Source organism: Papaver somniferum, chromosome 4 (genome assembly GCF_003573695.1).
Source record: "Papaver somniferum cultivar HN1 chromosome 4, ASM357369v1, whole genome shotgun sequence".
Lineage (NCBI taxonomy): Eukaryota > Viridiplantae > Streptophyta > Magnoliopsida > Ranunculales > Papaveraceae > Papaver > Papaver somniferum.
Window position 1 is genome coordinate 155,484,187 of NC_039361.1, and position 72,089 is coordinate 155,556,275.

Genomic DNA, 72,089 nt, shown 5'->3' on the forward strand with positions numbered 1-72,089 from the left:
TAGTTCTCCTCAGATCAGGTCCATCAGTCTCAGAGTCACTCGTCCCATCAGTGTTAGCAGGCCCACCATTATTTTTAAGAAATTCCTCCACCTTGTGTGCGTTAGCATCACATAACGCTGGGAACTCCTCTTCCGACATTCTAAATATCCATAGGTTATAAGCCACTCTTCACAGTTTGCATCATCATGCTCTAATACATAGCATTTCGAGCATATATTCCTCGGTTGCTTCTCAAAGTTGTACTTGACCCACACCTTTTGCATTGCAGCAGAATAGAGCCAGTTACCCCTTTTCATTTGCTTCCTAATATCCACTTCAATTTTTGCTTTTACTACTCTTCCTCGGACTGAGTAGTTCTCATTTGATTCACTTGGAATTACTCGTCCAATATCCAGACACAATTTTTCGATTATTCCATTGTATATATGTTCAAGCTTAAGTCCCCTGAAAAATACTGAAAATACTTGGTGAGAAAAATTGTACTCAGTGATATCTATTCTTGAGTCATAATCCCGCAAGATAACCAAAGCTTTGTTCATAATCCATGGTACATTTTTGAGGACTTCTTCATGATCTTCCGCCTTCTTGAATTGGAACACAAACAGATTTCTACGCATAGTGTGAATATCAACCTTTTTGTAGCGTCTCCATATTATGCTTACTTATTTTTGAACAGATTCATAAGCAACTTCATCCTTTTCAATAATCTTCCCAATTAGGCAGTTTTTCCAATTGTTTGCTGCTGCTTTGACTTCCTCGGCTGAAATCAAACTTTCTCTTGAACTTGAAGCTTCTCCTTGTAACTTTGTTTCTCTCATTCTTTTGGTAATAGCAACGAGGTGGAGTTGGTTGATTAGAGACATCTTGATTAAGTTTAGAAAAGGAATAAAGCCGTCGTGATGTTGAGTTCTTAATGAAGATCCTAAATAAGTAGGATGTAATCTAGGTTTAGGGTTTCTCTTTCGGTGGAAGACATTTCCAAGATTAGAGATATATGCATTACTCACTTTTATACTTTGAGGAGTATTTTTAGGAGATTTGTAAGGTTCTAAAGTTAGCAGTTTGAATTTGAATTTTTTGAAAATCCATAATTGCGCCTTAAATTCCGAAGACTTTCCAAAATTACTCTTCATGTTAAAGGGTTCGGAGTTGGGTTTATGTGATGAAGAAATATTCTTTTGGTGATGAAGATGTATTTGAGCTGAGGCAGGATTGTTTATGATATTATACACCACTGTATCGTGCAGAATATGAGAAAGAAACATCATCATAAGTACCACCACTATGAGGTTAGCATGTCTACCAGCAATTTTAGGATTTTCCATAACTTGGAATGAAGGACTGGACACCACTGCTAAAATTGGAGAATGGGAACTTCTTGCACAACTTCTCCCAAAACCACCACTGGATCTCTACTGTTAACACAGAGCACCACAAATCAAAAGATTAGTGATTCATAAAAAACATATTGCAACCATCCATAAAGTTAAAAAAAATGATTATAAAAACAGAATCATTCAAAAAAACATTAGAGCAAACAAAATCAAGCGATTTCAATTAAGATAAAAGTAAAAAATTGTCTGCGGTAGTTTACAATTTGGTATTCTGTCAACTTTCTCAACAAATAAAAAACCCTATAAGATATATAAAGAGCAGTGGTGGAAGACTTATTAGTGATCCCATTACTTTTCGAGGTTTTGGCAATTCTGAAAAGACTCAAATACCAAGTTAGTTTCAAACCGCCTTAATCACTGACCAATTGGATTTTTAATGGTGAAGAATGAGATGGTCAGGAAAATGAGTAGTTTATGAATGCAATTTAATTTAAATATTTCTAATGTAATCTTTTTGTTTTTATTAATGAAAATATCTTTAAATTAATCGTCAAATCGAACTAGTTTTACATTTCATTAAGTTCCAACATTTAGTTTTTAAAACGTTATTGCATTACATAACACTTAATCAAAATTAAACTCCTGCACATGAATCATGTAGAGTTGATAGCATTCATCATGCTTAAACTGTCTTCTGTTGTCTTCAACAAATTTCGTATCAGCTTTAATGTTTAGTTCGTCGATGGACAACCCAGGATGATCCCCCTTAATCATTCACAAAATTTGCGGATACTATCTCATATCGTCATTGATAAAGCAAAATCTTTGTTGAAGGCTTACATTTGTTCTTCTTGGATTTACATGACATAACGGCATAAACCTTTGAAACACAATCTTCCATGAATTAAAAGTAGTTAAATGGTAATATATATTGCTTGCAACTAATATCCAACATCGAATTAGATAAACATCTTCTTCTCGAGTAAAGCGATCACTATGCATGTTGAAATGAATTTGAAGTTGAGATGGTGTGAGTTGAAATGATTTTGAAGTTGAGATGGTGTGAGTTAAAATAATTTTGAAATTATAGTTTTCCTAGGCTTAATTTGGACAAGTAAGGTCTGATATACTGCGCAAGGCGCAAAACCCTAACTTCTGCAAACTAGTCAGGGTAATTGATTGAATTCTATATGTTGACATACTTCTAAGTTCATTTCCAGAGAGCAACATACTTTCTGATTGAATACCTTATGCAAAGACCTTATCCTTGATACTTGGAAATTCGTGCTACTCTGCTATGAGTGAACACAAATTGTCATGCCGTATCAACATTAAGGGTTCAGCCGGGGAACATAGCATAGAAAGCATTCAAAGAAACTTATATTAATTGAATATAGGCAAAGTGCCGAAATTTACAAAATATCTGGGATTGTTGCTATATGCACCATTCTGGGTAAATTTCATGAGAGATGTTGAGTTGCTCAATTAGTGTGCCAGTGACGAGGTTAAACACTCATCACTTTTACATGGCTCTCTCTCTTTATAGAGTGACGGCCTATTAAATGCAGGGTTTTACAATTAACTATGTATTACTTGATAGTGATCCTATTGAGTTTGGTTAAGTCTGAATATATTATCAAGTAATCACACTATGATTGTTGTATTGTCTCGATCTCGTATCCATAGACGATCACACAAAATGTGAATACCGATTCGTTGTATTGTCTCGACCCAGTCCATAGACAATCACTTTCGGTAAGAGGACTTATAGGTGGAAAAGTTTAAGATTGTGGTATATTTGGGTACCCTCGTCTTTTCACTCTCTAATAAGTTGAGACGTGTCACCTGAATTACCAATAATCAACCAAAACAGCAACCTATGGAGACCCACTCCCATGTTGTCCAAAAACTCGATTATCCAGCCGATTTCAGCCTAATTTAACAACATTGCATTTCCATAACAGGCCTAGCCCATGAAAATCAACGATTTAATCTCTTTAAAACTCGTCCAAAACTTCAACCCTAATTTTGCTAGTTTAAACCCAGTTTTCCCCACCAATTTTGAAATAAAACCTGAGATGAAGATGGCTACCCTGAATCCAAAACGTGGACGCCTTCATCAACTGAGGTGCCATGGGGGTGCCTTTAACACTTTCGTGTTGTGCCTTTAACAACTTTTTGAGTCGATTTTCCAAAACTCTTTAATTCCCAAAAATATCTACACACGCATAAGACACCATATTAAGTACAAAAATGAGTACTAACAATATAGAGAATTAAGATCAAAATAGATATATAAATGCGTCTATCAAATACCCCAAACTTATAAAATTTCAATCCAGACATTGAATACCACAAATGGCTAGTCTTCTTTGAAAACATATATCAATATTCAAGACATTGTATTCATATTTAATAAATATCATACTCAAGTCCAACTCGGAACCAGATACGTGGATGTTAACTTGCATGTATGCATCACCATATACACATCTTAGACGGGCCCAATGGGAATAATACATCACGCAAATGAGCTGTCACATTACCCAACCATGAGTCACTGTTGGAGATCTGAATGCTACATTACATTCGACGGAGAAGCATACATTTTCAACTCACACGGCGCCTTCGCATTGTTCTATCTTAAGAGCCATAGATCAGATTGGCTTGATGGATATTCCATTTTCTGGGAGTCCATTCTAGACATCTGTGTCTATCAGAGACACCACCTCCTCTTAGAACACTGATTAGGAGAACATTGATTTGGAGAAGATGACAATTGATTCTAGACATCTTATTTTTGACTTTATCCAGTTTTGGGGCTGGATTGTTCTCGATCAATTTGAATGGTCGGCCACCCAATGACGCCGTGTAGTCTATAAGTATGTTTTAGGTTTTTTTGGCCAAATCTTCTTTCAACGTGGTTGCTCAAGGTATTACGAGACGACAGAAACAACGAGAGAGAAAGAAGGAAAAACCATGGAGGAAGAGACATGGGCTCTTTTTGAAGCTAAGGGAAAGGGATGGGGAGATGGTTTTTTTGATCCTTCACTTGATAGCCCCGAATCTTTACGTTCAAGGGTTGTGCCTGCTAGGTAATTTTGTTTAATTTTTCAACAATTATCGAATCGATCCTGGCTAGGGTTTTAAGATGCCTAATTGAGCTATAAGTTGCGAGTTTTTTCTTGGATTTTGAAGCCCCTTTTTGCTATAGGGTTTTGAATTTCAAATCCCTAATTGAGTTGCTATTTTTTGGGGGGATTTCGAAGCCCCCTGTCTGCTATTTATTTGTTGATTCATCCCTCGTTTAGTAGATATTCCCACTTCTGTAACTGTTATAAACATTTTTCTATTATTATGGAATCTAATCTATGCTGGGTTGCTGGGTTTTATTTGCAGTTCATATCCTAATGCTTGATTTTTAACTTATACTGTTACCAATTGCTTGATTTTACATTGTCGTGGTATCCATCTTAAACAATTCTTTGAGTATCGCTATTTTGCTTGGGAGCCTAATTGACACATAACATGGAAAAATAGTAAACTTCTCCACAGCCGCCAGGATTGCTATTTATTTTTTCTAGGTGCTCGTGTCACGTAGGTGAGTAAAGTAGGTTATAGTTCCGTGTATTTACTTCTTCGTTATGTTTTCCATGGCATGTGTAGTTGAACTCATATGTACATAGTATTTTATAGGAGTGTTGTTTGATTTGGAATTTTGTGTTCGAATATGAATTGAATGTCTTGGTGAAAGCTTGTTTATGAACATAGAACAAGTAGGGGTTGTGATTTCCGAAGAGAATCTGGAACTTGGACACGGTTAATCTCCTTGTCACAAACTCAACTGAACTCAAACTTGAGTGATTTTGGTTTTAATCTTGGCTGTTTCAGGTCTAAAGCTAAGTTCACAAATAAATACCGCCGTGATTATGTGAGGCCATATGCAATGGATGCCCTAAGTGTCTATAACGAACGAGCAGTCAGTTTTCTTCTGAATCTTTATTGCTTTTCTTTAATTCAATCTCCATTTTTGTGGGATTCCCTTAATCTTTCTTTTTTGTTGTGTTGCCCTGGCCTAAATTTCGTAGGGTACAAAATATGAGCTGGTGGAGCCTGGTAACATTACAACTGTGCTTCTTTCGAGACGCCGTCTTCACCATATCGACTTTCACGTCTAAAAAGACTGATGTTGCTAATGCTCCAGTGGAGATGCTTTTTTGCTGAACTGATAACTCTCAACAAGGTCCGCTCCGTCGAGTGCTGCAGATGCATGGGACCAAAAAAATCAATTTCAGGTTTGTATTTTACATGTAGATGTGGACTCGTTCATCTCTTACTGCTACTGTTAGGTGCATTGTTTTGCTTGCTAATTGATTTGTTTGTCAATCGTAGATCACTATTATGATTTATGACTGCTTGTGTTGGCAACTCTATGAATTCGTCTTCCAGGAGATAAAAACAATGGCTGTTGTTATTGCATGGATTACAATGTTCAGCATCCCAGGGGTGGAGGATTCATGGCTGGCCGTAGAGGATTATTCACTGGTGAACTTTTCATGAACACAACTGGGTCAGTTGTGTGTGTTTGAAACTTAATTTAGAGTAGGACTATGTTTGAGCATGCGTAGTTTGCCTTTCAGTAGTTGTCTAATGAAAATCTGGCCTGTACTGGTGGTGATATCGTGACATATTTAAAAGTTTGTGAGCATCTTAAGATGACATAATACTATGGTTTGACTTTTTTTACACCCCTATGTTGGCTAATGTCTGTCTTGCATCATGCATCTTTTGGTTGCTTTATTCCCTGCCCCAATGAAAGTAGTAGTTATTTTTGTTTTGCTTTTGATTCCTAAAGAAATGAATAAGGAAGTAGACTATTGGTACATTTTCCTGGTTTCTCCTTATCTGTCCTGCTGTCTCATGGACTCGGACCTGCTCCCTGGCCGCTTTGGTTAGAGTGTGCAGCTCTGCATCCCCTTGTCGTCGTTCCTGGTCTTTTATATATCCCATAAGGTGCTACAGAGCCATATTACCCTTTCCCTGTTAAAACTTACATAGTGTTAATCAGTCAATCTGATCATACTTCATATGTATTCCTGTATTCCCGAAAGTCACATCCTGCAAACAGGGTCCAAAACCAGATATGCACGTTTAGTCCCAAATATGTTGGTCTTTATGCTTGGTTGGTCCCTCTTAGTCCCAGTACGAGTTGGTCCGTCTGTCCGTCTATAAATGGTTCGATCTAAACTTTTTTTTTAGGGCAAAAATACTTTTGAGCGTCCTCAAAATCACATCAATTTTTAAAGAACCTTTGGCTACGCATGCTCTATCAGTCAAAGCAAATAATCATTACTTAATAAAAATCCTTAAGTCAATTTTTAGTCAAAATTTAGGAACGACACTAAACAATCTACTTAGTCGACATATTCTCATTGACTACAAGAGAAAGTACCCTACTGTGAATCCAATTGTTATGGACGAGTTTGAACTCAATCATACTAGAATTCATATATAAGTGGCAAAGTTGTACTCGTATTCGCACTATGAATATCAATATCCGGCATCAAACAAGTCATATGGATAGAGTAAGAAGATGAATTTAGAGATAGATGGTTGTCATGTTGATTAAGGTTAATAGTGTTTCCCATACCTGTATGAAGGTCACTGTCAGAATGAATCTTATTCTAATGGATTGAGATACTGGCCTAAATTGTAATATCAACACAACTGATATATTCAAGGGGTCCAGCGGTCGATAATCCTAATTCTACATCAACTTAGTTGTTTGGTTTATTTATTGAATAATAATAATTTCTTTTTCTTATTTTTTTTTTTGATTGGTCAGATTTTTTTTTTTTATATCTCAATCACTCTACTCATCTTAACGCTGATAACAATTCGATGTTGGTGCCTCACCAATTCACTTGGAGAAACAAAAAATTTGTAAAAATAAAAAAAAAAAGTAATAAGATGACTCTGAGATACGGTGAAACTACCATGTTAATTGTAACACCTGTCCTTTTATGAATAGACTTTATGTTTGGGTTACTCAACTCTTAAAACTAAGATGTTTCCATTCACTTAGATTGGTTATGTTATCATGAATTGGCACAAGTTTATAGGCTATGAAGTTTCAAAATTCAAAAAAAAAGTTTCTACCTTACCCCCAAACTTAAATCTGACATTGTTCTCAATATTCTAAGGATGAAATTAAAAGCATGAACAAGGAGAAACTGTTACCACTTGAAGAAAAGGAGTTAATAAAGGATATCACCGTGTCATATGAGCATGGATTACCTCCCAAGAAGTGCTAAGTTTAAAGTGTCCAGCCAGACATTGAATACCACAAAATGGCTAGTCGCATTTCAAATCATATATCAATAGTCGAAACAATTACGGGTCATCAAACCAAATAAAGCTGACACAATTATGAGACAACTGCATTGTATTAGCAAAATGGACAAATAGAGCACAACCCGATCTAAAATTTCTTACAAGACAACATATATTTTTGTTATTTCTTTGATTGATTGTGATGGTGTTCTTTGTCATGTACGCTGGGTATTCTAGCGGGTCAATAAAAAAGAAATTTCTTAATAGAAATCAATGTTAAGTACTGTAAAGCATTAAATATAATTGTCATTCTAAATATTATTAACTTGCCTATAATTGTTGTGATGCCTTTTGTTTTCTTGTTGGAACCTATTCCTGATTATGAATTCTTTTTGGTGTTTCAATTTCATTAGGACGATCACTACGAATCTCACATGGTGTCTTCCATTCATATTTTTTTGTTTTGTTTTTTGTCTTACGACGTGCTCTTTGTGCCAAATATCGCGGCTGAATTGGATTAAAAGATATACATATTAGCATGAATGGTAGAGGTATGAGTCATGGTGGTAGAGCTCGAGTCCTGCCTGTTCAATTCAGTGAAGCCGTGGAAGTGAAAGAAATCAAAGAAGTTTGAGAAATCGTTCTACCCAGAATGTAGTGATAGAAAGTTTTATTCCAAATCTAGTATTAGGTACTCAAGTACGTGTAGGTGATGAAGTCATTGACATGGATATAACTCCTAGAGGTTTGTATACCAATTTCCAATTGACATTATGACTCCTAGTGGCGTCTTGAATATTGAAGTAATTAGGCAATCTATTTTTTTTTACCTCAAACGCCTCAACCACATCATCATTCCACGTGTTTCAACCTCAAATTTTCAAGATTGACATCATGTTCCCCTCTAAAAGAGTGATCCCATTACTTTTTGAGGTTATGGAAATTCTGAAAAGACTCAAATACCAAGTCAGTTTCAAACCGCCTTAATCACTAACCAATTGGATTTTTAATGGTGAAGAAGAAGATGGTCAGGAAAATGAGTAGTTTATGAATGTAATTTAATTTAAATATTTCTAATGTAATCTTTTTGTTTTTATTAATGAAAAATATCTTTAAATTAATCGTCAAATCGAACTAGTTTTACATTTCATTAAGTTCCAACATTTAGTTTTAAAAACGCTATTGCATTACATAACACCTAATCAAAATTAAACTCCTACACATGAATCATGTAGAGTTGATAGCATTCATCATGCTTAAACTTTCTATTGTCTTCAACAAATTTCGTATCAGCTTTAATGTTTAGTTCGTCGATGGACAACCCAGGTTGATCCCCCTTAATCATTCACAAAATTTTCGGATACTGTCTCATATCGTTATTGATAAAGCAAAATCTTTGTTGAAGGCTTCCATTTGTTCTTCTTGGATTTACATGACCTAACGGCATAAACCTTTGAAACACGATCTCCCATGAATTAAAAGTAGTTAAATGGTAATATATATTGCTTGCAACTGATATCCAACATCGAATTAGCTAAAAATATTCTTCTCGAGTAAAGCGATCAATATGCATGTTGAAATGAATTTGAAGTTGAGATGGTGTGAGTTGAAATGATTTTGAAGTTGAGATGGTGTGAGTTAAAATAATTTTGAAATTATAGTTTTCCTAGGCTTAATTTGGACAAGTAAGGTCTGATATACTGCGCAAGGCGCAAAACCCTAACTTCCGCAAACTAGTCAGGGTAATTGATTGAATTCTATATGTTGACACAGAGTTCTTTTAAGTTCATTTCCAGAAAGCAACATGCTTTCTGATCGAATACCTTATGCAAAGACCTTATCCTTGATACTTGGAAATTTGTGCTACTCTGCTGCGAGCGAACACAAATTGTCATGTCGTATCAATGTTAAGGGTTCAGCCGGGGAACATAGCAAAAAAATCATTCAAAGAAACTTATATTAATTGAAAATATGCAAGGTGTCGAAATTTACAGAATATCTGGGATTGTTGCTACATGCACCATTCTGGGTAAATTTCATGAGAGGATGTTGAGTTGCTCAATTTGTGTGCCAGTGAAGAGGTTAAACACTCGTCACTTTTACATGGATCTGTCTCATTATAGAGTGGTGGCCTATTAAATGCAGGGTTTTACAATTTTAGCCCTGAATTAAAAACCATCATCAACAGTAGTATTATTAGTTTTAGATTTGTGATTGACTAACGGTTGTTGAACTTTGATTGCACCTAGTTTGTTTATTCTTCAGAATCTTCTCTTCTGACATAAGATTCACTCAAACTAGATAGAAGTGTCGACGGGATCTTTAGAATTGTTTGTAGATCTAAAGACGTCTTGTGATAATCCATTGTTAACAGACTCCGTTCTGCGCGTGATTGATCACAAGAGATTCAAATTGTGGTGTGCAGGTGTTTATTGAAGATTTTAAGATTTCTTATTTGGGTTCATAATCTTTGGTGTGCACAAAACTTGATCGGTTGAGATCCAACTATAAGTGGTTTATCTTTGATAGATTTAATTGATTAGTTGCGTAGATCGGCATCATTATATAGTATCTTGATAGATCCTATTTTTTATTGCAAAATCTAAACTCGGCTACTATAGCAGTTTTTGGATAGATAGATCTAAATCCAACAAAGGAGATTATTGGATTAAACAGAATATCCTTTGTCAAACTCATATCACTGAGATTGAATAGAGTCGTTAGCGAACATATTTGTTGTTCCTTTACTGTTTGGAATACAAACCAAAGGAATTTTTCCAGTGCGTGCACTTATTGAATGTCGGAAGTGCTGGGATACTGAAGAAACTAGGTGAACTATAGGTTTAGTTGCTTGGTCTCATCCTAATGCTTGATTTTTAACTTATACTATTACCAATTTCTTGATTTTTCATTGTCGTGGTATCCATCTTAAACAATTCTTTGAGTATCACTATTTTGGTCGGGAGCCTAATTGACACATAACATTAAAACATGGAAAAATACTAAACTTCTCCACAGCCGCAAGGATTGCTATTTTTTCTAGGTGCTCCTGTCATGTAGGTTGAGTAAAGTAGGTTATAGTTCCGTGTATTTACTTCTTCGTTATGTTTTCCATGGCATGTGCAGTTGAACTCATATGTACATAGTATTTTATCAGAGTGTTGTTTGATTTGGAATTTTGTATTCGAATATGAATTGAATGTCTTGGTGAAAGCTTGTTTATGAACATAGAACAAGTAGGGGTTGTGATTTCCGAAGAGAATCTGGAACTTGGACACGGTTAATCTCCTTGTCACAAACTCAACTGAGCTCAAACTTGAGTGGTTTTGGTTTTAATCTTGGCTGTTTCAGGTTTAAAGCTAAGTTCACAAATAAAGACTGCCGTGATTATGTGAGGCCATATGCAATGGATGCCATAAGTGTCTATAACGAACGAGCAGTCAGTTTTCTTCTGAATCTTTATTGCTTTTCTTGAATTCAATCTCCATTTTTGTGGGATTCCATTAATCTTTCTTTTTTATTGTGTTGCCTTGGCCTAAATTTCATAGGGTACAAAATATGAGCTGGTGGAGCCTGGTAACATTACAACTGTGCTTCTTTCACGGCTAAAAAGACTGATGTTGAGACGCCTTCTTCACCATATCGACTTCACGGCTAAAAAGACTGATGTTGTTGATGCTCCAGTGGAGATGTTTTTTGCTGAACTGATAGCATGCGTAGTTTGCCTTTTAGTAGTTGTCTAATGAAAATCTGGCCTGTACTGGTGGTGATATCGTGACATATTTAAAAGTTTGTGAGCATCTTAAGATGACATAATACTATGGTTTGACTTTTTTTACACCCCTATGTCGTCTAATGTTTGTCTTGCATCATGCATCTTTTGGTTGCTTTATTCCCCGCCCCAATGAAAGTGGTAGTTAGTTTTACTTTGCTTTTGCTTCTGAGTCCTAAAGAAATGAATTAGGAGTAGACTATTGGTACATTTTCTCGGTTTCTCCTTATCTGTCCTGCTGCCTCATGTGCTTGTTGGTACATTTTCCTGGTCTCTCCTTATCTGTCCTGATGTCTCATGTGCTTGTTGGACTTGGACCTGCTCCCTTGCCGCTTTGGTTAGAGTGTGCAACTCTGCATCCCATTGTCGTTCCTGTCCTTTTATATATCCCACAAGGAGATGCATAACCATATTACCCTTTTGCTGTTAAAACTTACGTAATGCCACATTAACTGTGTTAGTCAGTCAATATGATCATATTTTTATGTATTCCTAAAAGTACCATCCTCCAGATGTTTGTATTTTCCCGAAAGTCTCATCCTCCATATATTTGCGAACTGACAGTCTAAAGGCAGATATGCACGTTTAGTCCCAAATATGTGTGGCTTTATGCTTGGTTAGTCCCTCTTAGTCCCATACTGGTACGAGTTAGTCCGTTTATAAACGGTTCGGTCTAAACTTTTTTTTCTCAGGGAAAAAATACTTGAGAGATTTGTTGTTTAGTCCACAAAACCCGACCCGGGTTAATGTGTAGTCCAGCGGGATAAAACATTTGTTGGTTGGTCCAACAAAGTTTCAAAAAGCATAAAATTACAAAGCTACCCATGAGAACAGTCAGTGTAAAACTTTAATCATCTTCTTTACTTTCATCTTCTACAGTCCGGCGGCAGAAATCAATTTCATCTTCTTTTGTTTTCACTCAAATCTGAAAATCTAATCAATTTCATCTTTTTTTGTTTTCACTCAAATCTGAAAATCTATGGTACGATTTTGAGTTCCAGATTCTTTATTTTTCCCGATTTTGATTTCATCTTTTTTATTTTACTAAAAAATGAAAATCTAGGGCACCATTTTGAGTTTTATCTAAAAATCTAGATCACAAAACCCAAATCATTCATCATCAAAGCAGAAGAAAATCAACGGGAAAACCCTAGATTCGATGAAATCAAACAAGATTTCCCTATTATTTTTTTTATGGAAATTCGTTTTGGATCTGATTTTGTTATTCGTTTTCTTGTTACTCCTTTACCAACAACAAAAAGGAAGAGAAACATTGTTACTCCTCCACCATGAAAAACAATTACAGAGAAAACATTGTTACTCATTCATCAACAAAATGGAAGAAAGCAATTTTACCAAAAAAAGGTACAAATCTAAAATTCACTTCTAATTTCGCTTCTAAAAGGAACACCACATATCAAAGATGTAATTTTGGATAGTTAGATTAGTGTTATGTGCATGATCTAATAGTACATATTACATATTGGTAGTACTTATTAATATGTAATGTTGAATACTTGGATTACTTTTGTGTGTACGATGCAGTACATATGAATATATATTGTTGTATTATGTAAAACCCTCTTTGTGCTCTATAAGCATAAATACATATTAATATGTATTGTTGTAATGTGTTACTTTGTACATATGAATATGTGTTGTTGTATTATGTGAAACCCTCTTTATGCTCTCTATAAGCATCAATACATATCAATATGTATTGTTGTACTGTGTTTGTACATATGAATATGTGTTGTTTTTCTTGTTGTTTTGTGTATGCATTTGTCAATACGTTCTATTGTACTATGTAAAACTTTTTTTAGTTCTCCGTAAGCATCAGTGAATATCAATATGTTTTGTTGTACTAAAATCTCTTTTATGCTCCCCATAAGCATCATTATATATCAATATGTACATATCCAAAAGTGATTCGTTGATGCAGTACATATAATTATGTATCGCATAGACCCTTAGCCCTAGTTTATGCTTGAATATGATCCTACAGTACATATTGATATGTACTAGGTTTCTGATCCTTGAATACCAACAATTTGTTTTTGGCAGTACAAATTGTTACTATCCAATAGTAAAACGTGATATGTGCTCTTTATCTTACAACATATATCTATTTGTACAGACAAAAATAACCTTGTTGATTATTCAGGTAATGTGAAGAATATAAAAAAGATTACCGAAGCACCCGCGAAACTAGTTTCGTTCGTGATCGTGGATATGGTGCAAGAGGATGTGAATTGGGACGCGTTGGTTGATATTGTGGTGGGAGATGACCGAATGAGGATCTAGATATGTGATTGGTCTGGTGATGGTTTTAACTTTGTATGAAATGACGCTGGTGGATATGGAGATGTTAGCATGTACATAGTGTTTGTAAGGGAATTGTGGTTGGGTATGGACTGATAAATTGTCTCGTAGCAGTATGGGAGTGGAAACTGACGGTTAATATTGTATGTAGAGTTATGATTCTATGATAGATAATGTTGTCTCTCGTACAGTACTGTTGTGATTCGACATCCTGACAATATGAATATTAGTTTTGTACATTATGAAATGCTTTATGACCAGAACTGACAGTACATATTGATATGTCGCAACGCTTGTTATCTGCCTATACTGTAAAACCCGGCCCAAAGAAAATCCTGCCAGAAATACTAGCAATACATATATGCCTATAACTCAACAAACTTTAGTACATATTTATGTAATCTTGGTGAAAACCCAATACATGTGCATATGTACTGAGCGAAATCATAATGTATATCAATATGTACTGAGTGTCAAATTCATCAAGTTGATGATATAATTCTTCCAGTCTCTCTTTCATCCTTGATGCTTGCAAGTCTGGTAACCTCAGTGACTTGTCTTCTAGATCTCCGACGGCCATTTCTTTGTTGAATTTGAGCTTTTTCTCAGTCTCCACCATAACCTTACTTCATTTTATCTGATTCCCGCAAAACTGCCAACTACCAAATACGGAAAAAGAAATACAAAAAGTCAAGACTTAACCCCAGTACTTCTCCTGCCAACTGTTGTTTCTTTGTTGTACATATTTATACAAAAAATTGCAAGCTCTAGCACAAGTCTACATGTTAGAGCTAGTACATATTAATTTGTACTGAGTGAAACCCCAATACATAATGCCATATCTCACTTAACCATAAGAAGAAGGTAAATGTAAGTACAAACTTTCATTACAATACATAATGATAAGTACCTAATATATCTATAGTATATTGCAGTACATATACACATGTACCGAACAAAATAAGCATCGAAAACCTAATAGATATTGATAAATCATTTGAGGATCCTAAAAACATAGATTAAAATAGTACAAAACAAATATGTACTGATTCACCTTCAAGGGACGGTGGGAAACCTTGCATACTAAACCTTGCATAACCCTTCCAAGTTGTTAACCATTGGCTCACTTTCTTCCATTATCAAACATGAATTGAACGAATGACTAGCATAAACGAGGTATATTTTTTCTCAACCCTGATAGAGAAAACATTGGAAATTAGCGGTTACAGAGAGAATACATCCACAATCAATGTGAAACCAATTTTTGCCTCATTTTTCATCAAATCCATTATTTTTATCACACAAAAATACTATGAAATCACAATACATATACACATGTACTGATAAAAATAATATGTGTACTCAATTGACATAACAAAATATATACTCTATCAAATACAATTATCCTTGGATCATGACGGGATGACCAGGCACGTATCGTATTTTGTTTACCGAAGCTGATTTCAAAACCCAAACAGTATATTGTAGTACATAAACACATGTAAGGAGAAAATAAGGATCGAAAACCTAATAAATGATGATAAATCATTTGTGCATGCAAAAAAAACATAAATTAAAACAGCACAAACAAAATATATACTGATACACCTTCAATGTATGGTGGGAAACCTTGCATACTAAGTCTTGCATAACCCTCCCAAGCTGTTAACCATTAGCTCACTTCCTTTCATTATCAAACATGAATTAAAAGAATGACTAACATAAACGTGGTACATTTTTTCTCAACCCTGGTACATTTTTTCTAAAAGTGATAATTAATCTTATAAGCAAGCATTATATCCTCACCAACATATTTACATTCATCACCGACTGTAAAAAACAGAATTCTTTTAGTAACTAAGAAATGAAACTAAAAAACATTGAGAAATTAAAACCTAAAATAGGCAAAATTAACAAAAAGTTGAAATCCAGAATCAGAAAGCACAGTAATCGTCACTTTAATCGACTAAATCGTATTGTTTGAATAAACAACCTTCTTCATTTAATATTGAATTCCATATGAATAGGAAGGCCAAAAAGTTCAGAAAAAACCCAAAATTGATGAATCTATACCTTTTTCTCCCGATTCATTATCGAACCTTCTTCTTCTTCTTCACTATCACTTGCTTCTCCTCTTCTACTCCATCACTGAGATTCATTCGAGAGAAAGGAATAAAAATCTCCGCCAAAGCTTAGATCCAGAAATTAATAGAAAAAAGGAGTTTTGGGCGTTTTGGGAATTTATAAAATACACCTTAAGTGGCTCGCACGTTCTCTGGACCTGGGGATAAATTTCTTCGTCCAAAAACATGTTTTTGGACGAGCGAGTAAAACTAATTGGTGGGTGGACTACACAGTAAACGGTTTCTCTAGGATGGATTAACCAGTAATTTCTAGAAAATACTTTTGAGCATCCTAAAATCATTTCAATTTTTGTGTTGCTCATGGAACGTCAAGAACCTTCGGCTAAGCATGTTGTATCAGTCTAAGCAAATAATCATTGCTTAATGGAAATAATCACTTCAACTAATATGGTCGCTCACGGAACCATTATATTTCCAAAGGAAGCGTTTTGTAATGGAAAAATGGTCTACCTACCCGGATGTTATAACATATTTGAAGAACGAGTTATTGGATCCCCACAAAGAAAAGTTTGTTAGTGCATGGGTAAATCGGTATAGACATTATGACACTGAAGCTACAAGCACGGTGGAGTGGCTCACTATCGGTTCAAGACTAAGTTAAATGGTTGTGATGGTGGATTCGTTGTTGTTTTTGAAGCTATGGTTGAGTATTTCAAGCGTGATCTCGATAGAATTAAAGGGGATTTTGAAAATAGACGATCTAGACTCGTTACCGACTACCGGGATAGCTGATAGACGCATATATGTGTCTATTTTGTTCTCAATTCTCTGTATTGTTAGTACTTGTTTTCGTCCTTATTATGGTATTTTGCGTGTTTGTAGGTATTTTTTGGAAATAAATAATCTTGGAAAAAATCGGCTCGAAAAATTATGCGGAGCATCCCATTTACTAAGGGCCCCTCAAAATGAGAGTCCTTATTATGGTTTTTAAGAGTTTTTTGAGAAGATGAAGGAGAATAGAGAAGATGAATGGGGAGAGGGTGAAAATTAAGATTATGTTTTATTTAGATGAGAGGGTAAATCAAACTTTTAAGTCACTTGGATCTCCCCCGATCTAGTTTTTGACTCCCCAAAACAATTAAGCCCCCAGAATGGTCAAAATACTTGACTCTTTAAGCCGCAACAATACAGTTCAAAATATATGTTTCTTTCTTTGTAAAGGGAACTCTGGTATCCTTGATAATATACTACAATTAATGTTTTTATATTATCACATTTCCCCCCCTTCTTTCTGTACGTTATGTATTTTTTTCTTACTGGATATTAATTATTTATTGGTCATGTCTGGCTATGCCGTCTAACCAATTTATTTTCTTTTTCTTTTTCTTTTTCTAAAAGAATATAGGGATATTTTGACTTTGGGTCCCATAAAATGGTATACCTTTGCATTTGGAGCCTAACTTTGTCCAGCTTTGAGTTTGGGTCCCGATCAAAGGTTGACTATTCTTGACCATCCAACAATCAGTTAAATATGGGTTATTTTAACGAAAATATTACTTTTTATTTATTTACTAACTCTACCAAGTTATCCAAGACAGTGAAATGACTAACGAAAACGTTTTATTTTTGTTAAAATATCTCATATTTAACTGATTGTTGGATGGTCAAGAATAGTCAATCTTTGACCGGGACCCAAACTCAAAGCTGGACAAAGTTAGGCTCCAAATGCAAAGGTATACCATTTTATGGGACCCAAAGTCAAAATGTCCCAAGAATATATGGATTTTTCTAATGATAAGTTTACAACAAACGGTGAAGATATATGTCTTGTGGACAGTGCTACAACACATACAAATCTTCGTGAAAAACGGTTTTTCTCCCATTTAACATTAGTTGCGGCTACTGTTAGTACAATATCAGGGACCTCTAAACTTATTGAGTTTTAAAGATATTCATCTGAATGGGTATCATATTGAGACAATAAATGAGGCCAACATAGAGTACCTGTGTATTACTACCATTGTCTCGGAAAAGAAACAAGTATTAGGAAAAGCTTCCTGCTTTGTCTTCTGGATTGTATCATACTATTCTTATTGAATCACATCTTGTGAGTCGTCCTAATACTTCTGATCCCAGTGTTTTTAAACTTTGGCATGACCGTTTGGGTCATCCTGGATCAACTATGATGCGTAGAGTTATTGAAAACTCTATAGACATCCTCTAAATAAGCTAAAAGTCTTATCATTTAAATCTACAATCATGATAATTATAGGATGAGAAATATGCATCTCTCAGTCATGATGTTTGTGCAGAGAATTCAAAATCAGTATTTCCATTTTCACAATTTAATCAAATTGAGATACAATTTTATGTAATCAAAAAAATTGATTACAAATTTCCTTCCAATGTAATCAAAAAACCGAATTATATGTTCGAAGTTCTTCAAAATATTCATTACATCGATCAGAATCGATTAACGAGGAAACTAAAACCACTTTTCCAAATTTTCAATTTTTGCTAAATCAATCATACTAAGATAATCAACACAATTATATTTCCGTCTATTTCTAAACCCGCACTTAGAAGTTAAGCATCACTGATTTGTACCATTATACACGATCAATTCGAAGCAAATGGGTAAGAACAAAGTTTATCATCAATCAAAATCGGAACAGAGTTCTTCAGAAAATCGGGTAGAGAAGACATGCTCACGGGTCGGGCAAAACCACACCCAGCCCATTGATTATATGGATGACATACCCTATTTGTAGCAATATATTTCATGAGAAAAACGGGAAAAAAAACTTGAGTTGATCTTCTTAACCTTAAATGAACTGCATAAACCCCCAACAAACCAAGCCAAAAGAAAAAGAAAAAAACCCAACTCTTATACATGATGATTTAAACCCATAATAATTTAACTAATCAAAATGATTTAAATCCTAAACTGATTTTGAGAAATAAAAACAAGATCGGGTGTAAAGTAAAAAAAAAAGGATAATAGGGCTAAGAGCTATAGTTCATGTTTATCTTCCATGGTAGCATTTGACAACATCATCTTCTTCATCGTTGCATCAAACCCAGAAATGTGAAAGAAAACATTGAGGTAATAAAGAAAAGTGACACGAAAGGAGAGTACATGGGGTGATGCTACATTGACTGCAATAAATCCCGTAGCTTTCACCGGGTAGGGATCTAATGGACGAGGGTAATGGCTCTATCATCTGGGTTGGCAATGGTGGATGTGGGTCCCACCACCGCACCCTCGCGCGCTGACAACCACGGGATAAATTCCCGGTGTATATATCATTGTCGGAGTACATGAGACAATAGGGTGTGTAATGTATATATTTTCATTTTTCAAAGTTTATTGCCAATTTCTAAACCCACACTTGGAACTTGGAAGTGGGAGCCTATGACACTTTTCTCTTTAAAAGAGCAAAATTTTCTTCTCACATTGACCTATTATGTGTGTTTGTGATTGCTAATTTCTTCGTCGGCCTCCCACAGCTGCAACAGTTATCTAATTGATTGTAGAGGATGTCCATATGTGTAGAGTTATCGTAATCAGATTGGCGATGGAAAGACATCGGACCAAAGTGTTGTTCAAAACAGACTCAGAAAATCTTATGATATTCATAAAGACTCCAACTGAAGCCCCGTGTTATATTTCAGAAATGATCGCCGATATAAAATTTAGAGTGAGCCAAATCCAATTTTGTGATATCCAACACACCTATCGAGAGGGTAATCAAGCAGCAGACGGTCTAACAAACGAAACGGTGGACGGAAACCAAGCAATAAATTACTCAACAAATTTAATTTAATATATATCTTCATGCTTAAAAAAAAGATTTCATTCTACACTGTTCTATTCTATGCCAAAAATCCGTTGGGAACGCGGCCCTACTCTTGTTCAAGTGCATTGATTCCTCTGGGACGGGTGCTGGGCCTCACCAAGTATTATTTCGCATCATAGGCAGTGCGGGGCAGGGCACGGTTACACCAAAGTAGTTACAAAATGACCACCGGCGGTAGCTATTCATATACAGAACTAAAGCCAAAGTCGGTATGAGAAGATAAGGATGTTTATCTGATTTTATCCAAACCCCAAGTCCAGTTTGAGCCTGGATTGTTCTCGATCATTTAAATGGTGGTTGCTCAAGGTATGGAGGGAGATAGAGAGGGTAAAACGATGGCGGCTATGCTTCCAGATTCTAGGCCATGGGCTCTTTTTTCAGCAAAGGGATGGAGAGATGGTTCTTCTGACTCCAAAAGTTTGCGTTTCGACGGATGTGTCTGATCCTTCACTTGATGGCTCCAAATCTTTACGTTCAAGGGTTGTGCCGGCTAGGTAATTCTGTTTAATTTTTCAACGATTATCTAATCGATCCTGGCTAGGGTTTTAAAATGCCTAATTGAGTTATAAGTTGCGAGTTTGTTCTTGGATTTTGAAGCCCCTTTTTGCTATAGGGTAATTCTGTTGATTTATCCCTCAGATATTCCCACTTCTTTAACTGTTATACACATTTTTCTATTATTATGGAATCTAATCTATGCTGGGGTTGCTGGGTTTTATTTGCAGTTCATATCTACCAAGTGCTTGATTTTATACCACAATGCTTGTTGTTGTTGCCATGTTTGCTTACCTTGTCGTACCCATGGTATCCATCTTAAACAATTCTATTCGCTTTGGTTGGGAGCCTAATTGACACTTAACATGAAAACATACTCTAATTGACACACAACATGGAAAAATACTAAACTTCTCCACAGCCAGGATTGCTGTTTTTTCTAGGTGCTCATGTCATGTGATTCTTACTAGAATGACTCCTCTAAAGAGGTTGAGTAAAGTAGGTTATAGTTCGGTGTATTTACTTCTTCGTTATGTTTTCCATGGCATGTGCAGTTGAACTCATATGTACATGTTGTTTGATTTGGAATTTTGTGTTCGAATATGAATTGAATGTCTTGGTGAAAGCTTGTTTATGAACATATAACAAGTAGGGGTTGTGATTTCCGAAGAGAATCTGAAACTTGGACATGGTTAACTGGTTATTGGCACATCTCTTTGTCACAAACTCAATTGAGCTCAAACGTTTGAGTGATTTTGGTTTTAATCTTGGCTGTTTCAGGTCTACAGCTAAACCCAGAAAGGAATGGAAGTTCACAACTAAAGACTGCGATGATTTTATTAGGCCATATGCAATGGATGTCATAAGTGTCTATAACGAATGAGCAGTCAGTTTTCTTCTGAATCTTTATTGCTTTTCTTGAATTCAATCTTCATTTATGTGGGATTCCCTTAATCTTTCTTTTTTGTTCTGTTGCCTTGGCCTAAATTTCGTAGGGTACAAAATATGAGCTGGTGGAGCCTGGTAACTTTAAAAATGTGGTTCTTACCCATATCGACTTCACGGCTAAAAAGACTGATGTTGCTGATGCTCCAGTGGAGATGTTTTTTGCTGAACTGATAACTGTCAACAAGGGTCGTTCTGTCGAGTGCTGCAGATGCATGGGGCCAAAAAAATCAATTTCAGGTTTGTATTTAACATGTAGATGTGGACTCATTCATCTCTTACTGCTACCATTAGGTGCATTGTTTTGCTTAGTGTTTGATTTGTTTGTCAATTGGAGATCACTATTATGCTTTATGACTGTTTGTGTTGGCAACTCTATCAATTCGTCTTGCAGGAGATAAAAACAATGGCTGCTGTTATTGCATGGATTACAATGTTCAGCATCCTAGGGGATGGAGGATTCATGGCTGGCCGTGAAGGATTATTCACTGATGAAGGATTATACAGTGATGAATGAAAACTATAATCCCCTGGCTTGATGGCAGTGAACCTTTTATGAACATAGCAATTTAGAGTTGTGTGTATTGAACTTATTTTAGAGTTTGGCTATGTTCGACGCATGCATAGTTTGCCTTTTGATATTTGTCTCTGAATGAAAATCTGGCCTCCGCTGTTTTAAAGGTGTTCCGTAAAAATATTCACTTTTCCTAAAACGTGGGTAGTATCTTTTTGCTGTGCATCTCTTTTTCCTCGCAAAGAAGAAACACTTCTGTTTTAAAGTAGTCGTATTTACTACGTATTCTTGGAAGTTCCATCCAAACCACTTTCCTAATGGATTCATTCCTATACTCCAGAAGAATTTCTCCAGTTTGTGGTTCACCGTTATGTATCCTCCTCTCGAGTCTGGAGCAGCCAAAAACGCATAGCATGGAAAAAGTATTTTGGTGTGACCTTGTCGAGTTGCCAACATCGATAACTCATAGATTTGGGCCTAGCATAATCTAACTTAACCCGTATCCAACAAATAAGAGCGGGAAAGATGGGCGCCAAATTTCCCCCGTGTTTCGGATATATATTTTAATATTTTCTGAAAAATCAAAATTGGGTTAATATTCTTCATCGTTTCCTCCATTTCCAAAGCTTAGAGAGAGAGAGAAAGAGAGAGATTTAGCGAGAATGGAAATCCTAAGATCTCAAAAGAAGATCTCTGCACAAGCTGCCATCCCAACGCTTCCGGTGTATCGATCTGCACCTTCACTTGAAGTAAGATTAGAAGATTTTGAGTTGTTCGCTATTGATCGTTTACGAGGTATATATATACCTAATTCGTTTCTCATTCCATGAAGATTTCAATTTTTCGCTTTCATTTTATTTTTCTTTAAAAAAACAATACCTAGGGTTTTACAGTGGCAATTTCGTAAATAAAAAAATGGCTGGTTCAATTTTCAGTTCTTACTGGGATTTCTAATGGATTATCCCGTGGAAAGAAACCTGATGAAATGGAGAAATTGGTGAATCTCGATCTCTCTCTTTCACTTGTATTTTTCAACATTGATGAGTTTGTAAATCTGAATTTGTTCTTTTTGTTGGTATTTTAAGGGGAATGATTTATGGAAAGCGAATATGAGGCATCATGACTCGTCTAGAATGTTGGATAAAGATATTATCTCGCATTTTGTTCTTCGCTTAGTCTATTGCAGAAAGTAAGTGTGCTATATTCAATTCATTAATTTTTGATTTGTGTTATTGACGGTATTGGTAATGAATTGACTATCTGACTACCTTTTTGGATATATTCAGTGAGGAATTAAGAAAATGGTTTCTTACTCATGAGACAAAGCTCTTTGAATACCGGTTTCGTGTCGAAAGTGTTGAATCTCAGGTATATTTGGTATGCTTATTAGGTTAATGGTTTGTCTTTTTGGGTTTTCTATAAATTTAAATTGCTTTCAATTTTTATGTATGTGCAGAAGGCTTTAATGGCTGAAATTGGCTTCCCATACACAGCAGTCGGCATAGGAGAATTAGAGGTAAACTACACATTTCATTTTGATCACCAGTCTTTATCTCGTACAAGCAATGATATGAGACCCAAGTGTGTCTGTTCCACTCTGGACCTCTGGGTGCATGTTTCCACTAGTCATTTAAGTACTTTAACATTTAAATAACAATTCTTGTTTATTTTTTTTCAGGATATGAGAGAAAACTTGAACCAGGTTGCTCGTTCAATTGGTCGACAGATGCTTACTTGTAAGAATGGATAACAAGCTTAGTTTCTTGGATATCTTTCTAATTTTTGCATTGTGTTGTTGACGTCTGACGAGCTGTTTTATGTGTTTCAGCCGATGCATTGTTTTTCAAGGTTAGTTGTTTCTTTTCAGGAAGAGACCGCCTCTATGTCATGCATTGATTTTAAGGTATCTCATTCTTGGTAATTTTTTATTGATCTATCTATGACAATGGATTGGATGAAGGTACCATTTGAAGAAGTACCAGAACTTATTAGTGGACGCAAAGTATATATTCATAAAGGATTTGCATATGTTGCAATGAACCAGGTAAATGTTTCTCTGTTAGCATGTTACCCTTTAAACCTTTGACCTACAGAAGGAACATCATCCTGCTTCCATGTCTCAATTTAGTAATATGTGTGTGTTTCATTTGTTTAGGCAGTTAATATCGTCACCGGTATGTTTCGCAGCAATTTATCGAAGGGTCTCGTGCTGACAAATAGGTAACTTCTAGAACACAATATCATCCTCTATTTTAACTTGCACAATTCGATGAAAGTGCAGCATGGCTGAACATTTTAGTTTTTGTTAAGGTGTTTGTTCACCTGGTACTGATGTAATTTTACTTTCAAATATGCATATTAGCCTAGAATTTTTTTATGGGTATTACTTAAGTTGTGATCTTAGTGGACCATTGCCAAGATTAACCACGTCATAAGAGGCATTACTTATCTGTTAAACCAAGATCACAGAGCTGTTTTATAACTGCAGTTACAACATACAGTTTAGGCTTCATTCCTGTCTTTTGAATAACACTATAAAGCCATGCGCTGTATTGCTCTTTTCAAAGTTTACCTATCCTTATAGACTACAAACATCTCCTGCAATCTAGTTTCTAAACATGCTCTACTACAATTGGGTTGCGAAAATTACAACATCCTACCTACTTTTTCTTGCAGAAAATGGACAACAACCTTAAAGGAGCAAGAAAAAGATCGTCTAACTCCTGTGAGTGAAATCTGCATAATATCTTATAGACCTTGAAATTGGCAACATAGTTCTTGCTGTCCATTATTATATTAACTGATAATATTTTCTCTTTCAGATTGTCGAAGCACTGAGCACAAGCTATTTAGGTCCTGATTATTCACAGGTACCTGATTTCTCTGTTCAGTTCAATTGGTTTTTCAATAAACTCTGCTGCAATAAGATGTTGAAAATTTTCCTCTGTATGTCTTCTATAGCCGAAGGAATATGCAGAGATTTCAATAAAGGACATTGATAAAGTGGCCAGTAGTTCTTTCCCACTTTGTATGCGCCACTTGTTTGAAAAGGTAATGTTGGTTTATGAATTTTGTTTCATCATCTCTCTTCAGATAATCGTCATATTACTTGTTCTGGCCCTCTCTATTCTTTTTTTCTCATTCTTTGTTTTCCGGATTGTATCTTACGGCATTCTTGCTCTATGCAGCTGAGAGAGGATCATCATTTAAAACATGGAGGAAGAATGCAACTGGGTCTTTTTCTGAAGGTAAGTTTTCCCGACACATACATGCGTATAAGTCATACAGTGCACGTGAAACATACTTGATTCATGCTGAGGACATGAGTTTCTCTTGAAACTATATAGATTTAAGTCTAGTTATCTCCAGAATAAAATTTTATGTGTAAGTTTATCAATAAGAGGTTTGCCGTGTCAAAGCTGAATTCCTGCATATAATTATCCGATCCTTGAAGATAAGTATACATGACAGAGGTATAATAAGAAAATAAATACCTACAGGGCAAAATATGTGTTTCATCTCAGAACATTCCTTTTCGATTTATTTTTTTAGTAACTTGTAGTTTTCTATTGTACAGGGGGTTGGCTTGAACTTGGACGATGCTCTTGCATTCTGGAAAGCAGAATTCTCTCAAAAGGTTTGTATACTATACATGTACAGATACTAATCTCCATTTTATTTGGGTTAAATTTGGATCAGAATTTGCTGTGCCACATTCTTATTGTAAAGATTTCAATGCTATTAAGATCATTTTTAGAATTTCAACTACAGTTAACCAAATGCAAGAACCCCTTTTCCGCTTTGTTTTCTCTTTAGTTTGTCAACCTCCCTTAGTATGACTTTTGAATCAAATTCTGGAATAATGCCTCACCATTTACATATTTGGCTCGGATGATTTGAGTAACTAGGTTGTGCTTGTATAATGTGATAGATATCTTAGTTTTTCAAATTCGTCATGTAATGCTTGTATTTTTTTACTCCTTTGGTATAGGTTGGATCTGAGAGGTTTGACAAGGAGTATGCTTACAGTATACGACACAACTATGGAAAAGAGGGAAAGAGAATCGTAAGTCATCTTTCACAGAAATTAGTTGAGCTCTCAAATGATGTATTTGTAAGATTTTTTTCTTGGCTGGTGCAGGACTACACGCCCTATTCTTGTCAAAAGATCATTTCATCAACTCCTGGTGCAGGAGATCAGCATGGTTGCCCCTATCGAAATTTCAGGTTTACTCTCTAATATCATTATGTCTATGCACAGGATATCAAAGAGTTTAGGTTTCGACCATGTTTTGTTCATAAGATAGCATCTTGAAATTTCATCTCATCTTTTTTCACCTGATATGGTTCCTAAATTTCCGTCCTACTACTGGTTCCATCCAACCACAGTTTAAACCCAAATATTTGCTAGCTAATGAGAGCCAGAATCATTATGTGCACTTTTGAAGATTAAACAAACCAAGTGTTCTCAAGTTTATCGCACTCTCCACACATTTCGATTACATACTTACGTTGCCTTTGGTTTTTCATTGATAGCAAAGAAAATTTGGAAGCTGCCCTGAGTAAAATGGGAGTAAGTAGTCGTTTGATGGGGGATGTGATGGACAAAGTAAAAAATCGGCATTATCAGGTATACCACACAAGATCTTAGTTTTGATGTTATTAGCATTTGTGCCTATGTATTTACCAAATTAGAATCATTTGCAGTTGGCATGCACCTTGACTTTTGAAGCTGTACATGCTTCATCTTGTGACTCTGGGATCAACCATCCAAATCAGTATTTCATTGACAGCCAAAAGATACTGCAGGCAAAGGTAGAGAGGCACCTTATCCCACAACTCATTCTTCATCAAACCTTTTTATTTCTTATCTTTCCTGAATGGATCTTGGGCATCCGTTTTTATATGAACCCATGGTACAGTCTTCATGAGCTACTGCTATACAAGTCAGCGCCCTGCATGTTGCCCACCTAGTGATGATAGATATCATGTAGTGCCTATAAAAGACTATGTTTCAGGATGTTCCAATTGATTTATTAATGTGTTTTTGGTTTTGTCCATACGAGTATGGTGTCTTCAGATGTCAAATTCTTGAATGTGGCTTTATTGATTGAACAGACTCAGTGTTGAGCCTTTTCTACAAGTTCAGTACTCATCCTGACCCATTTTCTAACATATGCTAATAGTTCAGACTGTAGCAAAATTATTTTTTCTCAAACATCTTTGTCAAATAACTTTCCTCAGGCCTCTTTGTGGTTGTTAGTTCTCCACAAATAAATTTTGATGTACTACCTCTGCTGATGGTAAAATTATGTCATTTGCCAGTTCAGTTGTAGTTATCCCAAGTGAATTGTCTGCATCCCTATAAATGATTAACAGTTGTTTTGGTGTCTTATAGTGAATGGTGGTGATAAGTTCAAGCCCAGTAGTCATATTTTGAATCAGACTAGGGATTTTGTTGTTGGTCTGTCATATCAATCGGTAGATATTAGGCATTATATTTCTTAGAAAATGATTAGGTCTCTTAGACATTATGTTGTTAATTTCAGGTCACCAACAGCACTACTGTGAAGAATGAAACGACTTGACATTATTTGGCACTCAGCAGCATTCAGATTTTTCCTATATAAGCCCCCACGAAAGCAAATACATTTGGGTGTTTTCATCTCAACAGCAGGTAAAGAGACGAAATTCTGAGTAAGCACCACGTAGTGGCACTTGGACATTCCCCACCTATGTCTCCAATCAAAGTGGTATGGTTATTTTGTTATTTTCCATTTATATTATGCTCAAAAAAGGATGAATTTCTGCACACATGCACCTTTTTTAGAGTATATAGTCTTTAGTGTAATTCCAAGTCTTGTTCTGACAAACAAAAACAAAAATAACAGGGAAAAATATGGGAAAATAGCAGACCTTAACCACGAATTCTGTTTCTTAGGTCATCATTCTTGGTAAGGAAGTTTGTTAGTGTATAGGAGGAATATTAGGTGGTTTAATCAGGTCATATGTTTGAGCTGAAAGTACTTTATATGTAAAACTCATGTATTGCATTTACATCCCCTTGTTTATTGGGGTTTTGCCACATCTATTATTTGACTTAAAACCAGGTCTATTTACTTCCAGCTTTATGGTTGTTCATTAGTGCATTTTGGCCTTATTATTCATTCCTTTGGATGCAATCAATATTATCTTTTGGTTTTCACTTTGTATCTGTTCATTTATTTTTCTATGGTCTGTAAAACATAGAAGAGAGTTTGATCCACTTCCCTTTTTACACCCATGATCACCATAGATTTGCCTTTTGCATTTATGGAAAATTGTTGTAGTGGAGCTATGTAAGTGGTGGGTTTGGTCTATAGGTCTAGGCCCTAGCTATACCCCATAACCCTAGTTCTTTATTTCCTGCTCTTTTTCTAGGTAAATTCTAGTAGAGAAAAATCTGAAAAAATTTAAGTGGGTAGGGTTTTTGATGGGGGTTGAGGAAACATGTGTTGTGGGGATCTCTTCTCATGAACCCCCACCACCATCTTTAATTTACTGGCTGCTTCTTTGGTAGTTGGTTTCAGAGTTTTAAAGTTTATGGGTTGGAGATGTTGGGAGAGAACAACATTACAGGCTTTTTTCAATGCATTCACGTGGCTTTTCCTACCAATAGCTTTCACTTTATCATCACACACAGAAGAAAACTTAAGGAGCAAATCTCATTTTTAGTTTTCAATTAGTATCATTTTTACCAGGCAAATCTTTGAGTTTTTGTACTTTGGGGTTTAGTTAGATCCCATAACTGGGTAAAGCATATACCTCAAGATTCTCACTCATTTAGGGATTCTTACTGTTGAATGTTTTGTACTTTTTACCTGATGGTTCTTTCCTTTTTTATTCCCCCAATAAGTTGATGTGATCAATTGCAGTAAAAAATCAATGAGAATAAAGAAGCCTATGAAAATCTTTCCAAGAATATCAAAATATTCCAACACTTTCCGCGAGAAAGATACAACAGATTTCCTCTGCAAACTAAAGTGAAAAGATTCACAAATTATATCATTTCATATTACATCATCCCCCCTTGGTATCGTGGAAGTTTATCCATTGGAAAACTGAATGTGATCTCCACTGTTCCAAACGAGCCATCTGTAGCACGAGTATTTGTTCTTGTTTTTTTCTCATGGTGCACGCCCACAGTTACTTAGGCAAGACAATTGCACTCTAGAGAAAGACACAAACCTTGCTTGTGAGTCAGTGATCTCCATTACAAATGCTTCAAAAGAAAACCCATCACATGCGGTGTTTTGTTGACTCATCTGGCCATGTTACTTGATAGTGACTTTCATTTGTAAATACCTCAAAGATTTAGCAACACCCTCCACTTTGGGATTGACCTTGTTGACCTATGAACCAGCGCTAATTTCGCAAATCATACTCTTAATATCTCTCATATCTCTATAATAGAATAGTAAAATCGGACTATATTACACTGTTAAGTGTTGTTCCATGCGGGACGCAAGAAAGCTATATGCCAAAGTCTTTTCCCAAAGGAAAACAACTCATCTTGCTAGGAAACATCCAATACAAACGGAAGAAGTATGGGCAAGCATGGGATGCATGGCATATATCACAACTCAACTTTACTTTGAAAACTAATTCAAACTTGTATAGTAAAGGGATTCTATGGCCAAACTTTTGCAACTAAGGTAACCATCAACACTCAAAAAGAGGGTTGGAGTGGGGATGAAGTAATTGACTCCCACCTCTAAATTGACACAACAATACAAATTTTTGGATTTCTTTCAATAAAGATGGTGAAAGTTGAGTTTCTCCCAATTGAGTAATCTGAATTTTTGTAATGGACCCAATGCTAACATATGAGTGTATGTTTCAATGCACCTATCTCCATCTTTCACTCACATTGATAAAACACACAGCTGCAAATATTGAATTTCATATATAGGCTTTCATTTAGAGTTATGTATAGACAGAAGAGGTCCCCTCCTCCTCTTCTTTACTTACCTCTTCCCATTGCCTTTGCACACTGGAAAACCCTATACCAGTAGTTGTTTCATTTTTCTTGCTTTCACTTTGTCCGTCTCCAATTTGAGTTCAACCAGATCCTCCTCCTAGTCATGCATGCATGATATCATTTGTTGCGTCTCTTTCACTGTGACTCAATTATTTGCGCATTAAAGGGGGCACCGACATATGTCAACATGAGGTCAATACTTCACTCTTTTGCTCTATTATTCCTACTGTTAAAAAAACACGAGGTGAAAACGTTATCATCCCAATCCAGGGTTTCATGAGGCAGGTAAAATGATAAAAGTGCTGCCCCAAATGAAAACACCCTTTGTTTCCTCTATGCTCGTTGGGTTTGGGTGTTTTTGGGCAGTGAGCTGAGCCGCCCCGATAAGACCGTGAATGCTGCAAATAGTTAATGTCCCTCCGGCGTGGCCAGACCGCCTCAGCGCCCAAGGCGGAGATCCAATCTAAGGGGAGCACTCTTCTCTCAACCAACGATACCGATAGATCGGTTTTCTATCTCGCTTCTCTAAGAGCATCCACTTCCCAATGCATCCCTACCATGTACATACCGCCAGACCGCCTAAGCGTCCAAGGCGGAGATCCAATCTAAGGGGAGCACTCTTCTCTCAACCAACGATACCGATAGATCGGTTTTCTATCTCGCTTCTCTAAGAGCATCCACTTCCCAATGCATCCCTACCATGTACATACCGCCAGACCGCCTAAGCGTCCAAGGCGGAGATCCAATCTATGGGGAGCACTCTTCTCTCAACCAACGATACCAATAGATCGGTTTTCTATCTCGCTTCTCTAAGAGCATCCACTTCCCAATGCATCCCTACCATGTACATACCGCCAGACCGCCTAAGCATCCAAGGCGGAGATCCAATCTAAGGGGGGCACTCTTCTCTCAACCAACGATACCGATAGATCGGTTTTCTATCTCGCTTCTCTAAGAGCATCCACTTCCCAATGCATTCCTACCATGTACATACCGCCCGACCGATGCCGGCCGTTTCGGAACAGCCGCCGAGGCTTAGTCCATCGAGCTGATGTTCTGGCCCGGCCACCAACGGTATAAATGTCATATTCGCATTTCTACGAGTTAGTGTAGGGGAGCAAAAATCACTCAACAAGTCCAATGATCTACGACCGATGAGATGATCTGCCCATCATCATTAAACTTCGTGGATAATAATTTGGGAAGAATGGATGAGATCGGGCATGAAAGTCTGCAACATAGATCGTGCTTGTTTGCAGCTGACTCGGCGTCTGGATCTGAGTCAACCCCTGACTCGAGTCGAGTCAACAGTCGGATCGTTTGTTTTTCATTTTGAGTCAGATGTGATTTGACCTTTGACTCAGACCCATTTGAGTCAGATAACAAAATGCCCCTGATTCATCACATATTTTTGAGTCAGATCTGACTCAAAACCACATATCGAGTTGGATCCAGATAAATCGGGTGATTTCCCTCAGATCCAGACAACTCAAACATGATGATAATCTCTTGATATATATATATATTTAAAATCACATCCTTTATTTATAAATGTCACGGATCAAATCGATACAAGTTATAAGAAATGTTCTGTTGGTTAAAATACATACTAGATGAAATTGTTAATATTAATTAAAGATTATTGTAAAATGTTACGATATAAAGAAAATTCGAACGGTGAATTTATATACGAAAAAGGAATAAACACCTTATCGGGTATATTGCATTAGCAAAAACTTCTTCATCGTTACAAATGAAGATACTAGTTTACTGGAAAAGGTATTAAATCCATATAAAACAAATTAGAAAATTCTCAGTTATTCGGATTTTGGTACCCTCTGCATCAAGTGTAGTTTTTTAACTTTTTAATAATTAGAAGTTCCCAAAATCTGTGCTCAATGCCACATTAAAGAAACTGGTTAAAGTACCAGTAGGTAGAGCCTAGTTAGTTGAGAATCAATCTCATATTTTATGTTGTTGTTGTGTGCAGCAAGTTGTAAAGCCTACTTTTTCATAATCCTGAGTTCTTGACTTAATCTCCCTAACATGCTCTTTGCAAAGGTATTTGCTCAAGTACAAGAGTTGAATCATATATGTCTAATGAATATTTAAGGAATTAACACTAACTCAATCATTAGAGGTGCTGTTTGTCTGTCCGGCTTGGAGAAAGAGATTTCCCAGTGCTTTCCTGCGACCGTGTGTCACACTCCACGCTGCATTGCTATCAGGAGAGACGTATGGCTTTGTCTCTCTCAGTCATTTAAGCTTTTTATCCCACATTCCTTGTAATTCATGGTGGGTGGCGATGCGCAGGGTTTTGGCGAACCCTTTTGAGATCGGGTGGATTATACGGCGGCTCCCACACGAATGTCTTGAACTACCCGATGACTGATTGACGCCTCGATTGGACTCGATTCGGACTCTAGTGATGGCTGATTGACGCCTTAGATTGGATTCAATTCGGACTCACACTTAAGTATGCTTTTAGTGCTTTTCGGTTTTCAATTTCCGGAAGTTACGGAACGTCATGTGACTGAAGTTTGATTTTGTCCTTGATGTTGGACCGCTAGTAATTTTACGTGGAATTTACTAACCCATGTAACAATCTTCCAGAACCGTTAATTTCTCATGAAATTTGATAACCATGACCTTCACAACCGATGGCTTCCAAACTAAAAACCATAAGAAGAACAAAGAACAAGGAGTATTGAGCAAACGTCCTCTTAATGGATAGGAGTACAATCAAGTTTTACTAAGAAAGAGTTAAAACAAACTCAATGGGAAAGACAAAGCCATACGTCTCCTCGTGGGCATAATAAAGCATGCATCACATTTTTCTTTTTTTTCTCTTTTGACTGCTATAGTACGTACTACGAGCTAAATATATTTTTTGCCTAAAGGCATGATATTTTTGTTGCTTATTCCCTGTGAACCCTAGTAGTACAATGGATATAATTGTCTTGCACGACAATCTCTGCTTAAATTGAGCTAAACTATAGGAGAAAGAAACATGACAAGAATACGAAGGTTAGCATCCATGTGACTGTCTCTTGTCTTAGCACCACATGATTCTCATGCTAAACTAACCTTATATTCTTGTTGATTTTTTGTTCTCTCTTTTTTTGACTCATAAATTCAACAAAATCAACTAGCCATAATATGATTGATTGTATCATTACATGTATCACCACAATTTTAACGGGGCACCGAGATTATGAAAAACTTATCATTTTAACAGGTCGTTTGAAAGTAAAACCCCTTTAATTATAACTTAAAAATGGATATACTGGTTCAATTAGCACTTATTGTTTTGGATATGTTTAACCTACGGATCATGTTGGAAGATTTTTGAGGAAAAAAATTTATTTTGAGTTTTTTGTAACGGAAGTGAAACTATATAAGCCAAATACTTCTAACAAGGGAATTGCACAACTGTTTAATGGTTTTATTCTCCAAATGATAGAAGAAATCAACACTTTCAGAAATCACAGAATGAAAAGTTGGCATGATCCTGTAGACAACATGTTGATAAGAAACCACAATGACGATCAAATGAGATTTTTCATACAGAAAAAGGTGTTATAAATACATGATTAGTCGGCAAAGTATAATCTTCATAACCTGCCGACTATACCATAGTCATCAAGGTTGTAATTATACAACATGATGACTTTGGCCATTGTATTATGCTTTTTTCAGGCCTATTCCTATGCCCTAATCTATTTGCAAGTTCCAGGTGGCATGACAACCAGCCGTGCCACTATGGTAGAAGAGTTGGGCGATTAAATTCCTATTGAGCGATGTTGTCAATTCGGTTAGCGATGAAGACTCAATCGCTGACTATTTTCTGAACATAACTCGATATTGTTCGACTTAATATCGCCAACAGTTGGTTCTATATCTCCTATAAATAGCACATTACCTATCTCATTCCTCTTCACACCTTCTCTTTTTTCTCATATACAAAATTTTTTAGTTACTTTCTTCCGGATATAAATCAAGAAAAAAATCACAGAGAAGTCAAAGGACCTACCTGCACCCCAGCCAGTGGATTAAATTATGTGCATGATACAGAATATGCAATGTTAGACAACTAGTTGGTGATGATGTACTCCCTGCGTGCATATGTGGCCATCCAGAGCGAGTTAATTCAGTTTCCCTACGAGGTGGGTGGTCTAAGTACCGAACGATGTTCAAGTTACTTCCTACTTTTGTTCAAGACAGAGAGTTCGAAGATATCTTTGGTGGCGTTTATATGATATACAACCTAGAAACCATGAGACTCAAATATTTCAAGTTATATCCAAACAATGGTAGAAGACCACGAATACTTTCTTTTTCAAAGATTTTAAATGTGATAAGTTTGTTTTTCCTCGTAATTAAGTTTTAGAATTTGTTTTTAGTTTTATAAAATTCAAACAAACTCTAATTATGAATATGTTGCTAAATATAAGTTACATCGTTAGATTTTTACATGTTCATGGGAATTCCATGTGAGAGAAATTTACTTCCATTTAACAGACTAAAATGGGAGTTAGAAGATAGATGGAAAAAAATACCTCCTTTATACTCAAATAATCTAGAAGGAAATCAAGCATATAAACAAATAAAAGCATATGGATTAAATGTGGAAAGTGTTTTACAACATTATGCTAGGAAAATGAATCAAAACAGGTTAGATCATTCACAACATAAGTACCGTGAATATTATGAGGAACTCGAACATGTGTTTGTATTTCCAAATGCTAGTTCAGTGGTATTAATTGATTTTCTCGAATCACTAGAATATTTATAGAAAGCACCAAGATATGACTCGGGGTATCCAATTTTATCAGAACTTTACATAGGCCTCTGTAATTGCTCGATGTAAAAAAAAATTATAATGGTTTTTGGGGAGTGTTAGAGATAAGAACCAATGTTTTCACACCATTCATTTATTATTTTGACATGGTGAATGTACTAATCAGAAATGTTATTATTTTCAGTATTGGTGGTATACATGTTTCTTTGTTTGTGAACCTTCTCTTCATAATCACACCAATATTTTTCCAGTCATACAGAAGTACGATACAGATAATTGGCAAAAAGAACATATCGAAGATGGTCAACATGTTGTCATTGTTCAGAGTACCTAACAGTTGTGTAGAGCAAGCATTAACCTTGTTTCCATGGCATATGCAACAATATCTGAGTTCGAAAAAGTGGAAGCCAAAATAATACTAGATCTAAGCCTTAATAGAATTTTGTTATACATTTCTATTTCTGAAAAGAGTGTTTGGTATTACAACAAAAGATTACTTCCTCGGTTGCAGAAAAAAATAGTGATAGCCATCAACTCTTATCCAAGTGAAGGGATTTCTCGAGATGACTAGGAGAAATTGATAGGTGATGCTCCACATTGGGAAAAAGCTGAAAGTTTGATCCAGAAGCTGACTTCTAGAAATGAGTACCTTTATTGGTTTAACACTATTTTCAAACCCAATGTTGTTATGCAACCACAAAATTTTGGATCAGATAAATTAACCACCTATAGGTAAGGTACCACTTGGTCATGATTATTTTCCTTCCCAACCCCCACCAGAGACGGGCGATGCATTTTCATATCCTAGTCAAGCGGGTTTATTGTCGGCTATGCCATCATTTTCTTATGACGTAGAGACTCTATTTATGCCTGAAGATGTTGTTAATTGCTGTTCCAATTGTTCTTAGTGCACTTGAACAAACTTATCCATATTGGGGGTAGATGCTTCACCAAAGCAATAAAACCCAGTTGAACGATTATCATGATTTACTACATGGATTTCAGATAATCCACTTGAGCGAGATGCAAAGAGTGAGGGAAAACATAATTGTTTGACATGAGTACTTCGTGATATTTCGGTCATAGTGGTACGACTTATGCTGGTAGAGGTACGAGTCCTAGTGTACGCTAATGTAGTCAATTCCAGATTTCAGTTTGTCTAGTCACTAGGACAATTTTCTCTCGGGGAAATTCTCGGTTGAAATCTCGGAGTAACTACCAAAATTACTTTTTTGAATTTCATACCTACAATATGTATATCAAACATTTTTTACGCATATGTATAATAAAATACCAACATTTTTTTATAACAAGAAATAAATATTTATTTTCAAATGGTAGAAAACCAAGATCCATTTAAATTTCAAAAACTTCAACGGAGATTTCCGGCCGATTCTGGTCAATTTTGGTCGAGTCAACCGAAATTAAACCAAGAATCTGGGACAATTTCGCCTAACTCCGGACAAATTCCGTCTCGGGGAAATCAAATATTTCACTACCTAACTAAACCGAAATTTCCGGCACAATCTCGGCCATCTCGGGGTGAGATTCACTATATTGGTGTACGCTCAAGTCCCGGTGGTAGAGGTATGAGTCCTGGTAGTAGAGGCACAAGTCCAGAAGGTTCAAGTCAACGAAGTCGTGGAAGTGAAAGAGGTTTGGGAAATCGTTCTACGCAGAATGCAGTGATAGAAAGTTCTATTCCAAATGTAGTGTTAGATAATCAAGTACGTGTAGGTGATGAAGTCATTGATATGGATACAACTCCTAGAGGTTTTTTTAACCAATTTCCAACTGACATTATAACTCCTAGTGGTGGTTTGAATATTGAAGTAGTTGGGAAATCTACACTTTTACCTCGATTGTCTCAACCACATCAGCATTTTACGCATTTCAACCTCTTCAAGATTGCTATCGTGTTCCCCTCCACACGAGTGATCCCGTTACTTTTCAAGATTCTGTCGATTCCGACGAGACTCGACCACCAAGTCAGTCACAAACCGGCCCAATCTATGATATGTTGAACAACAGTCTTGATCATAAACGCATGACCAATTGCCTTTAATGGTGAGGGAGGAAATGGTCAGGAAAGTGAGTAGTTTATGAGTGTAATTCAATTTAAATATTTTTGAATGTAATCTTTTTATTTTTATTAGGGAATACTTTCTTTAAATTAATCTTCAAATTGAAACTAGTTTTACATATCATTAAATTCAAACATTTAATTTTTAAAAAGCTATTGCATTAGATAACACTTAATCAAAATTAAACTCCTGCACATGGATCTTTTAAAGTTGATAGCATTGATCATGTTTAAACTGTTTTCCTTTGTCTTCGACAAATTTCATATCAACTCTAATGTTTAATTCGTTGATGGATAACTCGGAATGATCTCCTAATCCACAAAATTTGCGCATACTATCTCATGTCGTTATTGATAAAGAAAAATCTTTGTTGAAGGCTCACATTTGTTCTTCTTGGATTTACATGATCTAACGTCATAAACCTTTGAAACACATTTTCGCCCATAAATTAAAAGTAGCTAACTTGAAATCTATACCGCTTGCAACTGATATCCAACATCGAATTAGATAAACATCTTCTTCTCGAATGAAGCGAGCATTATCAACTTTGATGTAGCGAGCACTATCCATGTTGACATGAATTTGAAGTTGAGATGGTGTGAGTTGGAATGATTTTGAAGTTGGGTATTTATAGGGGGTGAATTTCTGGGCGTTAGATGATGATTGCTGAGCGATGACCATAACGACGAGTGGTAGTAATTCTAGCGTTGGCGCTGTTTTGACTGTCGAGCGCTTTGAAGACCACCGGGCTATGTAATTTATATTGCTCGCTAGAGACTCTATCGCTATGCCTAACTGTCATATTTGACATTCAACCACTTACGTTTGCCATTGCCATATCTACCAAAAATGAGCATGATTCTAAATATCAAACCTTATCATTTACCAATTTTAATTTTAATCGTTAAATTTTAACAGTTGATTTTAAAAAAAAGTAGATGATGGTGTTATAGTCTTGAATTGCGCTAACTTACGGTAGGATTATAGAATCTCGTAGGACGAACACATCATCAAAATAATTTTATATAAACTCATCGTCATTTGAGTTTTACGGAAAAAAATAGTTCAAATTATTTAAAAATGAATAATATGTGGACTAAATCATATATATATATATATATAAAAGAATGTACATCTTTTTTGCTTAATGAAGAATTCTTTTTCAGTATTTCAAAATGTAACTAGATCCTCCCCATTTACATTAGAACTTTGTCGTTTCTAACATTGAGATGCTCTATACTTTTTTTTTACCAGGGCCGAAGAAAAATAATAGTCAGCCTTTTGTAAGAGTGTGCACTTGTACTCCCGCTCAGTTGGCTCCAAAGCCTAATTTAGGTTCATTTAGAAAGAAAAAAAATCATATATAAGCCTATTTTCGCTTTTCTGCATCTCTAATAATTCTTTTTGCACCCTACGGTAAATTTTTGCACCCATCCCATGATTACTAGCTCGGCTCGGGCACTGAGTAAGCCCAAGAAGATGTTTTGCGTTTTGTCCGTCGGTAAAAATAAAAATCCGACTGATTGAAAAGAACAACCAAACTTACTAAGCAGTAGACGACAGACGTTGATATCCTCCATATCCAACGATCTCCTGCAACTTTAGATTCACGTCAGAACACGACATTAGTACAAAAAACGACACGAGTTTGTTTTTGACTGCCAAATACATATACCCTGCATTTACCCTTTTGTCTCGTTGTGAAATTACTAAAACACCACTGCTTTAACGATTCTTTTAAAACCCCCCTCTAATCACAAATTGTCACCCCCGTAATCACAATTTAGATGTCCTTTGGATATAACCCAGGAGACATGATACCATGATAGTGCTGCAACCAACAACCTCAAAAATCAAGATCATCCTTAACAACTCCAATTCATTCTCCCACCCACTTACACTTGCAAGCAACTAAAAGATTTAATGCCTTTTTATATTCATATATACAACTTTAATTTTTTTTGAAGTTTAAGGTTGTACTATCCTCAAAATTCTTTTTTTTTTTTGTTTTGTTTGGATAATCACCCACAAGTATTTTGAAGTTGTAAATGCGTCCCATGTTTGTGCACGTCTCTGCGTTGAACACAATATTATAAATACTAGATGGTAATATGTCGGATAACTAGTATTTTGAGAGACTATTATGGAACAGCTAGGTTGCACGGACGTTCCATTTCTTGAGCCGTGTCCGCGTCCGACTCGACGCCTGTCCGGCGTACCAATTTGCGCGTCTTACGCGCGTCTGGTTTGGACGCACCGATGACGCGTGTCCGACGCATTTTTTTCATTTTCATTTAAACTTTTTTCTTTATTTTTACTATTATTAACCAAATGAAGAAAGACAAATATTTAGATCAATAATTTAGGTACTCCCTCCGTTCTTTTCTAATAGGCCTGATTTGTTTTTAACGAATTTTAAGGAAATTAAGAGAACTAATCGTTGAAAATGATCCTCATGACACTTGTCAATAAAAGAAGTGAAGTGAAATGGTCCCCATGACACTTGTTATCAAAACAAGTAAAGTGAAGTGGTCCACATGACATTTGTTATCAAAAGAAGTTAAAAGAAAAGTGGTCCCAAAAACTTAAATAACATTTGACTTTCTCAATTAGGAAACTGGCATATTTTTTGAAACTTTTATTTATAGAAACTGGCCTATTAAAAAGAAACGGAGGGAGTATTTATTAGGATTTTGTAATTGGAAACGACATCACATATACCCTTAGTTAGGCATGTGTTGTTCTAAGAATACATTTTGATTGTACCGTGTGTTTAATAGAGACTAATTGTTTGACATTTGACGTGTATAAACAAACAATATCTTTTTTTTTGAAATTTATACATATGTAGCATCATTTTTTAATTTTTAGGATCGTAATATTTGACTTTGATGTATAAATACATAATTATATATATAAAATAATATATAAATAATATATATATATATATATCCGCATCCTAAATTTTTAAAAATTTATAGTCTTCGCGTCCGCGTCGCGTCGTGTCGCATCTGTGCATCCCAGTGGAACATAGATGCTTGTGGTGAAGGTTAAACACTAGATGCTAGTGACGAGGGGATAGATAAAAGTAAAAATCTTCTTATGGATGTTATATGGTGGTTGTGCGAAGGAAAAACATGTCAACAAATGTGAGACATGGAACCACATGCCTTAACCTTCACATCTGTACTTGTCTCTACAAAGTTTGATAACAACACCACACATATACATAGACCCTCCAAGTACAAAATAAAAATAAAAATAAAAATTAACAAATCAAATCTTTTATAAATATTTAATATTTAATTTAGGGCCCCAAAGAAAATAAATACCATTGAAAAAGGAAGTGAAAAAGATAAAGAACACCCTGTCCCTTTCTTTGCCACTTAAATCTTTCTTTTCTTAGTTTACAAAAGTAATTTAATATCCTTAAAAATCAAAATATGAAATCTCTTTCGACTTTAAATTTATTACGTTTTCTCAAAAAATAAATAAATAACACCTTAACAAGTGTACGTTTGGCAGCTAGATGCAGAGTGAGTTTGATTTAGGAAATTAAAAGTAATCTTTTTATATAGTTTTTTAAATAATTAAATATCTACTCTACATTTTAAGCTAGTCCACTTTCAGAAATCATCCTGAGATGTACGAATGCGAATCGGTATTCGAGGTTAAGAATCGAAATAGGTTTTCCGAGTCGGTTTCGAATTGAACCTTTGACCAACTTCGTTCTTTTGCTGTTCTGGACGCAACGAGCATTGCCCAGGACTCCTCCATGAGAGCGGTTGTAATTCCTAGTGGCTGTGCTGGCTACCAAGGTGTTGGCAAAAGCATCCCTACAAATGAAACCTGTTCCAGCTATTCACGGGTGTCCGCGTGTTGTTCTGTCTGTGTACATCTTGATCCATTCTATATTAGGTTTGATCCAACCAGGGCCGTTCCTGGGAAAATTTTGCACCGAAGTGAACGGGATTTATTTTGCCCCTGTATAGAGATCAGGATATTGTTTTGGGTTGGGTTTAGGATGCCACTAATATACGATGCCGCCGAAGACCGCGATGAATTATTTTTCGAACGAATCACGTTTCTGATTTTACAAATAAAATACTAGTACATAACCAAAGAACTAAAAGTTTAAATGAAAAAGTTCGGTAACAAAAAGTAGGAAATACCATATGGTCCTAGAAATAATATATTAGAGGGAGTTTGGTCCAGTTGACCCAGTCAACTGTCTGTTTGGTCCTTTTTGGAAAAAATATATTATTGTTTAGTCTTAGAAATTATGATTTGGTCCTAAGATGACGTCATGGATGATGTAATTGTCATTGTAGTGGCATAAATACCCTTTTAGATTAGGACCATATATAGAGTTAAAAAGTAAGAGTGAAGACATCATTTTCAGTTTTACTTTCTCTCTCATCTTTGTTCCCTAGATCTGAGATGTTATTCATTAGTTCAGATGAACCAACAATTCAATGTCAAGGATGAACAAAGATGATGAAGATTTAAAGACGACGATGAAGCTTTCTTGAAGATGAAGATGAAAATGATGTTTTTCTGCTCGTGATGCTGCTAGATGCTCGTGTTGAAGATAAAGATGAAGAATTATGTTTTTTCTGCTCGTGTTAATGAGATGAACTCGTGTTGAAGATGAACTAATTCTGCTGCTATTGTTGTTTGATGATGAACCAAATCTGTTGTTGTTGCTGCTGGTGTTGACGTTGAAGAAGATGATGGAATGATGTTGTTGTTGTTGAAGATAATGAACCCAATCTTGCTGACGACGACGACGATGAACTCATGTTGTTTTCATGTTGAAGATGAACTCGTGATGATGGAAGAAAGATGATGATGATGATGTTTTGTTGTTGTTGTTGACGATGAAAGAAAGATGAAACTCGTGATGATGTTTGAAGATGAAACTCGTAATGATGTTTGAAGATGAACTAGTGATGTTGTTTTGCTGTTTTTGAAGATGAACTCATGATAATGTTTTTTTTTTTTTTGATGCTGCCGTTGAAGACGACGAAGATGATGCTGCAGTTCATTTTTAGGAATGGACTCTGATTTTTATTTTTGTGTGTTCATATAAAAGAATGAACTCTGTTTTCATAGGTTTTATTAGGAGTTCATTTGGAAAAATGAACTCGGTTTTCATAGGTTTTGTTAGGCGTTCATTTGAAAAAATGAACTCGTTTTTTATTAGGAATTTATTTGAAAAAATGAACTCTGATTTTTTGTGCTTAATAAAAAAAAATTTGTAGAATTTTCATGAAATAATGAACTAAAAATTATTGAAACTCGTAATGATGTTTGACGATGAACTCATGTTGTTTTCATGTTGAAGATGAACTCGTGATGATGGAAGAAAGATGATGATGATGATGATGATGTTTTGTTGTTGTTGTTGACGATGAAAGAAAGATGAAACTCGTGATGATGTTTGAAGATGAAACTCGTAATGATGTTTGAAAATGAACTCGTGATGTTGTTTTGCTGTTTTTGAAGATGAACTCATGATAATGTTTTTTTTGTTTGTTTTTTTTTTGCTGTTGCCGTTGAAGACGACGAAGATGATGCTGCAGTTCATTTTTAGGAATGAACTCTGATTTTTATGGATTTTTTTTTTGTGTTCATATAAAAGAATGAACTCTGTTTTCATAGGTTTTATTAGGAGTTCATTTGGAAAAATGAACTCGGTTTTCATAGGTTTTATTAGGCGTTCATTTGAAAAAATGAACTCGTTTTTTTATTAGGAGTTCATTTGAAAAAATGAACTCTGATTTTTTGTGCTTGATAAAAAAAAAATTGTAGAATTTTAATGAAATAATGAACTAAAAATTATTGATAGTTTATCACGCAGAATGAACTGCTACGAGAAAATAAGTAAAAATTAACGTGGAAGGTATTTTTGTCATTTTTATATTTTTAAATAATTATGGACCAAACAGTAAAGACATTTTTCTAAAGGACCAAACATACATGGGACCACCTAAAAAGGACCAAACGATATTTTCCCTTACCAAAAAATGGTCATGAAAAAAAATTTATAGTTCCGGAAGGAAAGTAAATGATAATTAAAGTAGTAAGAAAACACTAATTTTCTTTCAAATAAAAATAAAAATCTACTTTAAATTTACCAGTGGTGATGGGTATTAGTAAACGGGCATATCATGGTCTATGGAGAGAAGAAAAAAGAGGAGGAGGGAATGGAGAAACTAGGGAAAGAGATAGAAAAAAGAAAAAAATTCTATCAAAGTTAAACTATTTACATAAGTTATTTATATCCCTTTAAATTTGTATTAATAATAAGTCGATCATATCTTTTAATGACAACCCCCACCAGGGGTTAGTCTAGTTGGCCAGGAGCCTGACTATCAAGTAGGGGGTCAGCGGATCGAGTCTCCGCTCACGAGTTTGGAGATCTCATGAAATACTCCTCTTATGTAAATCTAGTTTAATTTAAGTTCTTAATGTATCTTCTTTCCTATTAAATAAAAAAAAATCATAAATGGGCTTATTGTTGCCCCTGGGATGCTGTTGCCTGCAAGTGGGGCTTGTCCTGCTTTCCTATCAGGCCCGACCCTGATCCAGCCTATTAAGATTGTTGCAGACGTTGTTGTTTCATTTCTTGAATTCGCGAGAGCTGGTGTTCCGGAGAGCACATGAGGCAGGTTCTCTTGTGCCCAAGAGAACTCTTGTTGAAACTGGGAGCCATTTGGGTAATGTTACTTGGATTAGGTTGCCTTTGTCGATAAAGGTGATCATTCCTAGTTATCTATAAGGACCAGAAAAGTAAACAAAAGGATGTTCTGTATGAACAACTGAAAAAGCTATTCAAAAACAAAAATAAACCAAATACACCTCCAAAAGGATATTGTTTAGTGCAGTGGTGGGTCCCAACTAAATGTCATGGGATCCGATAAAAAATTTTTCATGTGAGTATCGGTTTGCATGTTATTTTGTGGGACGATTTATTTGAAATTTTTTATTTTATATTTCAAAAGTGTACTAGTTAAATTTTACTAAGATTTAAGACCTTTCTTCAAAAAGAAAGTTGTGAAAGCGTAAATCACGGTTTAACTTGTTTTTATTTTTTGTAGAATCAAATCCCATACTTGAGTCGTATATTTATTGTCATTTTTATATTATCTTATAAATTAAAAATAGAAATGTATGTTATTTTGTAAAGTTGATGCATATGTTATAATCGATGAAATATGATGGAACATGATAAGTTTATAAATTTGCATAATAAAAAGGAAGATAAGTTTATAAACTCATATTCGAAAATATCATGATAGTTTTAGTAGAACTGTCTGACTAAGTTAAAAAATCATATAATAAAAAAGGAGTATCTACGGGAGTCGAATTGAATCAGAAATGGTTAACTTCGTACGAGGTGAATAATGACTCGTACGAGTCTAATAACCATGCTCAAAAATATTATTTTATTTTAAAAATGAAGTATCAATGAGTATTTAAGCAATGTTCCCAATATTTTTTGCTTTTAAGAACTAAAGAGTCGTTTTTGAAATATAGTTTCGAAACTAACTTATGACGTTTAAAATGAAAATCTAGTTCCTGTTTTTTTGTTGTTGGATTGGCGAGGACATCATGACTCTTATAACACCTGACTAGTGTTTGGGGCAGATTAACACTGTGAACCTCTCCATCCACACCTGACCGAGTTAAAATATTTTTTGTGAAAGTGGTCATCGAGAAGAACTGTAATCTCACCTCCGATTTGTGAGGTTAGTGGAAAACCACTTCGCCGTCTTTCTAATGGTTGCATCCTCGTTTTTATTTTTTAAAGCATGAGATTTACTAGAAAATGATTACACGAGGTTATATCATTCCAGTAAAGTCATTTAATACAATTTGATTTAGAAAGATGAACTCATATGGTCCCGATGTTGTTAAGAAATTTTTAGACTGATTGGCATCAGATCCACAATTCGCGAGGTCATCCGATGATTGGTTTCCTTTTCTATAGTTATGTGGGATAACACATTGTGGAATTTGGTGTATCCTATCCTTGATTTTATTAATCATTCAATATACCATGGTGATTCAGTATCATATTTTGGGAACTGTAGCAGATTTTCCGAACCCGTTTCAGATTGTACTTTTCGCCAACTCTGTTCGGTTGTTGTTCTTGACTATATCATCATGGTCCAAGTCTCTTTTATTAGTACGGTGGTTGTACCTAAAGGTTGCGTCAGCGCTACCATAGATCTTGACGACGAATTGACGCATACGAAACATGTCCCCACAATTTTAGGATATCCTCTAACCCTCCATCTGTATTGATCTAATCTTAGTTAGGATTGATCCAACCTATCGAAATGGTTATTGTTATTCATGTGTTGTTTGTTTGGTTTGCGGATGGTGGCATACCAGATAATACAATAGGTAGGATTACCCTCGGTTATTATGTTCATCATTAAGACGTAAATAACTATCAGCAGTGAGACTAGTCCAGCTTGCCGAGGAGTGGGCCTAGCTTTGCCAATATAAAATATGAAAATAAATATTAAGACCTAATTGCCTATGTAAAATAATGATAATAAATATTAAGACCTAAATCTGTTAAAAAAAAAATATATATATATATATATAAGAAAAAGAAAAAGTTAGGAAATGAGGAAACAAAGGGGACAACAAAGTCTTACTCACTACTCTAGTCTAGTCTACTCTATACAGTCTAAGTCTTTCATCTCCTTCCATGGTCTGTGTCTCAATCTATCTCCTCAAAAAATTTGTACTTAAATACATTATCTATGAGGGTCTCTTCTCTTCTCTAAAATGGTCCTCTACAAGTTCCAATAGTTTGCTTTGTTATTCTAGATACATTAAAATATCAAACAAACAAAACCCCCCCTCATTGCCTTCTCCTTTTAATCCCCCATTTCTTTATTGATCCATTATTCATCTTCTTAACCTTTTCTTTTCTTCACGTACACAAACAAACACTCACACACCCATTTTGTTTTGTTTTTATCTTCCTTCTTCCTCTCTCTCTGTCTGTCTTCTTTATTGGTTTTTAATGGAATCCATGTCAGGGAATGAATGGCTGGAAAGACTAAATCAGTTTTTCTTCTGCTCCTGTTGTCTGCAAGTCTAGTACACTGACTCCTTACTTATTCACTCTTTCCTCTTTTCTATTTTCCTTTGATTTTTTTCATTAATAGTTTGTTGTGTGAGTGTATCATTAAAACACTTTCACATTTTGTTGAGTTTTCCCATTTCTTTGGAATTTTCTTTTATTACTGCTACAAGACCAAATTTTTACTGCTGCTGGTTAAAGATTTTTGATTGAAGTTCCCAAAGATGACATATTTATGACTTCCTCCTCCTACATTTTTACTTGCCCAGTAGCCCATTATTCTGATTTTTCACTTTACAGACTTTTCTTTTTCTTTTTCATTTGTTTTGTTTTTGGATCAACAACAATATCTTCAGTTATCTGAAAGAGAAAAGAAAAACAAACAGTACTTTGAAAACTTCCTTAGTATATTGGCTTGTTTGTTTCTCACTTTATGTATTTAAACATGGCTTTACCTGTTTCTTGCTTGATTCCTTGCTAGTAGTCTATTGCTATTGGTTGTTCAAGTTGAGTCATTTTTGAGTGATCAGAGCAAGAGCAAGAAGGTGACTGACTAACAAGGAGAAGAAGAAGTAGGCAGAGGAAAGAAAAGAAGAGGGTTTTATTTATGGACTGGGAATTCAAAGGAACATCGTGGGGTTTTGGAGAATTTCAGAGAGATTGTAGTGAACACAGCAATTTCACTGCTTCTACTAATACTAATTCTGCTAGTGCTATCAACACTCTTGCTGGGTCATCAAGTAGTGGAGGAGATAATAATAATCTAAAGCAGAAGAATAGAAGTAGAGATAATAATAATTGTTCAGTTGATTTGAAGTTGGGTAGATTAGCTGATTTTGGAGAAGTATATGCAATGAATCATAATAAGTGGAAGGATCCAAGGTTAACAATGTTCTCAACATCATCTTCATCAGCAGCAGCAGCTACAGCTTTATCATCAGTGAAGAGAGCTAGAAGTTCTTCTTCAAGTAATGGTGTTCAAGTTCCATCTTGTTTGGTTGATGGGTGTAATGCTGACCTTAGTAAATGTAGAGAGTATCATAGGCGTCATAAGGTTTGCGAAGCTCATTCTAAAACTCCTAAAGTCTTGGTTGCTGGTCAAGAACAAAGGTTTTGCCAACAGTGCAGCAGGTATTGTAAACCACCAATCCAAATTTTGTGTCTGATTCCTTTATTTCTTGGTTGAATTTTCTTCCAATCATTGTTTCTGTGCTTAAAACATGTTTTGAATTGCATATTGTCTTGCTTGATTATGTTTTTGGTTGCATTTGGACACTTGGATGAATGAAAAATTAAGTGTTATTAGGAATAATGGGTACTGTCTCATCTTAGGAAACTTTGCTGTGGATTACCATGTTCTGGTTGAAATTGTGATTAATGAGATTGTTTTTGGAAGGCAAGGTTTTTATGAATTCGTCGGCTAAATTGTCATTCATGGGGATAGTGGTTTTGTCATTCATGAACTAGGGAAAGCAAGATGCCTCCAGAGTGATGAAAGGTGTTGTAACTTGTAACCATTATAGTCAATCGATATTTTCTCGCAGTTTGGCTTGCTCACATGCACCATTCTGCAGTTGTTGGTGTTGGACGGCAGAGATAACGATTTTTTTTCTTTTCATAAGGCACCAAAGAGACAAAGTTTGTAATCAGTAAAGTCCCGAGAACTGAGGATTAACCGCACAAATATACTAAGTTATCTTGCTTATCTCTTAATTTAAGATATAATTGGCACATAGTAAGCTGACAGTTATGGTTTCAGCAGTTTCCGAAATTATCCGTTTTATCTTATCGTGTTAAGAGCTTCATAGTAATCCAATCTTTTTTTCTGAGATCACTTGCTATCCCATGAGTGTAGAATTTTATTTTGCTATGTAATATAGTCTCTTTCGAGTTGTTTTACGTTCTTTCTGGTTCCACAAACCTGGTAAACTTCTTCGTAATACTTTGAGCAATACTCTCCAGATAGTTGCATGCATGTTACATCCTTGTCATTACTTCTCTTATCTTTTTATTCATCATCACTGTTTTCAGTGAAACTCTGGCGATTAGGACTGGACTTGCAAGTTGCAGAATGATCTTAAATCATTCACCGGTGGCCTTTTACTCTTCAGATTTCTTCTTACTCCACATATCTTGGTCATCTTGTTCACTCCTCTAGCATTTAAAATATCCATGAAACAAAGTGGTACAAGTACACTTAAGTCTGGTTTATATTTATTGCTGTTTGCTACTAAATGTTTTGGGAATTCTACACAGAAGCGCCATTTTTCCGGTGAACCAAAGGTTGAAATAGGATCTTAAGCCATTACTGTACATCTTTCGAAATTACTGACGGAAGAACTTCCTTTTCACACTTAAATTTATGCAAGTATGCGTTGAAATAGGATCTACACACAAGCGCCATTTTTCTGGTTTATACTACTTCCAGTGCAAAGCATGCATGACCCCATTTCATTAATTGTGATTAGTAATGTAGGTGTGGTTTGGTTGCATACTTCTGAGGTGTTGGTGGATCAGATCTTAAACTTCGATGTAAATTCTTGTAGGTTCCATTTTTTGGTGGAGTTTGATGAGGTAAAAAGAAGCTGCAGGAAACGTCTTGATGGGCACAACAGACGTCGGAGGAAGCCTCAGCCTGATCCCTTGTCGGCAAACTCAGTAAATCTGTTCTCTTACCATCAAGGTGTATATACTTTCTCAAATATTCTCCTTCTCTTAGTTATTACGTTCTTCCTAATGGCAACTGCAAGATGAAACTTAGCTTATATAAAGACAACTCTCTTTATTGATGTTTAGAAAATCTCTCAAAACTAAACACAAGCTCTAATCTTGCTCATATGATCAACCACAACTTTGGTGATCATATATATATAGAACTATGAATTCCTTTTCCTAGTCCTATTACCTTATTACATGTCTTTCCTTTTCTTAGAACTAGATGACTTCTAATTCCCTTAGGATTACATCAATTTCCTAATCTTGTCCTAACCAGCTTGTTAGTGACTTCTATGTTGAAGTTTAACCAACATTCTCCCCGTTAAGCTTCAACCTTACCCGTGACATATCTTGTACTCCAATCAATTGTCTCATTTCTTCAAACTTGATCCGAGCTAATGCCTTTGTCAATATATCTGCTTTCTGCTCAGTTCCTGGTATGTGTTAAACGTTAATGACCTCCTTCTCGATGCATTCTCATATGAAATGATACCTTTTGTGAATGTGTTTCGTCTTCCCATGAAACACTGGATTTTTAGTGAGTGCAATTGCAGACTTATTATCAATCTTGATGAGAACTTTTTCAGGTTCTCTTCCTTTGATTTCACCCAACAGTTCTTGAAGCCATATTGATTGTTTAGCTGCTTCTGTTGCAACCATAAACTCAGCTTCACAGGATGAGAGGGCTACAGCGTCTTGCTTCTGTGAACACCATGTAATAGGTGCTTCTCCTAGATAAAATATATGACCAGTTGTACTTTTTCCATCATCTTGGTCAATATTATGACTGCTGTCACTATACCAACAATTCCTTTTGATCCTCCTCGACCATACTTCAATCCATAGCTGATTGTTCCTCTTAGATATCTCAATATCTGCTTTATTACATCACCATGAGACTTGCGTGGACTCTGCATATAACGGCTTGCTATTCCCACAGAGAAAGCCAAATCTGGTCTTGTGTGTAATAAGTATCTTAGGCATCCAACATTTCTTCTATAACTCGTTGAATCAATCTCTGATTCTTCTTGTGCCTTTGAAACTTTAAGTCCAAACTCCATTGGTATCTTAGTTGGATTACAAGTTTCAAGTCCTGCTTCTTTCAGAATTCTCCTTGCATAAGCTTCTTGTTTAATCTGAATCCCATCTACTCCTTGATGGACTTCTATGCCAAGGTAATAAGTGAATTTTCCGAGGTCTGACATCTCAAACTTTGATGACATTTCTCTCTTGAACTCATTGATCACCTTAAGGGAGTTGCCAGTCAAAAATAGAATCATCTACATAGACTGCAATCACAAGAAGCGTTCCCTTTTCTTCTCTTTTGTATACTGATGTTTCTTTAGAGCACTTAACAAATCTGATTTCTCTTAAGATTTGATCTAACTTTGTATTCCAGGCTCGAGGAGCTTGTCTTAGACCATATAGAGCTTTTGATAACTTATAAACCTTATGCTCTTGTCCTTTTACTTCAAAACCTTCTGGTTGTTCAACATACACATCTTCTCGCAATTCACCATGTAAGAATGATGTCTTAACGTCTAAGTGGTGAATTTCCCATGAGTTTGATGCTGCTTCTGCTATTAAGAGACGAATTGTCTCTAGTCTAGCAACTGGTGCGAAAACTTCATCAAAGTCTATGCCTGATTCTTGAACGTATCCCTTAGCTACAAGTCTTGCCTTATATTTGTTAATAGTTCCATCAGCATTTCTTTTAACCTTGAAGATCCACTTGAGGCCAATCACTTTTACCCCACCTGGCTTATCAACTAGAAACCAAGTCTTGTTTTTGTTGATTGAATTAATTTCTTCTCTACATGCTTGTGTCCATTTAGTCGAGACCCTTGCTTCCTGAAAATTCCTTGGTTCATCATTAACAGAAAGTAGCATAATCTCACATTCTTCTGCAGCTTGAAGAACATAATCCTCCAGATATTGTGGCTTTTGTATCTATCTTGTTGATTTTCGCAGTGGAATGGGTTGAGTTATTTCATCGATCTCCTCTTCTTCTTCTTCTTCGTTATTCCCAGTGTTTTCATTATTCTCTTCTTTTTCTTGATTAACATCATTGTTTCCATTGGTATTGATGATTATGGGTCCTTCGCCTTCATCAATTACTTGACCCCATCTCATGTGAAACATTCCTGGATCCCTACTTGGTCCATCATTAGTTTCTTTCCAGTTCCAGTTTGCTTTTTCATCGAATACCACATCTCGACTCACTATCACTCTTTTCGTTGTTGGATTGAATAATCTGTAGGCTTTGGATCCAGGCTCAATTCCTAGATTCACAAGAGACTGAGATCGATCATCCAGCTTAAGAGTTGCAGAATCAACTTTTGCGTATGCTTTGCAACCAAACACTCTTAAATGATCTATGTTTGGTTTTTTCTTTCGCAAGCTTTCATATGGAGTCATGTCTTTCAGAGCTTTCGTAGGTATCATGTTTATTAGGTATGTGGAGTGTCGTACAGCTTCTCCCCATAGATAATTAGGTACCTGCATAGCCTTTAAAGAACTTCTTGTCATCTCCATTAGAGTCCTGTTTCTCCTCTCCACCACTCCGTTTTGTTGTGGTAGCCCTCGAACCATCTTGTTCTGAGACATAGTTTTTAAGGTTCTGAAACTTATGTGTCCTAACCTTGCGTGCCACTTCCATGTCTGATCTTCCAGTCTCATATTCAGACATAATGGACTTTCAATCATGAGAATTATCTTGTAGAGTCTATTCTGTGAGCGTGAGACTCTAACTAAAAATCTTCCACTTGGGTCATGAACTATTAGATAATCTTGTCGCATTCTAACATCACATCCAACTTCTGTAGCTTGTCCTAAACTTAGAATGTTGCTCTGTAAATTTAGGATGAAGTAGATGTTTGTGACAAGCTTCTGTTCTCCGGTCTTTCTCTGAAATAAAATTGATCCTTTCCCTTCAATTTCTACAGAAGATCCATCCCCAAACTTCACTTGTCTTTTGAATTTCTCATTGAGTTCAGAAAAGTAGTGTCTCTTACCAGTCATGTGATTGCTGGCTCCATTATCTAAATACCAGATTCCTTCTTCTCCATCCTTTGATTCGTAGTTCTTTGGTATTAGTTTCCCTTCGTTTAAGAATACAACTTCGTGCATGAAAATAGTTGTATCTGCTTCCCTTGTTTCATTCTTGTTTGCTTCTTCCATCTTTTGTATTCTTTCAGGGCATACAGAGGAGAAGTGTCCTGGTTTATCACATCTGTAACAAATAATGTTTGATCTATCCTTCTTTTCTTTCCCTTGGTTTTGATCATTCTGACTTGTTATTCTATCTTGTGAGTTAAACCTTCCTCCCCTTCCTCGGCCTCTGTTTACTCTACCACCTCTTCCACGACCTCTTCCTCTTGTCGCAGAGTTTTGTTGGTAAGAGTTTGTGTACAAGAGTTTTCCTTGAGTTTCTCCATTGTTTTCTTCATCGAGGATTCTCTCTTCATATGCTTTCAATCTTCCAATTATATCTTCATAGCTAGTCTTCTTTAAATCTAAGACTTGTTCGAGAGAAGCTATGATATGAATATACTTGGATCTTGGTAAACTATTGAGAAACTTCTTTACTAGTTTATCTTCATCAATGGATTGTCCAAGTGACGCAGCTTTTGAGGCTATCTCTGATAGCTTTCCTGCAAAGCTATCAATAGTATCAGTGTCTTTCATCTTCACTCTTTCAAATTCAGACATTAAGGTTTGCAGACGGGCTTCTTTAACTCGATCAGCTCCGAGATTACGTGCCTTTATTGCATCCCAAATTTTCTTTGAAGTTTCCTGTTCACCAACTTGTAGAATAAGACATTCTGGTATTGCTTGAAAGAGTAATCCAATGGCAACATTGTTTTTGTCTGGGTCCAATGTACCAGGATCAATTGTTTCCCAAACTTTGTAGATTTTCATCAGTACCTTCATTCTCATGGCCCATACTGTGTAGTTTGTGGCGTTGAGGATTGGAACTTGTATTGATGGTGGCGTGAACTGTTTTACACCCACAATGGTGGTTTCGTTTTCCATGGCTCAGAAACACGCTCTGATACCAATTAATGGCAACTGCAAGATGAAACTTAGCTTATATAAAGACAACTCTCTTTATTGATGTTTAGAAAATCTCTCAAAACTAAACACAAGCTCTAATCTTGCTCATATGATCAACCACAACTTTGGTGATCATATATATATAGAACTATGAATTCCTTTTCCTAGTCCTATTACCTTATTACATGTCTTTCCTTTTCTTAGAACTAGATGACTTCTAATTCCCTTATGATTACATCAATTTCCTAATCTTGTCCTAACCAGCTTGTTAGTGACTTCTATGTTGAAGTTTAACCAACACTTCATGTTTAATGCTCAAAATCTTGTCAAGTAAAAACTTTGTCTAGCTGGCCAAACTCCTGCGGTTTGGCCACAATTGAGCATGCAATATACAAATTTGAACAGTTTTTAAATCTAGGTGGCGAATTGCCAAGTTGTATTAGTTCAAATAGTTTCACCTGACTGTACTTGTCTCACATCAAGTCCAACTTTTCAATTACCTGTCTGATGTCTTGACTGCTTTTACTTCATACAGTATTTTACGTGTTCTATTATCTGCATTTTGTTTGTCAGCTTACAATTATTCATATAACTAACATAATGTTGGTTTTCTGTTTCTAAATTTATAGGTACCAGAATATTACCCTTTGCTAATCCGCAAGTATTTCCATCAACTACGGTGACAAGTCCTAGTTGGCACGCAGTAGTAAAAACGGAGGAAGAAATAATAACCGACAGCAACCACCTGCAGTCGCACTATGCCAACAGGCAAAACATGTTCCCTGGATCGTTCTCCCGCACTAACAAAGAAGGGAAGCAATTCCCATTTCTGCAGGCTAACGAGCATGGCAACCGAATGGTCCCCGAAGTTTCATCCTGCCAGCCGCTAATCAACAACGTAGCAGCATGTTCAGAAAACATTAGTAGTAATAGTAGAAAGTTGTTCTCTGACGGGTTAACTCGAATACTCGATTCTGATTGTGCTCTCTCTCTTCTGTCATCACCCCCGTCTCAGCAACGTTCTGGGAGCAGTCTGAGCCATGTGGTGCAATCTGACTCGATCCCCATGTCTCAGCCATTAGTACCTGACCTGGAGCAGTATAACCAACAAGGCCTAAGCAGGTACCACCAATCACGGCAGGGAATGGGTGGTGAGACCATCGGTTCAGTTTTAGTTTCTCATGCCACCGACGCCGAGCTAAATTGCCAAGGTCTGTTTCATATGGGTCCTAATGGCAATGGGTCATCCCAAAATGGAATTCCTTTCTCTTGGGAGTAGGTTAGTCAAGGTAATAATAATCCTTACTCTTTACTATGCTCTTCCTGTGATTTAGATTTGTATTAATGGTCTTCAAAGAGATTTTCTTTGCTCTCCGCAACTGTAGAAGATTGGAGCTCCTAAATGTTTATGCCTTAGTATATATACCATATATTTAATTTTATGTTTTTTTCAACTTTTTAGTCTCAGTTTGTGTATGCGGCTTGATTTCTAGTATCAAACCCAATAAGATTACGTGTAAGTAGGAGTAAATTGTTAATGTGATATTGGCACGGCTCAATCAATAAAAGCATCCAACTCATTGGGAGCTTTGATCTCATTGAGCCGTCCCAACATCTCATTTAGTGAAAAAATACCTCCATTATATCTAGCGTGCCTCCTCAACGAGTATATAAATGGTACATACCGGCGAATTACATGCTCTAGCAGTGTGCTAGTTGCTAGCCAAATTTGAAGAGGAACATACGAAATGATATGTAATGTAAAACTTGTAAGGAAGAATGCTAACCACAGGGGCGTCAAGCAATTGATTACAGATGTAAAAACTATGTTATTCAACTGGGTTCGAAATACGGATACTTTTGCTGATTATTCTTTATCCACTATTCTTTGATACATCCATGTAACTTTAGATTCTAGTCACTTTTTTTGTGACTGTTTCTCTTTTTAATAAACTTTGTCCGTTACAGTAAAAAAAAGATATGGAGATTGCTGAGATAAGAAAAGGATGAAAAGGTTCGAGAAAAGATTGAAATAAAAAGATGTCCGGAAGGACTAGGACTTAAATAGCCATGAGATAGCCGACTTAACAACTAACTAAAAAAATAAAGACCTCAAAAGCAAAAAATAATCTCTTAAAAGCTATATTAGGAAATAAAAAGAAACTAAGCTTGCTCTGGATGACCTCATGCATGATGTACGGCATCAGTTCTCCCTTCTCGAATGAAATTCGTCCTCGAGATGTATGGAAGTAACAAAACTTCATTATCTCCATAGAAAGTGAAAACTTTTAAACATTGAACATATTGGATATGTTCCAGTTAGCCGGAAGGTCTATGACATGCATTGTCATTGATACGCTTCAAAATTTTAAATGGATCATATTTCTTCATCTTGGTTTTGTTATAAGTGCCCACTGGAAATTTTTCGTTTCTTAAGTGAATCATAACCAATTCCCCTTCTTTAAAAACTTAAGACGTTTGTGTTTGTCTACAGCTGCCTTATACTTTACATTTGATTCCTCAAGTTTGTTTTTGACTTCTTGATATAGTTGATAAGCTTGCTCTAACATATTATCAACTTGACATTGGAAGAATGTAACTTAGGGAGCACAACCAGGTCTAACACATGATTATGCACTTTACAATAAACTATTTCAAATGGAGTCTTACCAGTAGACTATCAATTGTTTGTTGTTATCAACACATTTAGCTCTAATCAAATTTATCCAAAGATCGATTGACTACCTCAGTCTGTCCATCTGTTTGAGGATGAGAAGTAGTGATGAATTGTAAAGTAGTTCACAAACGCATCCATAATGTCTTCAAGAAATAATTCAAAAACTTTATATCTCTATCAGAAGTTGTAGATTTTGGAATGCCATGTAAACGAACTACTTCTTTTAAGAATAATGAAGCAACATTAGAAGCATCAATAGACTTCTTACAGGTTTGTTTATGGGTAAAAACTGTTTCTGCTGGTTTTGGTAAATTTTGGTGTGTGGATGAGAAACAAATCTAAACTTAAAACAAATGCACTGCACGGGAGTACTTTAGATTCGAGAGATCAATTTGTACAATCCTGGCCTAAACCAAGAAATGGCCGTTCCAGTCTTTCTTCGGTCACAAAGTGAAGGAGAAGGGTTGGTCTTAGGGAGGGAAGTGAAGAAGGTGTTGAGACCAAAATGGTTAATTCTGAAGGCGTGGCTATTTTATAACTTGTATCAGAATTTGGAACTGGCTTACAGAATGAAAACTATCAGTTCTTTGGTATTTTTCTGGATACTGTGTTGTTCTCACCAAAACGCTGACTTTACGTCCAATTGGTAGACCTTCATTTTTAGTTGAGCTACCAAAGCTAACACCATCCGGATTGTTTCGATGCGAGCGACTGGGGAGAATGTCTCGTTGTAGTCGATTCCTGGTTGCTGGGAATATCCTTTTGCAACTAGCCTTGCCTTGTGCTTTTGAATTGAACCATCTTCGTTGTACTTTGTCTTGTAAACCCATTTCAGACCAATGATCTCTTTGTCACTTGGATGATTAACAATCTCCCATGTCTTGTTTTTATCGATTACTCGCATTTCTTCGTCCATGGCATGTCTCCATTTTTCTTCCTTCGCCGCTTCCTCATATTTTTGAGGCTCTAGTGCTATAAACGCACAATTAGATATATCATAAATATCTCTTAGGGAACGCACCTTTCTTGGTGTGGCACTTGATTCCGATGAACTTGGACTTTGTTGTGTTGGACTAGGAGATCTCGGGCTTGCTGGTGGAGTACTTTCTTCCTGACGTTGCTGATCTGGCTCGTCTTCAATGAGCAGTGGCAACTCGTGGTTGTCTGGTTCATCATTCCAATCCCAAGATTTGAATTCATCAAAGATAACATCTCTTGAAATTACCAGTTCCTTTGTTCCTGGCTTTAGAAGTCTATATGCTTTAGACTCTTCGCTGTATCCGATGAATATTAGCTTTTCTCATTTTTCATCGAACTTTTCTCTATGTTGGGATGGAACATGTGAGTATGCTACGCAACCAAATATTCTGAAAGAAGTTACCCCGGGATTTTTCTTATGCCAAGCTTCATAAGGAGTTTTTTTGATGACTGCTTTTGTTGGCGAACGATTAAGGATGTAGACTGCCGTGTTGACAGATTCTGCCCAGTAGGAGTTCGGTAGCTTCCTTGCTTTTAACATGCTGCGAGCCATTTCTACGATCGTACAATTTTTTCTTTCCGCGACGCCGTTTTGTTGTGGAGTATATCGTACGGTGAGCTCCTTCTTAATTCCATTTTCTTTGCAGTAGTTGATGAATTCATTTGAAGTAAATTCTCCACCAAGGTCTGTATGGAATACTTTTAATTGATGGACAATTTGCTTCTCTGCCAACGCCTTGAACTCTAAGAATTTAGTGAATGCCTCGGACTTTTGCTCGAGAATATATACCCACATCATCCTAGTATAATCATCCACGAATAGGAGAAAATATTTTTTGTTGTTGAGTGAGGTTGTTCTTGTCGGACCGCATATATCGGCATGCACCAGTTCGAGGGGCCTTCTTGCTCTCCACGATTTATTTGTAAATGGAAGTCTATGAAACTTCCCAAGAATACAACCTTCGCATATTTTATCTCCACCGTTGATATTGGGAAGACCAATTACCATGTTCTTTGATTTTAGAACCTTCAAGGATATGTAGTTGAGATGCCCGTATCTCAAATGCCATAACTTGCATTCATCGATATGATTGGTATTCATTGCACAATTTTCAATTGAGGGCATAGATAGAGGAAAGACAAAATTTCCTGACATTTTTACTTTTGCCACCAATTGCTTGTTAATTTTATCATAAATTGTGCATTCTCCGTCTTCGAAATGTAGTGAGTACCCCTTTCTTATAAGTTTCCCAACACTTAATAAATTTTGAGCTAGGACAGGAACATAAAGAACATCAGATATGTATCGAGTTTTACCTGACCTTGTACGTACGGATATAACTCCTCTTCCTTCAACATTTTGGAACTTTCCATCTCCGAGTTTGACTGGTGGAATATCTTGCTCCTCCAATTTTACGAAATATTCTTTGTTTCCTGTCATATGGCTGCTGCATCCGTTGTCGACGTACCATATACCTTGCGCTTCTTGCTGCGAGGTGAGGCAAGAATAAAATACTTGATTTTGAGAATGATTTTTCTCGGAATAGTTAGCTTCGTTGAGCCAACAATCTTTTTCCATGTGATTTAATTTATCACATTTGGTGCACTTGTACTTGCAATTTTCAGTTGTATGGCCAAACTTTTTGCAAATATTGCATCGGTTATTTGAGGAGTAATTTTTTCCGTACCTTTGGTTGTTGTTTCTATAACCTCCTTTTCCTCTTCCACGTCTGCGGTAGAAATTTTAGGGTTCTTGGTTTGAAGTCGATCCTTTCTCGTAAGGTAATGATGATGAAGATCCCCCTATGGAGCTTTCTTTTCTGGCTTCCGTATTTTTCTTTTCACTGAAATTTATTTTTGATTGAAATGCCTGCTCCAACGGTTGCTCTGCGAACCTGTTGATTCTTTTCTCGTGCGCCTCGAGTGATCCCATTAATTCATGTACCGAGAGTGTCGATAAATTTTTTGACTCCTCAATGGCAGCGACGATATGATCAAATTTGAATGGTAAGCTTCTTAATATATTTTCTACCACTCTTTTATTTTCAATGGTATCTCCATAACTACTGATTTGATTTACTATGCCAGTAACTCTTGAGAAGAAGTTCTGGATAGTTTCATTTTCTTTCATAAGTAAATTATCAAAATCTCGCCATAAATTTTGTAGTTTAATGGAGATCACCTTTTATGATCCTTGGAATGCTACTTTGAGAATATTCCAGACCTCCTTTGAAGTTTTCGCCACCGAAATTCGAGGAAAAATAGCTTTGCTTACGCCCTGTTGTAGAAACAGTAGTGCTTTAGCATATTTCTTCTTATTTTCCTTATACTCCTTTTTCTCTGCGTCCGTCCATGACGACAGAGTTTCTGCTGACTCTGGTACTTTATAACCTTCTTCTACAAAATCCCATAGGTCTTGTGAAATGAATAATGTCTTCATTTGTAGATTCCAATAATCATAACTCTCACCATCAAAAATTGGAATTAGACTTTGGGCCTTGAATACTTTGGTTAATTGCCATGAGTAGGGTTTTAGGATTATTGGTTAAGTCAGCTCTGATACCAAATTTGTTGGCGCAATGCGGAAGTGTGATGGGTTTATGGAAATGATTTTAGAAAAAGAGGTTGGTTAATTGGAAAGTGAGGCTTTGATTAATTTTGGAAATGGAAAATGTTTATAAGGGAATTTAGTGTAGCTCTTTGGCTCACTATGTTTACAAAGAGACACTTTGGCTCTTACTAACTTTAGCTCTCACTCTATTCCTACTCTTATTTACTCACTCGAGTTTTGGATGCATTGCAAATGAACCATCCGTTTCCTATTTATAGGCTTGATGACCGAATACCAGGAACCTCTAGAAATGAAACATTATAGAGAACATTTAACCGACAATCTAAGAGTAGTCTAGAGATAAAATTTTCTAGACCATGACTGAGGGACCCAGAGACACAGAACACTCTAGAGTCTACAACTGACTTTGTAACTAGGAAAATGAGAAGAGTCTAAATTGGGCCGATCTATGGTAAGCCCATGGGTATTTATCATTTACCCTTAACTGATCTAGATAATTCTAGATTTAACCATCACAAATTAGCCAATATTTTTAACAATTTATTCGTATGAATTTGATGATGGTCATGTTTGGCCTTTCGGTTCTACTTATTTCTTTGACGATGGGTTGTTTTTGTGTTTTTTTTTCCTTAGAATTGGTGGTAGGTGCTTCAATGTAAAGTGATTAGTATGTTCCTCCCAAAGGTAAGAATTTTTATAATTTAGAGTAAGTCTCTTTGTATAGTTTAATTTGAGAAACTCAAATATTACTCTGCAAGTTCATTTGTTCCATTTTATTGTTTGTACTGTAAATGATAGCCATCCTGTACAATGTAACAACTAAATGTGAAGAAAGTCGACTTTTTTTTTATTTCCCTTAAATATTTCTTGTTTGAAATAATTTTGTTGGATGTGATTATGTAATTGATAAAACCTCTCTTTCCTGATCACTTCACATTCTTATTAGTTGGATTTTGGTACTAAATACAGATGGCTTATGTATCCGTCCGACTAATGCATGGGTCGCTGGGTTATAGTAGATGGAAACGATTCCGGTAAGGCTTATGTTGTTGTTTCTAAATGAATTGTGGTAGAATTAAATCGCTGGCGGTACAAAACACTGAATGAGAAAACATTAAACCTACAATGTTGGTTGCTCTTATGATGATTGGATGCGAAGATTAAACTCCGTCGACACACTTTACCAATTTGAAATGTACGTATGCTAATGATAAGAAAAAATTATACGGGATAGAAGCCGTTTTATCCGGAGATGTATTATACGGTTAAGTAATCATACGAGATGATGATATTTGAACATGCTGGAACAAAGTTTAGGTTGACATTAACGTGTATCCGATTATTGTAAAGGCTTAAAGTGTCTTTTTTATATACCCCTCAAAAACACTATTGATGCCCTAGGTAGTTGAAAAAACTGTTAAAATTAGTTAGTAGAAAATTTGATAAAAACTTGATTTTTTTTATAAACCTACACCTTCCCTTAATAATAACCGTGAGTACATTTATAAATTACAAACCCTAAATCTATTTCTTGTCTGTACATGATATGAATTGTCTCGCCTGATTGAGAAAAAATAAGAAAAAATTATCTCTCTCTCTTTCGCTTGATTCAATTTATATCTCTCTCAACCTAATCCCTTTTGTATCTCCAACTCGTATGATAGTAATACACACTACTCCCTGAACGAATCCCATTACGAAATTGAACATCCTATTCTCCACAGTCCTATAATTCACATTCTTTTTCCAACTTAGTTTTATACGCAATTGTGTATTCATCAACATGGAAAGGAAATGGACAAGAGGCGAATTTGTTTTTCTTTTCCGAATAATATTTTGTTATATAATTTAAATATCACAAGTTGTGCGTTATAGCGATCAATTAGGAAATCCAACCTTTGGTTGTTGATTGAAATTGATTGATCCTTGAACATTGGTCTTTGGTACCGTTCAAGTTACTACTCTTATATTCAGCCGGGCTCGCAGATTTCTATTTGCTGATTGCAGATTGAATTTAGAGATAGAGTTATAAACTCCTGTATATATTTTCTCTAGATTGAGTCTGATTGTCTAGTTGATTCTCTAAAAAAGTATATTGAGTAAGTCCTCTCAGATTGCTAAACGAATCATTGGGTGTGATTGTTGTACCCCGCATTTTCAATTGGTATCAGAGCAGGCAAACACATTAAATACCTTATAAGTCTGTGTTTGTAGCGATCTGATATGAAGAGAAGTGCTACCTCTGATAAACGCAACGCCAGAAATAAAAGTCTTGTTTCTATAAAATATATTAAAGAAAAAGATTTGTCAATCTCGAATATAAATATGAACCTAGTGTTCCCATGAAACATACTTGCATTAACAAGTATTTCACCGACTACCTTACTGACGAGTCTGACTCTGAAGTTGAAAGGAATGCAACCAAAAAGAGTGCAGTGATTCTAAAACTTGTTAGAATCCAGGCTGATAGTGTCAATCGGTTGAAGGACAAAACATGGATTATCGGGTTTTAAAAGCTGCATTGCCCTGTGTTGCTTCCTCACGATTTTCCATCCAAACTGAATCATTTCCGAACGACCATACCATGCCTGTGATGCCCAAACAAAGCTTCCCAAACAATTTCAGACGTTGAGTCTCACTGGAACTTGATCAAAATTCGAACCCTAATCTGCAGTCGAAGAAATCTTTTTCCCGCCAAAATTCAGTTCAAACGAAAGGGATGAAGGTGCCCTTTAACCAGCTGCTTGGGTGCCAATAATACTTTGGGTATCCCTTAGTAATTGAGGTGCCCCTTATCCAAAGTTGAGAGTCCGGATAACAAATGTCCAAATAGCACTTTTCGAGCAACTTTTTCCTCACAAGTGTATTTCTCCAAAAAACACCTACACCTACACAAACACAAAACACCATAATTAGTACAAAATTCGAGCACTAACAATACATACACTGAGGACAATATAGACACAAAAATTTGTTTATCATTCAGTAACTTTTATCATTTATTGTTCAAAGATATTCCTTAGTACTCAAGGAGATCCTGTCCCGAAATAAATTGAGAATCTTTTAATTAAGGTTTTTGGTTTTATATGCTTTAATTACCATCAATTAAATGCATATCAGTAGAGAATAAAAATTAGTAATGTGCATTTACTAATTGGATATTTTCTATTGAGAGATTTCGAAAATCATGGACAAACATTTATTGGAATTAGGAAAACCGAATTTTGCTATTCATTGCATATCTTGAGAATATTTTTGGTTTTGGAAATTCCTTGGTATCCAAACATACTTGGTCTATAAATACCTAAGTTTGCATTTCTAGCAAACTATCCTAAGAGCCACGCAAACTTCATCTTCTTGTTGTTTCTGGTGGAGCCGTCTATCCGAAGAGGAAAGAACTCTAATTAGGGAAATCTCTTACAACCGCTCGTTTAAAGACTTGTGTAGGATCAAGAAGCTCTACGAGTACTGTTGGTGGGAAATTAAATAATTGCGGTGTTATTAGTTTTCGATTGATTTTATTGACTAACGGTCGTTGAAACTTTGATTGTACCTAGTTTGTTTATTCTTAAGAATCTTCTTTTCTGATATAAGATTCACTCAAAATAGATCGAAGTATCTACGGGATCTTTAGAATTGTTTGTAGATCTAAAGACATCTTGTGATAATCCATTGTTAACAGACTTTGTTTCGTGTGTGATTGATCACAAGAGATTCAAATGGTGTTGTGCAGGTGTTTATTGAAGATCAAAGAAAATTTGAAGACGAATAAGAAGTTCTCATATCTTTGGTGTGCAAAAAACTTGATCGGCTGGGATCCAACTAAAATCGGATTTATTCGATTGATTAGTTACGTGAGATCGGCATTCTCAAAATATCTCTTTGAGATTTATTTGGATTGAGTTGACTGATGGACGCCCGGACCTTTCACTAGTGGATTTAATGTCGATGCAACTTTTGGGAACCGACAAATTTTAGATTGGATACCGATGCACTCTTAAAATCCGTTGGGCCTCCACATCCGTCAAATCTAAATAAAACATGATGTTAATTATGTCTTTTTAATAGCCCACCACATAGTCGATTTATCTCTTCATCATTTCTTTCCATTAAACTTTTAGGGCTTGAGTTTTAGACGCAAGATAAATCATATTTTTTCTTTTTATTCCATAATCGGTCATTGTTCAAGTTTTTTTTTATTTTTTTTGAGTTTAAAATTTTAATTATAAAAGAAATTCATTGGATCATCCACATCCAATCCGTTTATCCGATGTAAATCTGTTCGATGTTGAATTAAATACGGATGCCAAATTTGAAACCCATCATATATTGGACTGGATTGAATGCGGACGAGGCAAAAAACAACATATGCTCACCCCTATAAATGATGAAGAGGACTATAACCATAGTCGGCTCCTGGATAATATTTAAATTATTGACGTCCCTGAGATTAAACAAGATAAAAGATCTGTCCTCAAAGCCAAACTTTTTAGGGTTAGGGTTCCCTAAATGTTCCCTGCATAAGGAACATTATCCCCAAAATTCGACACAGATTCTCAGCACCCAAGATCCCACCGCAGCTCTGGTTTTCTAATAAAAAAATGGACAAGGAAAACGAGAACCAGCGAGAAAAAGGTACTGAAAATCCTACTAATCATCTTCTTACTAGTGACAATTCCATGGAAATGATTCAAGTATCATCTGATAATAGTAGTGGTGAAGTTCATGAAGCGTCTGATAGTAGTAGTAAAGCTATAGTCTGTGTCAACAGAAATGGAAAAACCCCAAGTAGTGATACAAACATAATGTGCGATATACTAAGCAGACTTCCACCAAAATTCCTTATGAGGTTCAAATCTGTATGTACACAATGGAAATCTTTGATCGAAACAGATCCCTACCTGAGCAACTTACATTACCGACATCATAGTCGTGAACAGAGAACACTCTTGTTTATCAGCTCACCTCCACGACCAAAACATGATGAACCTGAAGCAGTTGGAGGAACTATGGGTTTCACATGTGTTGGTCCAATTGAGGTTCAGAAATTGGAAATTGATCGGCCTAGTTTTGGTATACCTAGACAGACTGTGGCTGGTTTGGTTTGTGTTACTGCTGGTGGCGACTCTTTTCTCATTTACAATCCCTAAACGCCCACTATAGGTGAGAATATTGGTGGGGAAAATGGACACCAGGTTGATTGCATTGCATTTGGATATAGTCCAAGAACTAAGGAACACAAAGTCCTGTGCATATCGAGTAAAAAGAAAAAAGGAGTAGTAAGAGGCCTAGCTGTCTACATACCGAGCATGCCACACACCGAGGACCGCAAAGTCTGCTGTATGCAAAAAAGTGAGGATGGTAAAGAACTCAATTTGTTTGATCATGCTGGTGATGCAGAAGAAGTTGGAGCTGATGAAGAACAAGTCTTCACCGTAGGTGAAAATACATGGAGAAGGATAGACGCAGTTCCACCTTACAGTTTATTAAGTAAGGTTTGTTATGTGGGAGACCTTGGCCAATATAATCAAGAATGTAAGTCTGTTTATGTGAGGGGTAAGATATACTGGCGCTTCTTGTAAAGGTGAAGTGATGATGGTATTTGATGTTAGGACTGAGAATCTCTATCCCTGAACATGTCACCAAGACCCCCTGGAAATATCCACAGACTGTTGAGTTATTGGATGTTGATGGTCATATAGCTGTAGTGAAGTATGCTAGAGATATTCCCAGTGGATTCTTGATCAAGATAATGGTAGCGATAAGTGGTCATATGAGGAGGTCAGAACGCCTTGTGAGTGGCATGGGAATCTAGATCTTTCTATTGAAGCTATTGTAGGTTCAAATCTTATCATCTTGAAAGACCAGATGTCGGATATTACTTATTTTTACGATCGGGCCGATAAGAAGTATGAAGAATTTACAATCGATGAAAGGTGTGGACTCAATTTTAAGCCCGGTGAACTGAGAGAGATTGTCACTGTAGTTCACGCCTGTGTGTACAAAGCGCTGCAACATGTTTTGAAGAAGACACAGGGGTACTGTACTTTTCTTTCTCTTTGATTTTGGTTTTCTTTTCAATGCTTATAAAGATGATACCCATTTAGTAGGGATTACAGCTCTCCATTGCCTAAACAAAGCAACACATGAGATGAAAAAATAAAAATTTTCCATATTTCTCTTAATTTAACATTTGAAAGGCATTGCGTTTCCTTGCCCTACTTATAATGTGAAAACAATGAAAAACATTGCTTGATTTCTCACTTTGGTTATTGAAATGTGTATGTGATACTGCTTGGTGTAGTATTAAAATTTAGAGTGCGCAAAACAGTAGTCTCTGACCAATGGGTATAAGGCTTTCGTGGATACAGGTCTCGGTAATACTCTTTATGCCATTACTGCAATGATCTGTTTTGAACTGCGGTGACTTAATATTGTTTGTTGCTAACTAGTAAAGGTCTTTGTGGTGGTCGAGTGTCCCGGTTTCTGTGTTTACTTGTAGGTCATTGTTGTGCAGAGTTTTAGCAGTGGAGAATTTTGTTAAATGAGCTGTTACTGGTGTGGTACAGGCATTTTGGAAGGATCTAACTGTAGTGTGTTGTATGCTTGGATTATATGGATTTGGTGTCAGCCGGCTTAGAGAGGATGGGTATTAGGAAACATGGATGTTGCTAAATGCAGCTTCCGAAACTACTTATTATGGTTTGCCCAGTGTTCCCTGTCCTCTATACAGTCTGTTTAACGTCGTACATGCCATATAGAGCTTCAGTACGTTTGTGAATATATCTAGGCAATCAATGACCAAATGATAGGATATCTGAAAAATATTATGTCATTTAACGTTTTTCTTAGGGGGTTTGTGTTGTAATCTTTCCCAGCTTCGTTCCTAGGATTAGCCTGAATGTGACTCAGTATGGTAAAACAACATGAATCAGAGAAGAAGAAATTGTCTCAAGCATATCCTTGTTTACTGACATAACTAGCGTGATTGAAACAGGGCAAATGCTTTTGGGTTATGAGTCAGTTTTTTAACTGACGAGGCTTTTTCTTACAGGCACATGACATGATCTAGCAAACAGCTTGTTTGCTTGACCATATTATTAGTATACGCTGTGTTCAATTTTTGCATTTGAATGCATGTTTTAGCTTTGACTATGTCAAATAATTTACATTGTCCGTATTGCCACGTTATGGTGTCTTATGCTTGTTTTGCAGTTCCTCAGTGACAGAGATTGGATGCAAACAACCTTTGAACTTGTGTTTAATCTTGCTTCTTCCCTTACTTATGTCTTGCAGTTCCTCGGAGACTAAGATTGAATGCTATCACAACTCTGCACTTTGTGTCTGTTTGCCCCAACTTTTGTACTTGTATTTGGTACAAGGCATGCATTTATTTTGTATGTCCTCTTAAATGGGCTAAGACTATCCAAACATATTTAACTTTCATGGTACTACTTTAATTTTGGAAAGCCTGTTCCATTATGATTGATCGTGCACTTGTGATCCTCTGTAAAAAGGGTGAAGTATTTCTCAGAAAGCACAGCCAGAGCAGATGAGATGAAGGCGAAAGACAGTGAACTTAAGAAGACAGTGAACTTAAGCGTGCACTTATGTCAAACATAGTCGGACTCTAAATTAAGTTTCAATACTCACAACTGACATTGATATGTTCATCACTGAATAATCCAACACCGCCAGCCATGAATCCTCCATCCTTAGGATGCTGGACAAGGTACTCCATGCAATAACAGCAGCCATTGTTTTTATCTCCTGCAAGACGAATTCATAGAGTAGCCAACACAAGAAGTCATAAATCATAGTCATAAATCCTTAGGATGCTGGACAAGGTACTCTCTCTCTCTCTCGGGACTCCAACCCTTTGGCGTTTTTTTTGTACTTTTTTCTTTTTGTGTATGTTTTTTTTTTGTGAAAACTACAGGGAGACCCATTTTCCCAGATTTTTCCACTGTCAAACCCACGGACAGAAAAGTTCAGGCGCGCACCCATTTTCCCGTCAAAAATTCGTAGCAGACCCATAATTTATGAAATTCTGCTTCTCAGTTTTTAAAAGGCCAAACTACCATTTTCTTCGAGCGACGAACAGAGAGAAGCGAGAAGAAAACAATGGTGAACTCCGATTCTTCGTTTTTAACATTTGGATTTTTCCCTTTGTCAAATCTTTTCCCAAATCCTTTTCTGAATAATCTTCTCAATAAAATTAGGGTTTCTGTTTCAAAATCTGCGGTTTAAATCTGGGGATTTTGGGTTTCTGTTGTCTTTGATTATTCGAGAAGTAAAAAGAAATTAAAATTGAAGTTGAAAAGGGTAAGAAGTGTGTTGCAGTATTTCGATATCAACTGAATTGGAAATTTTCATACCTTATTTGTCTCCATGTTTTTGATCTCAATCGGAAATTTATGATTAGATTTGAATTAAAGATGTTATGCATAATGTCTTATGCATAACATCAGTTTTGTTTAGATGCATAAAACATTATACATTATTTTGTTTTAGCTGCATAATGTCTTATGCATTACTTTTTCACTTTTCTGGTTATGCATCAGTTTTGTTTAGATGCATAAGACATTATGCATTATTTTGTTTTAGCTGCATAATGTCTTATGCATTACTTTTTCACTTTTCTGGTTATGCATCAGTTTTTTTAAAATGCATAATACATTATGCATTATTTTTGTTTTAGCTGCATAATGTCTTATGCATTACTTTTTCACTTTTCTGGTTATGCATCAGTTTTGTTTAGATGCATAAAACATTATACATTATTTTGTTTTAGCTGCATAATGTCTTATGCATTACTTTTTCACTTTTCTGGTTATGCATCAGTTTTTTTTAGATGCATAAGACATTATGCATTATTTCGTTTTAGCTGCATAATGTCTTATGCATTACTTTTCTCACTTTTCTGGTTATGCATCAGTTTTTTTTTAGATGCATAAGACATTACGCATTATTTTGTTTTAGCTGCATATTGTCTTATGCATTACTTTTTTCACTTTTCTGATTTATGGATTTTTATGCACGTGCATAATGTCTTCTGCATCATTTTGTTTAGTGCATAAGACATTATGCCATTATTATTTCTGCATAAAACATTATGCATTATTTTTGTTTTAGCTGTATAATGTCTTATGCATTACTTTTTTCATTTTTCTGGTTATGCATCAGTTTTGTTTAGATGCATAAGACATTATGCATTATTTCGTTTTAGCTGCATAATGTCTTATGCATTACTTTTTTTCACTTTTCTGGTTATGCATCAGTTTTTTTTAGATGCATAAGACATTATGCATTATTTTGTTTTAGCTGCATAATGTCTTATGCATTACTTTTCTCACTTTTTCTGGTTATGCATCAATTTTTTTAGATGCATAAGACATTATGCATTATTTTGTTTTAGCTGCATATTGTCTTATGCATTACTTTTTTCACTTTTCTGATTTATGGATTTTTATGCACGTGCATAATGTCTTCTGCATCATTTTGTTTAGTGCATAAGACAATATAAGGGAAAATTTAGCTGCATAACTTTTTTTCTGTTTCTTCTACTTGATTTTTTCTTCTTCGTCTGTTTCATCCATTTTTGTTGAAATGTATTCTAGGGTTTAGTCAAAAATGATTTACTTCTTTGAATCGTCGATTTTAAATGATTTATTTCTTTAAATGATGGAGAAAAAATCTTTGCAGATCCGTTACAGAGATTAATGGAGGAATAGGGAAAGAAACCGGCGGAGAAGAAAAAAAATTATGCCCAAAAACGATGAAGGGTAATAGAATCTTTCAGTACGTTTTAAATATTTTTAAATAATTATGGGTGCGACTGTATCAGAAATTAATTGTGGGCCTGGCGGTAAGAATTTTATTTTTTTTGGGCCTGCGCCTAAGTTCCCCTTTTTTTTTTGAACGGAGAAAGGGCTCGACCGAGCCCATTTTGAGATCGTGTTCGGTATCGTGGATCGATGAAACGGTATCAAACATGCTTGGATTCGCATACTTGTATATAGATTGAATGATTATCAAAGTCAAACTAGAAAATGGTTCAAATTCCGCATTGCACTGTCAAACACAACTACTGTAAAGGCAACCAATCACGGCTACTGAAAACACAACCAAGGGACAGATAATCTGACAAAATCATGCAACGGCTAACAATCAATCGGGAAATCTATCTACAACAATTTGGGATCACTCGACCCGTTTTTTTTAATCAAGTTGTTCTATCTTCCATGCTTCTACATTTAAAAGCTGTTGCGCATATTTGGCTGCTCGGGACTCGACAAGAGAAGCATCACAGAACAGATGAACCACAAACTGGAAGTTCGCAAACATCTGGAGGATTGGACTTCTAGCCAGGAACACATAGTAAGTAGGACCAGATTGACTCACACCTTACATGAAATAATATGGAAAACCAGGAATTAAAAGGGGAGGGAAAGCTGCACACTCTGATCAAAGTAGCAAGGGGGCAGGTCGAACAAGCGCATGAGACAGCAGGACAAATCAATAAATATCAAAAGGCAAACTACCCAAGCGTCGAACATGGCCAGACTCTACATTAAGTTTCAAAATACACAACTGACATTGTTATGTTCATAAATAGTTCACTGCCAACAAGCCAGGCAACGGTAGCTATTATTCATCACAGCCAGACATGAATCCTCCATCCCTAGGATGCTGAACACTGTTGGAATCCTCGCAATAAAGGCAGCCATTGTTTCTATCTCCTGCAAGACGAATTCATAGAGTCGCCAACACAAGTAGTTATAAATCAAACAAATCAATTAAGCAAGCAAAACAATGCACCTAACAGTAGCAGTAAGAGACGAATGAAACCACATCTACATGTTAAATACAAACCTGAAATTGATTTTTTTGGCCCCATGCATTTGCAACACTTGACACAACAAACCTTTTTGATAGTTCTCAGTTCAGCAAAAACATCTCCTTTGGAGCATCAGTCCTTCTAGCCGTGAAGTCGACATGGTGAACAAAGCCTCTCCCAATATACGCATGCGTAAGGTAACCAGGCTCCACCAGCTCCTATTTTGTGCCCTATGACATTTAGGCCAAGGCAACAGAACAAAAAAGAAAGATTAAGGGAATCCCACGAAACTGGAGATCAATTAAAAGAAGAGCAATAAAGATTCAGAAGAAAACTGCATATGGCCTTACTATATCGTTGCGGTCTTTAGTTGTGAACTCAGGAGGCCTGAAATTGCCAAGATCAAAACCAAAATCACTCAAAAGTTGGGAGTTTGTGATAAAGAAATGTGCCAATAACCAGTTAACCATGTCCAAGTTTAAGCTTCTCTTCGGAAATCACCAACCCCTACTTGCCCTATGTTCGTCAACAAGCAATTCATATTTGAAAACAAAATTCCGACAGAGTCACAAACCGACCCAGGCCCTGATTATTTTTTCGAAAGAAGATGAAGGACATTACAACTGTGTAGGTGTGTTTTTTGGGCTAACGTACCAAAAACCTCGCAGTGTGGAGTGTCCAACCATTTCATACCTCAAACTATTTGAGATGGATTCCCTGCTAAGTGAGCAAATTTTTCCATACAATGATATTTAGGACATGGTTGGCAGAAGATGCAATTTCTAGGGAGGTCAAAAGAGCCTGCAAATTTAAAAAGATTTTGTGCAGTCTGAAGTATTTCACATGTAAAATTCGAACTAACGGAAAATACAACCGTCCATATATGTTATAAAGTTCAAATTTAATGCACCTAAGTACGCAATGTCATTTTTGTGCCAGCACGTAGGACGACCCCAAGAGCATAAAATAGTTCTTAACAGCTTTATATAGTCTTGTATATGTAATAGCTCATATCTCAGCATAGATTCTCAAGAATGCCTAATAACCAAGGGCATTTATACTGACTTGATTTGATGTTTTGGATAAAAGTACTAAACATAGACTCCAAATTTTTTGAGAGTGTTATTACCTTGCTGTACATATTGAGTTATGCATTCAGTGGATCTACAATAAATAAGAGCATTTCTTGTCCAGCTGTATCCTTTAACATTGCTCCTACGCATAGTAAGTGTTTTTTCAAGAAAGATTGGGTACAAAATTAAGGGTGATATTTTTCTTTAGGAAAACAAGGGAGGGAAAGTGGCAAGAGGGCAGGTCCAACAAGCGCATGAGACAGCAGGACAAATCAGAAGAAACCAGAAAAATGTTCTGATGTCTAGTCAGACTCTAAATTATCAAAAGGCAACTACGCATGCGTCAAACATAGTCAGACTCTATATTATCATAAAAAGTTCACTGCCAACAAGCCAGAGAACTATAGTTTTTATTCAGCACGAGATAATTTTTTACGGCGGCCAGTCATGAACCCTCCATCCCTAGGATGCTGAACACTGTTAACCATGCAATAACGGCAGCCATTGTTTTTATCTCCTGCAAGACGAATTCATAGAGTTGCCAACACAAGAATTCATAAATCATCATAGTGATCTCCGATTGACAAACAAATCAACACAAGAATCATTTGCAGTTGGCATGCACCTTGACTTTTGAAGCTGTACATGCTTCATCTTGTGACTCTGGGATCAACCATCCAAATCAGTATTTCATTGACAGCCAAAAGATACTGCAGGCAAAGGTAGAGAGGCACCTTATCCCACAAATCATTCTTCATCAAACCTTTTTATTTCTTATCTTTCCTGAATGGATCTTGGGCATCCGTTTTTATATGAACCCATGGTACAGTCTTCATGAGCTACTGCTATACAAGTCAGCGCCCTGCATGTTGCCCACCTAGTGATGATAGATATCATGTAGTGCCTATAAAAGACTATGTTTCAGGATGTTCCAATTGATTTATTAATGTGTTTTTGGTTTTGTCCATACGAGTATGGTGTCTTCAGATGTCAAATTCTTGAATGTGGCTTTATTGATTGAACAGACTCAGTGTTGAGCCTTTTCTACAAGTTCAGTACTCATCCTGACCCATTTTCTAACATATGCTAATAGTTCAGACTGTAGCAAAATTATTTTTTCTCAAACATCTTTGTCAAATAACTTTCCTCAGGCCTCTTTGTGGTTGTTAGTTCTCCACAAATAAATTTTGATGTACTACCTCTGCTGATGGTAAAATTATGTCATTTGCCAGTTCAGTTGTAGTTATCCCAAGTGAATTGTCTGCATCCCTATAAATGATTAACAGTTGTTTTGGTGTCTTATAGTGAATGGTGGTGATAAGTTCAAGCCCAGTAGTCATATTTTGAATCAGACTAGGGATTTTGTTGTTGGTCTGTCATATCAATCGGTAGATATTAGGCATTATATTTCTTAGAAAATGATTAGGTCTCTTAGACATTATGTTGTTAATTTCAGGTCACCAACAGCACTACTGTGAAGAATGAAACGACTTGACATTATTTG

General features: G+C 36.0%; 2 protein-coding genes and 1 long non-coding RNA gene across 5 annotated transcripts in view; all 3 read left to right on the forward strand.

Moving 5' to 3' along the window:
- The first annotated feature begins 19,911 nt into the window (after positions 1-19,911).
- On the forward strand, positions 19,912-27,785 carry LOC113271660 (probable DNA primase large subunit). 3 transcript variants are annotated; one of them, XR_003322265.1, is made up of 23 exons: positions 19,912-20,200; positions 20,982-21,087; positions 21,197-21,386; positions 21,541-22,455; positions 22,596-22,657; positions 22,746-22,849; positions 22,947-23,028; positions 23,117-23,176; positions 23,339-23,396; positions 23,489-23,508; positions 23,621-23,704; positions 23,816-23,880; positions 24,337-24,385; positions 24,483-24,530; positions 24,622-24,711; positions 24,849-24,908; positions 25,238-25,297; positions 25,652-25,726; positions 25,802-25,887; positions 26,197-26,290; positions 26,368-26,475; positions 27,210-27,413; positions 27,552-27,785. XR_003322265.1 is itself a non-coding variant. In XM_026521557.1 (22 exons), the coding sequence occupies exons 4-22, from the start codon at positions 22,323-22,325 to the stop codon at positions 27,246-27,248; spliced, it is 1,377 nt and encodes a 458-aa protein (XP_026377342.1). In that variant the 5' UTR covers positions 19,912-20,200; positions 20,982-21,087; positions 21,197-21,386; positions 21,541-22,322; the 3' UTR covers positions 27,249-27,785. The 3 variants fall into 3 exon arrangements, 2 of the variants coding, with proteins under 2 accessions (XP_026377342.1, XP_026377343.1); XM_026521557.1 differs by having other exon boundaries at positions 27,210-27,785; XM_026521558.1 differs by having other exon boundaries at positions 20,982-21,386; positions 27,210-27,785.
- Positions 27,786-45,368: 17,583 nt separating this feature from the next.
- Positions 45,369-54,322, forward strand: LOC113271661 (squamosa promoter-binding-like protein 16). Its single transcript, XM_026521559.1, has 3 exons — positions 45,369-46,805; positions 48,221-48,357; positions 53,075-54,322. Exons 1-3 carry the CDS (start codon positions 46,282-46,284, stop codon positions 53,722-53,724), a joined length of 1,311 nt encoding a protein of 436 aa, XP_026377344.1. The 5' UTR covers positions 45,369-46,281; the 3' UTR covers positions 53,725-54,322.
- A 16,869-nt stretch (positions 54,323-71,191) lies between these two features.
- The window catches only part of LOC113274391, a 1,426-nt gene continuing 528 nt past the window's right edge, over positions 71,192-72,089 (forward strand). Inside the window, exons 1-2 of the long non-coding RNA XR_003322989.1 lie at positions 71,192-71,307; positions 72,042-72,089. The exon at positions 72,042-72,089 is cut by the window's right edge and continues 528 nt beyond it. This is a non-coding gene — a long non-coding RNA (uncharacterized LOC113274391). The remainder of the gene's footprint in view (positions 71,308-72,041) is intronic.

What these genes read in the sequence shown, in the direction of transcription:
- LOC113271660 (XM_026521558.1), top strand. Translation starts at nt 22,323, where the DNA reads ATGGAAATCCTAAGATCTCAAAAGAAGATCTCTGCACAAGCTGCCATC. An exon ending in CGCTATTGATCGTTTACGAG is followed by an intron (nt 22,456 to 22,595) that starts GTATATATATAC and finishes TTCAATTTTCAG; the next exon opens with TTCTTACTGGGATTTCTAAT. An exon ending in TCGAAAGTGTTGAATCTCAG is followed by an intron (nt 23,029 to 23,116) that starts GTATATTTGGTA and finishes ATGTATGTGCAG; the next exon opens with AAGGCTTTAATGGCTGAAAT.
- LOC113271661 (XM_026521559.1), top strand. Translation starts at nt 46,282, where the DNA reads ATGGACTGGGAATTCAAAGGAACATCGTGGGGTTTTGGAGAATTTCAG. An exon ending in TTTTGCCAACAGTGCAGCAG is followed by an intron (nt 46,806 to 48,220) that starts GTATTGTAAACC and finishes AAATTCTTGTAG; the next exon opens with GTTCCATTTTTTGGTGGAGT. An exon ending in TCTGTTCTCTTACCATCAAG is followed by an intron (nt 48,358 to 53,074) that starts GTGTATATACTT and finishes CTAAATTTATAG; the next exon opens with GTACCAGAATATTACCCTTT.